This window comes from Sorex araneus, chromosome X (genome assembly GCF_027595985.1).
Source record: "Sorex araneus isolate mSorAra2 chromosome X, mSorAra2.pri, whole genome shotgun sequence".
In the NCBI taxonomy this organism is placed as follows: domain Eukaryota; kingdom Metazoa; phylum Chordata; class Mammalia; order Eulipotyphla; family Soricidae; genus Sorex; species Sorex araneus.
The window spans coordinates 134,354,090-134,405,319 of NC_073313.1; the positions used below are offsets into that span (position 1 = coordinate 134,354,090).

Here is a 51,230-nt window from a genome sequence, read left to right on the forward strand (position 1 = left end):
GCATAATCTGTCGAATATTCTACCTATCTGGTATTTGATCTGGGAATGAGAAATATCAGCAATCACCTCGTGGTGGTCAGGACTTGCTCCTGGCTCTGTGCTCAGGTATCACTCCTGGAGGTGTTCATGGTACCATATGTGCTGCCAGGAATCAAACTGGCACTGATCACATGCAAGACAAACACCTTCCCATTATGCTATCTCTTCAGCCTGCTCAGGTCCTATTCCATTTACTGTTACTATATGACAAGTCACTTAAACTTACAGGTATGACACAATTGATTTATAATGTACCTAGGTTCTGTGGGTTGGGAATTTAAAAATGACACATTAATTAGTGACAGATTCTTTATCATAATGCCTGGATACTCAATGGGAGGACTCAAAGATTATATCTGCCACTGTCTGAAGACTCATTCCTGTCTTTGACAATGATTTTGAGTGTCAGCTCTGATTTCAGTTGGTACTATTGGTAAGAACATTTGATCTCTTCATTAAGATCCTTGAACTTCCTTGTAGTATAGTAGGTAGTGTCTGTTTCAGAAATTATTAAGTGGAAGCTCTATCACCTTAATTATCTACTCTTGGATATTATATAGCATCTTTGATGCATAATTACAAGCCTGTAGCACTGTAGCACTGTCATACTGTTGTCCAGTTGTTCATCGATTTGCTTGAGCAGGCACCAGTAACATCTCCAGTGTGAGACTTGTTGTTATTGTTTTTGTCATACCGAATATGCCATGGGTAGCTTTGGACAGAATACTCTTGGTAGCGTGACAGGCTCTCCGAGAGGGACGAAGGAAAATAACCCAGGTCGGCCGTGTGCAAAGCAAATGCCCTACCCGCTGTGATATCGCTCCAGTCCAATTACAAGCCTACTCAGATTAAATGGGAGGAAGTATAGATTTTAACTGTTAATGAAATAAATGGCAGTCACATTTAAGAGAAACATGAAGTATGGAAGATATTGTCCTGATTAACTCCAGAAATTCCATCTATTACAATATGTCCAGTCACTACAGAAAGTTAACATCCTTTTCACAACAAAATATTTTTCCACTCGTTCAATTCTAATTCCTTGAAAACAGTAGTTTATAGTATCTTATTATTGATATCATGCTCATTGGTAGATGATAATCCTCAAATTTGTTTATAGTTACTTGAGTATTTCTTGAATTGAAAACATCAAATTGAGGTCACAACTTTTTGCTCTATGTATTGAACAGGCAATTGTCCAGGCAAACCTAAATAAAAACCATAGGAATTCTGATGAAAATAAGAAGAGAGGTGAATATAAAGAATGCAGTAGTCACTAGTTCATAGAAATTCTGAAACCTACGTGTGGATATGTTGCCAAGATTGTTTAAGCTAGTTAGGAGTTGTCCTCTACTACTTTTTATTCCACCCTCTTGTATTTTGTTCTACCCTCAATCATCTTTGTTTTATAAGCAAGTAGCCAAAACATATAGATGTGTAGATTTCTTAACTTGCTACCTCCTATAGGAGACAGGGGCTATACAAAAGAACCTTGCTACTATCTCAGTTCCGGCCAGTCTAAGCTGATACAATTCCTGAAAAACCTGTGGACTTTCTGTTTATTAACCTATGGCCCTGTTTATTTCTGTTTATTAACACACAAAAGTGATACCCCCCCAAAATTCTCAAATTTGTGATCCCTATGAGAAGGCTTTTTAAGTTATTGGAAACCCTATCATTTAGCAAAAATGATATGTTAAGATATGTCTTCAGGATTCTTAGAAGTCATTTGTTTCCCTGAAGATTCTAAAAGTGATTGTGTCACATATCTTTGACAGAATATCTTACAGTTCCAATTTGGTTTTTATCTGTGACTTAATGATTCTTTGATTTTGAAAATTACTGCATTGAGAGATTGGGAAGAATTGGCAGAATGGCAACTGGCAGAGTGAGATTGGCAGAATCTCCTGCCCCTGCACAAGGCTGTATTCACCGGGGCCCACTCAAAGGTGGGCGGGTTTTTCACCCGGCAATGCACAGGGGTTTCTCCTGGTTATACACTCAGGAATTACTTCCCAGCCTCCAGAAGCCAGCAACAGCCATGCTCAAGGCCACTCTCCACACACTCAGACGAGTCTCACACATGAAGGAACCGGCAGAGGAACCCAGGTATGCGGGACCCGTGACTGATATCCCCAAGCCTGCTCGGATAGGGACTGGGCCTCCTCCACCCAGATCCCCCATTTTCCAGTGGCTTAGGAGCCACACCCACAAACTGCAATCATCGCCATGTAATCTAATCAACAGCCAACTTTCAGAGACTATAAAACAAAGCTCCTGTAAGAGAGCTATGCAGAATCTCGCACAGCAGAGCCCAGCAAGTTACCCGTGGTGTATTCAATATGCCAAAAACAGAAACAATAATGGGCCTCATTCCCCTGACCCTGAATGTGACAGGGACAAAGAGAGATGTTACTGGCTCCACTCAAACAAATCGATGAACAATGGGATGACAGTGATACAGTGAGAAATTGGGAAAAGAATAATGTATTATTTTCAATCTTAGCAAGTCCTGGATTCTTCGTATTAAAAGTTCATAATTTAGGGGGCCGGAGCGATAGCACAGTGGGCAGGGCATTTGCCTTGCATGCGGCCAACCCAGGTTCTATCCCCCGGCGTCCCATATGGTCCCCCAAGCACCGCCAGGAGTAATTCCTGAGTGCAAAGCCAGGAGTAACCCCTGAGCATCGCTGGGTGTAACCCAAAACGCAAAAAAAATAAAAAATAAAAGTTCATAATTTAGGTTACATCACCCTTCCTCATGTTATCAGATTCTGTAAGATAAAAGGCATGGAAACTTCCAATATTTTGCTCTATATCACTATATACAAATTAAAAAGTATTATTTTTTCCATATTATATTATTTTTCTGTTAATTTATGTGACATATATTCCATGACACTTTAGAATTACAGGGCTGAATTTGTTACCACATTACAAGGTATTTCTTTCCTTCAGCTTTTCATCCTTTTAATAAACCCTTTCTATCATAACAGTCAAGGCATTGCAGTTTTTTGTTGTATTTCTATTATTCTCTTCAAGGCAATTTTCCTATCTGCTACTTGGTTCCAAGGACAATAATTTCAATGGCATTCCACTTATAGATTCCAATTTAGAATTCAGATTACTTGCTAAGTAGCATTTCATGGCCAAACATAAATGCATAAAACATTAACCATTTCCTTATTTTTATATGCTTATTCATTGGTTTATAATTTAGAATGGACACAACAAAACTGTCTTGTTTTTGTTAAAAAAAATTCTCAGCAGGAGCTGGAGTGCTAGTACAACAGCAAGGGTGTTTGCATTGCACACAACTGAGCCTAGTTCAATCCCCAGTACTCCATGTGGTCTCCTGAGCACCAACAGGAGTGAACCCTGAGTGCAGAGCCAGGAAAAAGCCATTAGCTTGGTCGGGTGTGACCTAAAACCCAAAGATGAGCAAAAGAATTCTGGGAGCTGGAGAAAAAATACAGTGGATAAGGCACTTGACTTGCACACATCAAACCTGGCTTCAACTCTCAGTACCCTGTATGTTCCCCTGAACCTACCAGAAGTCATCCCTCAGCACAGGGCCAGGATAAAGCCATGAACACTGTGGGCTGTGGCCTAAAATCCAAAAACTAAACTAAGAATTCTGGGACCTTGGAGAGATAGTAGAGAGGATAAGTCACTTGTCTTGCACTCATCTGACCTGGGGTAGAACCCTGGCACCTCATCAGGTTCCTTGCACCCTCCAGAAGTGTGTGTCTGTGACACAAAAACTTACTCCTGTGCACAAAACCCAGGAGTAAGCCCTGAGCATAGCCATGGGTGGTCCCCAAAACAAAACAAAACCAAAGCATAACAAAAAATATCTCAACTTAAAACACCCAAAGACATAAATATTTGACGCTCATTAATTCACAAACCTGACAGTGTTAGCTAAGGCCAGAATTCTTACACAAGGTTTATCACAGTAGCTATTTGGAAACTTCTTTTCCAAGTCCACTTAGAGAATTCACTTTGACAGCACAAATCACTGTGTGTTCAAAGAGTTAGTAATCACAGCTTGGAATAAATAATTTCAAAACTACAATTCATTTCTGATTCATGAGGTTCTGCTGTAGTTGAAATTAAAGTACAAAATACCTGTGCCTGTGCCTGTGGGTAACAAGAGCCTCTGGATGGATACATTGTCAAGCATGAAACAACATGGAGTAGCAGAGATCACTTATCTCAAAGAGATTATCCATCGTGGACATGATATACGCACCCATCAATTGTTGAAAACAGCTTATCAGATATAAAGAACTAAAATAGACTACCAATCTAGAATTTATGTATGGCTCCAAATCAGAAAATCTTCATCTATACCGGATTCTACGCATAGCTTTGAGGTACTCAGCGAAAGACACCAATATAGACTAAATTGGTAGTCTAAATTTTTTAATAAAATTACTGTTTGCTCCTTATACAAGGAAACTTTGCTAATGAACATTACCATATGGTCTTACTAAGACACCGGAAATGTTTTAAAATTTCTATTGATTTTAGAAATTGCAGATATTATTGAGTTTGGAATTTTCATTGTTCTTAAATTCTGTCCTTCAATGAACCAAAACTATACATTATTTTCTCAATTAAGGAGCACAAAACAAGCACTAAAATTGCAATGAGATCCTCACCAAGATTGTTATATTATTGAGAGTTGAGATAGTGTCATAAAAACAATTTTGAATTGTCCCTCTTTATCTAGTTTTATATCTGAAGTAGTTTCTTTAATTAAGTTGTCTCTTTAATTATAAGTATTAATTTCAATGGTTCTCATACATTTTGAAGATTTGGTTCACTTGAAACATATTTGAATAAAATGAATACCACTAAGCATGAAAATACACGTATTATTAGTGGTATGAAATGGTATATACATTTCAAATCTTAAAGATAAATATTGCATATGAGTTTTTGAAAGGTTTTGAGGCCATACGGTGGTGCTAAGTGCTTGCTCCTTATTCTGTGCTTAGAGATAACACCTAGGAAGGCTTGGGGGACTACATGTCATGCTGGGGATCAAACCCAAGTTCACCACGTGGAATACTAGAACCCTACTGGCTGTACTATCTCTCAGCCCTGCATAGGGATTTATGTTAAAGCAAAGTAAAAGTGACTGGGTTTTTTTTTATTCATGTACTACAAATTGTGTATTTAGTGCATTCTCTGCTGCCCACATCACAATCTGCATACATAAGCTCTCTCTCTCTTTTTCCCTCTCTTTCTCCTTACATTTTTCTAAGCAAAAGTATATAGCTTCAAAATATAAAATATGATTTTACCATAAAACACTTTTTTTGCTTTTTGTGTCACACCTGGCGATGCACAGGGCTTACTCCTGGCTCTGCACTCAGGAATTACTCCTGGCAGTACTCAGTGGACAATATGGGATGCTGGGAATCGATTCTGGGTTGACCACATGCAAGGCAAATGTCCTATCCACTGTGCTATCGCTCCAGCCCCCATAAAACACTTTTATACTATAAAAAGGATTCAGCACAATCGACCATATCCAAATGTCGACCAAGCTCATTGAAGTTTTTCAAGAGTTCAAGATGCCACTCTGTCTAACGTTCATCAATTTAAAGAAGGCCTAGCCAAACATGGCGTTCAAACTCAATACATCAGGATCCTCCGCAAGCTGTATTGCGGATTCACCACCAGGATCTCACCATTCTACAAGGAAGTAATCATCGACGTTAAGAGAGGGGTTCGGCAGGGTCATACCATTTCACGGAAAGTCTTCAGTGCCACCCCCAAGAACATCATGTGACGACTGGAATGGGAAGGAATGGAATGAGAGTGAAGATAGACGGTCGGCAACTACACCACCTCTGCTTCGCTGATGACATCATTCTAATAACACCAAACATTAGCCAAGTGGCACAAACGCTGGCCCACTTAGACTTCGAGTGTGGAAAGGTCAACTGCATCTGAATCTCAGCAAAACAATGTTCATGAAAAATGAACTAGTCCCTGACGTTCCATTTGCTCTCAAAGGAACAAATATCTTCGAATGCAGCAGCTATGTGTACCTGGGTTGAGAACTCAACATGAGGAACAACTTGGCGCCAGAACTGTGCAGGAGGAAGAGAGCAGTGTGGAACGCCTTCAAGAACATCGAAGAAGTGGTTAGGAGAACAAAGAACCTCCGGCTCCAGGAACATCTTTTAGACTCCAACATTCTTCCTGCACTAACATACGCCTCAGAGGCCTCGGCCTTATGAAAACAGGACGAGAACACTATTTGGGTATCCCAAAGAGGAATCATAAGAGCTATGCTTGGAATATCACATCTGGAGCTCCAACCTCCATCAACGATCAAGAATCTGGGATGCTGTGTTGTTTGCCAAGGCGTCGAAAATCAGATGAGCTAGACATGTAATGTGATTTAGAGATGACCGCTGGACTAGAGCTGTTACCGACTGGATTCCACGTGATGTCAAAAGACCGTGTGGCTGCCCACGTATGAGATGGTCAAACTTCTTCGTCAAAACCCTGAACGAATGGCTTGAGGCTTATCATGTGCCTAGAGTGAGTAGATACCATTGCTACTGGGCTACAGTAGCACTCGACTGGGATGAATGGAGACCTTACTGGTGCCTGCTCAAGCAAATCTAAGATCAACGGGATGACAAGTGATACAAGTGATACTATAAAAATTATAGAATTTTGGGCCACAGGAATTAAGGCACTTGATTTTCACATGGCTATGTCAGCCTCAACAGTGGTTCAAATCCCACAAAGCCCTGGGTAAACCATGTGCAGATAGATGCACATCAGGGGTCCTTCTCCCTTCTGCAAACCATCAGAGGTGCTTCTCTCTCCTGTGCACCATTAACTTTCTCTCACCCTCCAGAACACAGAGTCATTCCTGAACACTCCATGTTATGACCCAGTACCCTCTCAAATTACTGAATATTAGGGCATTCTATTTTTTTTCATTTTTTAAAAAATTTATTTTATTGAATCACCAAGTGGAAAGTTACAAAGTTCTCAGGCTTATGTCTCAGTTATACAATGCTAAAACACCCGTCCTTTCACAAGTGCCCCCACCCCTGCCTGCATAACTGATAAATTTCACTTCCTTTTCTCTTTACCTTGATTACATTCCATATTTCAACACAAAACTCACTATTGTTGTTGGAGTTTGAACACAGAACTCACTATTCTTGTTGGAGTTTATCCCCCCAAAATATGGCCCAACTGACAAGGAAGCATTTGATAATTAGTTTTCCACTGATGAGAATGAAGAGATATAAAATCGTGCAGTCGAGGTAGGGGCCGTGTGGCTTAGGATTTCTGTATTTTAGTAATTAAGTCGTCCGGGGAGATTTATGTTGGAGATTGCATCATATCCCTTCCTGGGGCAGCATGGAGCAAAAGCTTAGTTCACAGTCTGGAGACATGGCTGCAAGCACTTGCTGGGACCAGAAGTAATGTAGCTGGCTCTGGATCTTGGTCGTTCAGCAGCAAAGTGGTTGTGCAAAAGCATGGCCACCGGGGTCGAATCTCGGTGGAGCTCAAGCTGGTATCGGCCCCGGCCCGAGACTGCAGGAGTAATTTCTGAGTGCAGAGCCAGGAGTAACCCCTGTACAACGCCGGATGTGATCCAAAAAGAAAAAAAATCACATATTTTCTTTCAGGAGCCAGAACAATGGTACAGTGGGTATGACATTTGCCTTGCATGTGGCTGATGCAGGTTTTATCCTCAGCATCCAATAGGGTCCCTTAGCATCACCAAGATTGATCCCTGAGTGCAGAGTCGAGTGTTCTGAGCACCACCAGGTGGGGCCCTCCCTAAAAATTGCTCCCATCCCATTGAAAATTAAAATTTAATCGTACAATACATACATTTGGAGGTGGGAGACTTTGAATAAGACAAATTCCTATTTATATATGACCTAGGGGATTCCCACAATTTCCATGCTAAAGTGTCATTGCTTTTTTCTAAAAAATAGCAACTGTAGAATTTCAACTTACGTTAATCATGTTCTGTTTGCAGAAAACTAGCCGTATGTTTTCAATTTCCCCTCTTTCTGATAGTTACCGACACAAGGAAACAAAGAATTATACCAGAATTTCACAATTCTTCCTTCTGGGACTATCAAGGGAGGCAGAATTGCAGCCCCACATCTTCAGCTGCTCCTGTCCATGTACCTGGTCACTGTCAAATGCAACCTGCTCATCATCTTGGCCATCAGTCTGGACCCACACTTCCACATGCCCACGTACTTCTTTTTCTCCAACCTGTCCTTGGTGGACATCTTCTTCATCTTGATCACCGTCCCCAGGATGATACAGAACATCCAGGGGAAAAGCCAAACCATCTCCTACAAGGGCATCATCCACCCATGCATTTTCTCATCATCTTTGCCATACTGGACAACATCTTGCTGAACGTGGTGGCCTATGACCACTTTGTGGCCATCTACCACACTCTGCACTACACGGTCATCCTGAACCCCAGATCTGTAGGATAGTAGGTCATGACCGCCCCGAACTCAATACTGCAAAGTTTCATGGTGCTGCGACTGTCCTTCTGCATGGTCCTGGAAATCCCCCATTTTTTCTGTGAAATTAATCAAGTGGCTTGACAGGCTTGTTCTGACACTCTGCTGAATGGCATCGTGCTGTACGCCGCCATCTGGGTGCTGGACGGCGGACCCCTCACGGCATCCTTTACTCCCACACAAAGATTGTTTCCTCCCTCAGGGGCATGGCTACGCTCGGGGCAAGTCAAAGGCATTTCCACCTGCGTCCCCCTCTTCTACTGCATAGGTATTGGCATGTACCTGAGTTCTGCTACCTCCTGCAGCTCTGATCCAGCGACAAGGTCTCAGTGATTTACACGGTGGTCACCCCCATGCTGAACCCCTTCATCTGCACCCTCAGGAACAAAGACTTAAACAGGGCTCTGAAAAGAATCCTTGGCATGGCAGTGCCTGAAAGGGCCCTTGTCCCTAAGCTTGGAAAGGCCCGTGATGAGATGCAGCGGCAGGAAATTGCTCTCCTACCACCTGATCTTCATTATAACTTGATTCTTGATATCCATTTACTTGGAATGACTTCTGTACAAACTCAATAGTTCAATTTGTTCGTCTTTTTATTTTTTAATTAAAAATATCTGGGGCTGAAGTCATAGCACAGCGGGTAGGGCATTGGCCTTGCTCGCGGCCAACCTAAGTTCGATTCCCAGCATCCCATATATATTAGGGCATTTTAAACAGTAAACAAGAGAGCACAATTATTCAAAATATTTGCTTACCAGTTTTGCTATTATTTGAATTCTTCTGAATTAGGTTACTCTTATTTCAACCTATTATCCATTACCCTCTAGGTGATGTTATAACCTACTGTGTAGAACATGACAATCATATTATGAAACAGTTATAAGTGTACTATACTTATGAACATAGATGAATTGACAACAATCTTAGAGTATTTCATTAAGCTTGGGGAAGAACATTTTACAGAATTATTGGCTCTATAATCAAAAGCCTTACTCTTAAATATCACTACATCTGAACTTACTCTTATTTAAGAGAAATTCAGTTTCCTTTATCTTGGTCAGTGATTAAATTCCTTACAGAGCTTCATGGGCACTCAGGTATCACAACTTCTGAGGAAAACGGAACACTTAAGATAGCTTGCTGATGTACTAGATAAAAATGGTTCATTTTGTACACAAAAGTCACTTCCTGTGTCCTATATAAGATTAGTATTACTATTCATTACACAACTTATTGTTTATAAGGACACATAAGTACACTCACCAATTGTCATCACCAAAGAAAGTCTCCCTGATAAAGAAATATTTAAGGAAATACTGGAAAATGCTCGAGAACTGAACCATAGATCTATCAAGATGGAAGAGCTGTAAGCAGCAGGACCAAAAAATGGAGGATTTAACTCTGCTTTAAACTCTAGGCTGAGACCTCAGTCATTGTGTCAAATAGCAAATTGGAATGAAGCTAGCCATTGCTTATATGTGCTAATCCTCTTCTCAACATTGTTCCATTTTGGCATATATCATAGATACATAATATAACTATCAGCTTCTTACATTACATAGAAGGCAAACTTGTGGCAAGAATACCCTAATTCATGCAAAAATTACCATGACCATTTAATCAGCTCTCATTCAAATAAGTGCCAATGAATATTATTTAAAGAGAGGTTAATGAACTATAGGTCAAATATGCTATGCTATCTATTTTTTATTGAAAGCACAACTGAGGTAGTTGAAAACGTTAATGTAGTTTTAGGAAATAAAGATTCCAGGTACCCTTTCTTTCAAAACCACTTTATAGTAACTTTATAAAAATATTGATATGATTAATCCACTGATCTTATTCACATTTCCCCATATATCAATTTTCTCATTTATGTGTGCTTTTGTATGCATTTGTTAAGTCCTGCTAATCTTTACTACAATTGTAGGCTTCTAAAGCCTCAACTAAATCTTGATACAGAACAATCTCATCCCATCCTAAATTTCCGTTTTCTTTATTTTCTTTCTTCCTTCCTTCCTTTCTTTTTTTCTTTCCCTGTTTCTTTCATTCTTTCTTTCTTCCTTCCTTCCTTCCTTCCTTCCTTCCTTTCTTTCTTTCTTTCTTTCTTTCTTTCTTTCTTTCTTTCTTTCTTTCTTTCTTTCTTTCTTTCTTTCATTCTTTTCTTTCTTTCTTTTCTTTCTTACTTTCTTTATCTCTTTCTTTCTTCTTTCCTTCCTTTCTTTCTTCTTCCTTCCTTCTTTTCTTTCTCTCTTTCCTTCCTTCTTTTGGTCTATGGTAATTGAAGAATGTCATTAAAATTTTTATTGGATTTCATTGAATATGCATAACAATTTAGGTATAATGCTAATTTTGATAATTTTATTCTTCCAATGCACAAAGAGGGAGTATCTTCCTTCTCCAAAGGTCCTCTTCTATTTTTTAAATAAATGGTATTGATTTTAATGTATAGGTTTTTCACATAGATTGATATGTTGATTCCTAGGTACTTTATGTTTTGGACACTTTTGCTTTTTGGTTTTGGGGCCACATCCAGTTGTGCTCAGGGCTTACTCCCGGCTCTGTGCTCAGGCATCACTCAGGGAACCTTGTGTGGTATACTATAAAAATCACTATAATAAATTGCAGAATGTTTTATCTCTCTGTAAAGAATTCCTATATCAATAAGCTATCTCAATTTATATGTATAAGAGTAAAATTATTGAGTTATTACAGATCCTTTATTCATTTTGAAATGAATAGTACTGGTTTTATTATTATTTTATTATTTTATTAGTTTATTTAACTTCTTTACATCATTAAAAATCTATTACCACATACACTGATTCCAAACATTTATTGCATTGTTACCATTATCCACTTTCTTGACAGTCTTGTTTGTCGCACAAAATATTTAATTTTAATAAAGTAAAATGCATCTGTTGTTCTTTCATTGCAAATGTTTTCCATGTCACTGCTAAGAAAATTGCTTAACCCAACTTCTTGAATATTTATTCCTATGTGTTCTTCTAAGAGCAGCAATGCATTATGTCTTAAATTCAAAAAGGTACATGTCCATTAAGTGCTTGCCTATTATATAATAAAGTCCAACTTTGTTTTCATGTGGATACTGTCATTAAATATATATAAAATTAGATATCAAATAAATTAATTTGTGTTTTCTTCCTTCCTCATCAAAACTGAGAAACAATATTTAGAATTAAGGAAACAAAAAATACATTTGCTTGCAAATTGTACTTTATTCTTTTTTTCTTTTTTTAATTGAATCACTGTGAGAAACAGTTACAAACCTTTCAGGTTTAACTCTCAGTCATACAATGATCAAACACCCATCTCTTCACCAGTGCACATGTTCTACCACCAAGAACCCCAGTATACCCCCCCCCTGCCTGTGTGGCAGATGATTTTCACTTTACTCTCTCTTTACTTTGATTACATTCAATTTTTGACAGAAAACACACTATATTATTTGGAATTTTCCCCCAACAATCAGATCTGCCGAAAAAGGCATCATTAGATAATTTGTTTTCTATTGCTGATAATGAAGAGCATATGATGTCACACGGCCACAACAGCAGCTGCGTGGTTTTGGAATTCTGGTATTTTAGTAATTAAGTCCAGAGGTATTTCTGTCAGCACTGCTGCGTTCCGAGATTGGTTTGTGTGCTTCTGGGATCATGGCTATTCAGGAGTGGAGGAGCTGTTCATGGGTGGCCACTCGAGGGTCTCGTTTGGGCGATGAGCAGGACCGGTTCTGTCCCCCACCCCCCATCACTAGATTTCCTGAGTGCCTCATCACTGCAAACTCCTACCTCTCTGTCCAATTGACTCTGAAAGGTGGCTGTTGCTATGCTGCCACAAAGGGGAAAAGGCCAAGGGACAAAAACCCTTCCCTCCCGGGACGGCATGGGGACGTAGCTTAGTTCACAGTCCAGGAGCATTTCTGCCAGCAGCTGCTGCATTCTCAGATTGGTTTGTGTGCCTCTGGGATCATGGCCATTCAGAATGAAGGAGTCGTTTATGGGCAGCTGCTCGGGATCTCATCTGGGCGGGGCAAATTGTATTTTAGATTATTTAACAACTCTTCCGTCAGAGATATTCTTTGGCATTGCTGGAACAAGATAGCATTACAAATACAATTCTACTGGACAGTCATCTTATTGTACAGAAAGTCAGTGTGGACTGGAGGATGGAACCCTCCTAGACCAATAGCTACCCTACTTCTTATTACTATATTAAAACACACTTCCAGTTAAAAGGGTCCAGTGGACTGTAGTGGGAGAATATTGGCACTTTGGTGGTGAGTGTAGTAGCACCATTGTGCACCTCAAACTTTTAAAAAGACCCATAAATCTGAGAACATTTCTGTGCATGCTATATATGATTGCATATGCTCATTTTGTATTTCTCAACCATGCATACTATTGTTTGCTGTCATAAGTTTACATATCTCTCCCATAAAAAGTCTTAAGTATTTATATTGTTACACAACCCTTCTTGGTATAAAACCAAACCCAAGCTATCCTTTAGAAACTTTGTAGCCTATGGAGGAACCAGTTGGGATGAAAGATGCATGCCGGAAGTAGATAATGGACCAAATATGATGACCTCTCAGTGTCTGTGTTGCAAGCCATAATGCCCATAAGTAGAGAGAGAGTATGGGGAATATTGTCTGCCGTAGAGGCAGGGAGAGGGTGGGAAAGAGGGGGTATACCCGGGATATTGGTGGTGGGGAATGTGCACTGGTGGAGAGATGGGTGTTAGATCATTGTGTGATTGTAACCCAAACATGAAAGCTTGTAACTATCTCATGGTGATTCAATAATTTTTTTTTAAAAAAGAAGAAACTTTGTAGACTATGCTGACCAGAATAATTTTCCAATTTATGAATTATTTTCTAGTCAATAAAGACATTTTCCCCTAATCAACTGTTTCTATAATTTTTGAACAATCGGTCTGGACAAAGAATAGCCTTGCAGTGTTAATTTCTTGAAAATCCTTTATTCTACATTAACTCTTTATTGCATCGTTGCCAAATATCAGTTCATTGTATATGTACTGGTTACTTCTGTACTTCTTATTTAGTTTTTTTTCTTTTTCGGTCACACCTGATGATACTCAGAGGTTAATCTTTCACTCAAGAATTACTCCTGGCAATGCTCAGTGTATCATATGAGATGCCAGGTATCAAATTCAAGTCAGCTGCATGCAAGGCAAATGCCGCACCCACTGTACTATCACTCCAGCCCCTACTTTGTTATTTTCATTATTTTCATCTCCTTTCCAAGCAATTAATGTTGATTTGCAATAATCTTTGAAATTGAGACTTGTTAAACCCTCTAAATTTATTCTTTTCTAATATTGATTTGTTTATTTGGGTTACTTTAATTTTTACATGAATTTTTAAACTGTTAAATATCAATTGAATAGTTTTCTACTGTGCATGTGTAACACAATTTCTTTATCCAATCATCTGTTGTTGGAGTGCTTGGATTGTTTCTAGAAAATGACTAATGCAAGTAGTGCTGTGATAAGCATAGATATGCATGCCCTTTCAAATTGATGTTTTTGTATCGAAGGGTAGATGCTAAGGATTAAAATTACTAGGTCATATGGCAGCTCTTATTCTTAGTGTTTGAGAAGTGTCCAAATAATTTTTCGAAGTGGCTTAACCATGCAACAGTCCCACAAGCAGTGAATGAGAATTCCTTTTTGACAGCAATCCTTTAAGTAAATATTCCTTCCCTCTTTCATACAGACCATCCTCACTGATGTGAAGTTACTGCTCATTGTCAGTTTGATTTGCATTTTTCTGATAATCTGTGATTATAAACATTTTTGCATGTTCCTGTTACTCATCTTTATGTCATTTTTTAGGAAATGTCTCTTCCCTATTTCCCCATAATGAGCATTCATTTATTTGGTTTTTGGGTTACACCTGGAAGTGCTCAAGGCTTAGTCCTGTATCTGCACTGAGATCACTCTTGGCTTTGTTCATGGGACTATATGGAGTCCTGGGGATCAAACTCGGTTGGCCACACGCAACAGAAATTTCCCTACCCTCTGTACTATATATTCAGGTTTTTTTGTTGAGCTTTTGGTGTGCTTTATATGTCTCAGTATTATCCCTTTGATACACAGTGTGCAAATATTTTTCTCCTAATAAGTAGGGTGTCTTTTAATTTAAGGCCACATTTCTTTTTCAATGTAAAATCTTTTAGTTTGATATGGTCCCATTTGTTTATTTCTAATTTTTTTTGCTAATGAAATTGTATCATTGACTCCTCTGATGTCAAGATCTTGGAGAGTATACCCAGAAAGATAGTATACAGTAGTTATGGAACTTGCTTTGCAAATGGTCAACCCATAATCAATCCGTGATATCCCATATAGTTCCAAGCCTTCCAGGAGTCATCCTTAAGCACAGAGTCAGGAGTAAGCCATGAGCACCACTGGGTGTGTGCACCCCAAAAACAACAAAGAAAAGATCTTGTAGAGTAATGCTAATGTATGCTTTAGTGTATTTTATATACATAGGTTTAATATCAAGGTCTTCAATTGATTTTTGAATTAATGTTTGTACAGCATAAGATGTGGATCTAAATTCACGTATTTGCAAGTTTTCCCAGAACCATCTGTTGAAGAGACATTCCTTGCTATGCTTTATATACCTATCCTCTTTGTTAATTAACTCTCCATTCATTTGAGGGTTTTCGTCTAGGTTCTCAATTCTATTCCATTGATCTGAGAGTCTGTCTTTGTTCCAGTATCATGCAGTTTTGATTACTGTAGCTTTGCAATATTTATTAAGTCTGGAAATGTAATAACTCCTAACTTTTATTTTCTCAGAATTGCTTTGAGTACTTTGGGAATTTTATAGTTTCATATGAATTTTTGAAGTACATATTCTATGACTTTAAATAATGGCAGGACAGGAGCCAAAGAGATAGTACAGAGGTTTGATACTTTACTTTCATGCAGCCAACTCTGTTTTGGTATCCAGCACCACATGTGGTCCCCTTTACACAGGGAATAAATCCCAGGTAGGAATAAATCCCAGAGTACAGAGCTAGGAATAAGCCCTGAGTACATTGGATGTGGCTCAAAAAAAGAGTTTCAGTGGTATTTTAATGGGGTTTGCCTTACATCTTTTAATCAGTTTGAGTAAGGTGGTCATTTTAACAAGGCTGATCATTCACATCCAGATATAAGAAATAAGTTTCCATTTTTCTTGCATCTTCCTTGTTAAACTAATCCCTCAGTATTTGAGGGTTTTAGAAACAAGGACTATGTTTGCATTTTCATGTGTCATCCTTGTTAAACAGATTCCTAGGTATTTGAGTGATTTTGCCACAATCATAAATGGACTAGTTTTAAAAATACTTTCTCTTTTACATCGTTTTTTATGCCTAAGAATAAAAACGGATTTCAGTGCATTAATTTTGTAGTTTGTTACTTTATTATAGTTCTTTACAATTTTTGGAGTTTTTGATGTAGTCTTTAGGATCCTTTGTACAGTAGTACATAATCTGCCAATAATGATAGTTTAATTTTTGTGGTATTTTTTAAATCTGACAACAAAAGCAAACAACTACAATTGGGACTACATTGAAAACTTTCTTCCTAGCAAGGGAAAGCACAAAATGAAAAGGTGAAATTCATTTGTAAAAAAAAAAATTATAGCATCGGGGCTGGAGCGATAGCACAGCGGGTAGGGCGTTTGCCTTGCACACGGTCGACCTGGGTTCGATCCCCAGCATCCCATATGGTCCCTTGAGCACTGCCACGAGTGATTCCTGAGTGCATGAGCCAGGACTAACCCCTGTGCATCGCCGGGTGTGACCCAAAAAGCAAAAAAATAAAAAATAAAAAAATAAAGAAATGCATATGTGAAATCTGTTTAAAAAATTATAGCGTCATATAGTATAAAAGTATACTATATAGCATATATTTTAGAAATATACTATGCATATAGAAAATATTAGCAAATCAAATAGTTCAACTATTTTAATGAAAATCTAATTTGATGATTCAGGGAAATTATTCAATTGGTGAATACACCACACATTCAGTTATATGAAATGAACTAAATATGTATATGCCAAGAAGTAAAGTAGTGAACTTTTTTAAAAGTATCATCATATTTGCATCCTAACAATTGAACTCTAGAATCCAGGGTAGTTCCAAAGATATGTTTAGTTTATAGGAAATAATGAAACTATGTGAATATAGGCTTATATTATTGTCATTAAAATGTGTAAGATTGGGACGGAAGAAATAATACAGAGAGTAAGGAGTTTGCCTTCTTCCAGGACTATCTGTATTTAAATCCCAGAATCTCATAGGGTGCCCTGAGCCCCGACAAGAGTGAGCCCTAGGTGCAGAGACAGGAGTAAGCCCTGAGCACCTCCAGGTGTGGCCAAAAACCGAAAAATCAAAGTGAATGAATTAAACATTCTCATTTATTTGGTTACTCATTGGAATACAAAATCAAAATGTCATTGTATGGTTTTCAAATGGCAAATGAATGTATTATTTCTAGTTATTTTTCAATATGTGCATTTTTACTGGTGTGAGCTATCTCATTGTCATCTTGTTTTGAATTTCCCTGAGGATAAGTGATAACAAGAACTTTTTCATGTGCCTATTGGCCATCTGTTTCTCTTCTTCAGAAAAGTATTTGTTCATTTTCTCTATTTTTAATGAGTTTTTGAAATTTGTTTATTCTCTGTTATTTATGTATCTGGATATTATATATGTGATGTGTTGAGTGCGAATGTTTTCTCCTGTTTTAGCCCATGTTTCTTTTGCAATCCAAAATTTTTATGTGATATAATCCACTTGTTTATTTTTGTTGTTATTTCCTTTGACAATGGAATCATATCACTGAAAACACCTTTGAGTTCCAAGTCTTTGAGTGTTCTGCCTATGTTTTGCTCAACATACGTCTTGGATTCTGGTATAATCTCAAGGTCTTTGATCCACTTTGACTTGACTTTTATGTAAGATGAGAGGTTTAGAGTGAGCATCATCTTTTTGACATGTGGTTATCCAGGTTTCCCAATACCATTGTTGAAGAGGCTATCTTTACTCCCTAGTAAAAAATAGTTGATCCTTGATTTGGAGATTTGTCTTTGGGTACTGGTTCTAAGCCTTAAGATTTAGAGACAAATAACTGTAATCTTTTAAACTGTTACTTTAAAAGTAGATGAAAGTTCCTTAGTCAACAGCACAATATTGTATTATATTATATTTGTTTTGGAAAGCACTACTGTTTACATTTCCACTGGGAACACATTTTCCAGAACCTTCATATCAGAGTTTATTCAGTAATTCCAAATTTTATTAGTCCTTGAGCCTGGTGTTAATAAACAAATCTCTCAATCAGTTTAAGTTCATTGATGTATTTGGCTTAGGGTAGACTTGCCATTCATTTTGCTTTGAAAATATCAACCAACGGACTAATCCCAGAAGGGACATGAAGCCAATGAAACTCCTGGGTACACTGGTTTTAGGGCAAAAAATCTTGGGCCTTCTGGGAGTTGGGATGGACAGCCTCCCCAACTTGATCCTCATACTGCCAGAAATCCCAGGAGCCAGAGACTCATTTCACAACCTCCGCCGTGCAAATGACCCAGCTTTGCAGCTTCATGACTAAATTCGCAAGAGATGCAAACTTGATGAAACTCCCGGACAGACCAGTCTTTGGAGTAAATATGCTGGGGCATCCTTGGTAGAGGGGTGGACTAAGAATCATCCTTGTTCTACAGAGCCTGGTGTCCCTGGAGCACATGGTTGCATATATGGCCATGTGGTAACTCCGAATTCCATAAAGCTGATGGCACAGAAAGAGTACATCACATTAGAGACTTTATATCTCTTCATTCTCATTAGTGGAAAACTAATTATCAAATGTTTCCTTGTCAATAGGGCCGTATTCTTGGGGGATAAACTCCAACAAGAATAGTGAGTTCTGTGTTGAAACTCCAACAACAATAGTGAGTTTTGTGTTGAAATATGGAATGTAATCAAGGTAAAGAGAAAAGGAAGTGAAATTTATCAGTCATGCAGGGGGGTGGGGGTTGGAGGGTGGGGGATGGGAGGTATACTGGTTTGTTTGGTTTTTTTGGTGGTGGAATATGGGCACTGGTGAAAGGATGGGTGTTTGAGCATTGTATAACTGAGACATAAGCTTGAGTACTTTGTAACTTTCCACATGGTGATTCAATAAAATAAATTTTAAAAAAGAAAGAAATAGAGAAAGCACATGAAAATATCATGATCATGAGTAAAGGCATGTTAGGTAATTAATAAGACATCTTAAAATACTCTATATATTCATCATTTAAATTTATATGCCACCTATATGTAGAATAGTATGCATATGATTTTAAAACATGAATATATGTTACATAATTAAAATCATTTCTATGTACACTACTTTGCATACACTGAGGTTCTCAAAATTGCCGATTGACTCACAATGAATATCTCATTTTCTCTATTGCATTATTATTTTTATCTATTCCTTTACTGTACTCATTCCCATTATATCTTAAGTGAAGAGTAAAAATATAAAAATACTATTGTTAGCAAATAATGATCCAAGACTTTTAGTATACAATGAAATAGCAATGATTTAAAGATAGTGTTGGCTGATATTTTAAACTTTATTTAAAAACCATCATTTACAAAGTTATTCATAGCACAGTTGTGTCCGGCATTCAATGTTCCAGCTCCAGTCTCACCACCAGTGTAACAATCTCTCAACCACTATTCCGTTTCCCACACACCACTCAAGGTCGCACCCTTTATCAGGCACAAAATAATTTATTTTATATTGCTTGTTACAACAAAATGATAAGTGGAATTACCAAAACATATCTCAGTAAAAGAAATTTTGTAAAAATTGTTATATCTCACAATGGTGTTATTAAAATCAGTGAAATTTTACTGAATTGTTTGCTGCTAGTCGATCTTTCTGTGTTATATCTTTTGCTTATTGTTAGCTACTGCGGCTGCATGATTTAGGATTTCTGTATTTTAGTAATTAAGCCCAGGGAGATTTAAGTTGGAAATTGCATCATTTCCCTTCCTGGAGTAGCATGGGGCAAAAGCTTAGTTCACAGTCTGGAGACATGGCTGCAAGCACTCGCTGAGATCCCAAGTAATATATCTGGCTCGGGATCCTGGTCATTCAGCAGCAAAGCGGCTGTGCAAAGGCATGGCCACCCGGGTCGAATCTCGGCGGAGCATGAGCCGGCACCGGCCCTGGCCCGAGACTCTCTCTATTTCTTTCTCCCAATGGTTAATGAATGGATCAACTATGTCCCTGTAAGTTCTGAGAGTAGAAATATTATCCAGGAAAAATTAGAAATTACTGTGAAATATTGTTAAGCAATTAACTTTTAGATTTTTGTGAGTAATTGAAAAAGATAAACAATCCATTGCAATTTTGTAAAAGAGGAACAAATAACAGGTCATAATAAGTCTAGTTTTGGTAATTATAGGACAATTAAAATTTACTTAATGAAGGAAAACAGGTAGGAGAGTCCAAGATCTTGGGAGTCTTCAATGATATGATCCCCTTGGCAAGAAAAACAAAATCAGAAGAAGGACAATGGTATTACGTCAAATTTAAAAGTTTTCCAATGCAAAAGAAATGAGGTCTAAAATAAAGAAACCCCACTAATTAGGAGAAAATACTTACACATCGCATGTCACACAAACAGCATACAAAATCACATACCATACAAACATTACATATTACACATCACATATAATACAAGCATTACACATCACATATCATATAAACAGAATACAAAATCCAAGCATCCAAGCACTCTAAAGCTCAACAACAAATAACCTAATCAAAAAAGGAGGGAGAGGGCTGGAGCACGTAGAGTGCTTTGCCTAGCACATGGCTGACTTTAGTTCGATCCCTGGCACCCCATTCAGTCCTCTGATCACCGCCAGGAGTGATTTCTCTGCACAGAACCAGTCTTGAACGTAGCAAGTTTGACCCAAAAAGAAATATGAAAGAAAGAGTGGAAGGAGAAGATGAACAAATAATTCCTTAGAGAAGACATAAAGATGGCCAACAGGAAAAAAATGTCCATCACTAAATATCAGGAAAGTGGAAATTTAAATGATAATAAGATTTAAATGACGTCTCACCAGTGAGAATGATTTACATCAAAAAGTTCAGAAACAGCAGACTGTGGCAGGGATGTGGCAAAAAGGAACTCACATTCACTAATGGTGGGACTATTACTTAGTTAATCTTCTTTAGGCAAGAGTTTGGAGGCTACTCAAAAATAAGATTATAGCATTCATGCAATCTTACAGTTACACTTCTGAGCCTCTCTATCCCAGGATACAAAAATGTTAATTTGAAAGGATGTCTACCTTCAAGAACACAAAAACATTAATCTGAAAGGACATAATGCAAACCTTTGTTTATCGCTGCATTATTTACAATTACCAAGCTTAGGAAACAATGCAAGTTCCCAACAATAGATCAGTAGATAAAAAAAAATTGCAGTATATATACACAATGGAACATAATTTAGCTATGATAAAAGTTAAAACCTTGCCATTTTCTGCAACTTGGACAGATTTGGTGGGTACTATGCTAAGTGAAATGACTCAGAAAGTAAAAGATAAACCAGGTGATTACACTCATATGTATAGTATAAGGAAACAACGCAAAGGATATGACAGCTCTCAATGGAAACAACCCTGAAACATGGTTAATAGAACTGTGATATGATGGTGCTAGAGGGAATGGGAAAGAAGGGACTTTGAGATAAAGGTGGAGGGATTCTGGAACTCTGATATTGGGCATGTGTGTAACACTGCAAGTATAAAACAAAACAAAAGCAAAGAAAAAGGGACAGTAGTGGAAGGTCTTGGGAACTTTGGTGGTGAGGAAGCAACTTGTATATTAAACCCATAAATGTTAACATTTATTTAATGTTACATAAATATGTTACCTAAACTACATTGCTATATTCCTTAAGAATATAATTATAGTCCTCATAAAACTATGTACGTAGGCCTGGAGTGATAATACATCATGTAAAGCACTTGCCTTGCACACAGTCTACCTAAGTTTGATTCCTGGCATCACATATAGTACCCTGAGCCTACCAGATGTAATCTGTGAGCACAGAGACAGGAGTAAACCCTCAGCATAGTCATATGTACCCCCCCAAAAGAAATAATACCATGCAATTATATTCTTTAAGTAAATTTTTAATCTTTATTAATTTTAGTTAACAGTTCTTAATATTAATAAATTTTACAGGAGATAGAACATGGAACACAGAAAAAATTATGCAAGAAGAAATTATCAGTGTAAGGTTATAAGACTGAGTGGTTGGAGAGAAAGAAAGTACCAAGCTTGCTTATGTAATATGTGTGGTACAACTTAAATTGCATAGTATGCCAAGGTAGGATATTTTAGGGGCAAAATCATGGGAGAAGAGCTTGTAGTTAAGAGGCTATATATGAGTTTACATATAAGAGGTCAAAGAGCTTATATATAACTAGGGTCTGAACAGTTTGGTAGATATTTAATATTTAATAGATAATATTTAATAAAGTAGAATGGATCTGCGATGAGAGCAATAATGCAGCAAAGCTGAAAGTAAAAGCATAACTTTTATTTTAAAAAATGAAAAGAAATAGACTACCTGGTTAATGGACATAGACAAGGACATAGATAAGGGTCAGAAATTAAAGAAATGTTTCACATTTAGTAATTATTCTTATGCATAGACAACTATACAATAAGATTAGATTAGAGTTACAACAGCTTAATCTGCAAGAAAGAAAACACTAAAAAATGCTGACAAACTTAGGAGGGATATTAGACTACACTTAAGTGCACATTTTGGCTTAGTCTCCAACCAAATTTTAACTCCTAAGGTTCCTCATAATCATTTGTTTCCATAATAGACACTGTTTCCTGAACAAGTATAATTTTTTCCTACCTCTTAATATCCTTAATTTCTTCAAGCAAATCGAAGATCAACAGGATGACAAGTGATACAAGTGAAGTGATACCTCTTAATTTCCTATAACAGATCATCTAAAGGTTCAGCACCAAGACAAACACTACTTCCCTAACAAAAGCTTTAAATGCTCTCAGACATAAAGAGTTATTCATTCCTGTTTTATTATTGAACTTAGATTGGATCACTCATAAGAGATTTTGCTGTGTGTGTAATTGATATTTCTGCCCTGTACATGGCCAGTGATAGTTCAATCCCTAGCAACACATATGGCCCTCCAGATACTCTTAGGAGTAATCTCTGAACACAGAGCCACAAGTAATCTCTGAGCACAGCCAGGTATAGTTTCAAATAGCCCCTTGAGAAAGCTAAATGTGAAAGAATTGTTAAATTAATATGTTTCAGTGTTGACACATTGTTTTTAAATTCTCTTCATGCTTCTCCTTGGCCTTATCAGGCAATTCTTATGTTGAACTATTTTTTCCTTAGATTCTAATTCAGGAAAAATGAAATTTCTGAACTATATCTAGGATCACCCAACAATTCTTTCCCTGTAAAAATAAAAGGAGACTTCTATAGTATTAGGTCCAAGCTGATAACTGTGAGCAAAAAAGCAATATAATTGCTTCTATCTATTTAAATCAGAATGCAACATGAAGTTAAAGGAGTAAGATTGAACTGCAAAGAGTATTATTATTCCTTGATCTATGATCTATTTGATTCTACACTGTAGGTGCAGAGGAAGCATGGAAAAATGAGAATGATAGGGTCTTTTGTTAGGCTGTATTTTAGTTTGAGCGGATAGCTTGGTATGCTACAGCAGGTACGAAAATTTAGTTTATATTTTTTCAGTGAGTTTTCAAGGTGTACTCAGCAGTTCCAAGGACCTTTTCTCCACAGTTTTTGGCTAACTGGGATGAACATTTCAGTGCAAGGGCCCAGGATGCTTGGGCCCTGTAGTGCCATGCAGGGACCACTTGGCCCATACCAGGGATAAACAGGAGCCTTTCTGGGCTACACCTAGCATACTCAGGCATGTGTGATAGCCAAAATCAGACCCAGAATGAATTTAGGTGCATAAATTCTAATCCCTGTACTATCTCCCAGACCCAAATAATTTTTGTGGGGAGGTATACCTGGAGATTCTTAGGGGTTACTCTGGCTCTGCATTCAGACATCACTCCTGGCAGTGTTCAGGGGGGGCATAGTTTTAAATGGATTACTCTTTTAATCCACATGAGTACAAATAAAATTCTTTTTTAAGGTGACCATTTAAAATAGTCCAGTTCCGGGGCTGGAGTGATAGTACAGTGGGTAGGGCGTTTGCCTTGCACGCGGCCAACCCGGGTTCAATTCCCAGCAACCCGTATGGTCCCCTGAGCACCGCCAGGGGTGATTCCTGAGTGTAGAGCCAGAAGTCAGCCCTGAGCATCGTCGGGTGTGACCCAAACCCCCCTCCCCCAAAAATAGTCAAGTTCCTAGTTTTATTATCCTTCCAGAGTGTGGGAGGAATTTTTTTTGTTTGAGGGGCATACCAGCAATGGTCAATTGTTATTCCTGACTCTGTACTCAGTAATTATTCCTGGCAGTTTGGAGGGGCATATGGGATGGTGGGGATTGAACCCAGGTCAGTCACTTGCAAGGCAAGTGCTGTATCTCTCCAGCTCTAAGATGTGGGGTTTTAAACCTAATTAGCTATTACAACTACCAAACAAAGCCTCGGATGGGATCCTTTGTATTATATGTAATTATACTGAAGTACCATATTCAGCCATCACAGCCCCATTTCAGTAAGAAGGTACCCCAAATATATTAGTAAACAAGGATATTTAATGAACTATTCAAAGCAGTTAAACGGAATGCAAAAGACCTACGATAAGTCAAATATTAAACTTTTAAACGTTTAAACTTGTAAACGTTTGAACTTTTAAACAGGCAAGATCCTACTCTACACCTGAATGACTCACTTCAATCACCTTGCCCCAGTCTCCTGAGTTTTTGTGACATACTTCAATTTTATGCCACAGATGCCTCAGTAACCACATCCTAATCCAAGCCGTGAGCCCTAAAACTTCGATATATGACGTATTTCTAAATAACTTAAAATGCTACGTTTGTGTTCGAAATCGCTGTTTCTTCTATTTACCTCCACGCAACACACTTCACATAGAATCCCATAGAATTCTTCATGAAGTTCCATAGAATTCTTAATTGCTCTCACCAAATAAGATGAGGGTGTTTCAGGAGCCCCTTCCATCAGGTACTTAGCTCTTCATGACGTTCTGTTTTGTTGCTAAACTAACACATTAGAAAACGCACCATCTTAGCACTCTCCCCTTTCCTAGACCACAATTCTGCTTTGGAAGGAGGTTCCCACACCAGAGAAACAGCTCCCATATTTTCTACTATACCAATGAATTCTCTCCTCCGTTCATTTCCATCCATCTGCCAAAGGTGGGCTGAAAACACCGGATCCTAGACTAAACCTTTTCTGAAATGCATTCCCCATACCCGACTCCCAAGCAGTAATAGCGTGGATTTGGAAACACTGTGAAGAAAGTAACTGCAGTGACTTCTACCTGTCGATACAAAACGAAAGGAAAAACCAAACAAGACAATTCTAGCTTTCTCCTGGGGTTTATGCTTGGGCACTTTGCCTCTAAATCAGTGTGCACCTCCACCCCACTAGCGGTCAGAGCAGGCTGCGTGCAAGCGCGGTGGACAGGACTGTGGGCCACTCCCTCTGGACCAATCAACTCCCCTTATTGGCCTGACACTCTGTCACTCCAGTCTGGCTCTCACTCCCGCTAACCATTCACGTCATTTGGTTGCGTCTTGGCATGTTTAATGTTGCCATTAACGCAAGTACAGGTCGAGCTGCAATTAGTTCATTGAAAACTCACTCGCTCTAGGTGCAGTCGGGCGGCAACGGCTTTCAGCATTTTACTGCAAATTGTTACGATCGCCTATAGAGCTGCAACAATGCCTAAGAGAAAGGTGAGTGAAAAGGGAAGGTAGAGAGGAGATTGGAGACAGAAATACATATTTCTTAATCGCAGTTTTTTTTAAAAAAATGTTCCTTCTTTCCTTCCTTTCTTTCCCTCTCTCTCTCCCTCCCCCTCCCCCTCTCGCTTTCTCCTGCTCGCTCGCTCTCCGTTCCTATTTAAATGAACATTTTGGCATCCGGTTCGATTTTGTGAAAGGCTGAATGGAAGTGGAGCAAAGGACAAAGAATGATCGGAGGAAGGTTGGCGATGGCCACACATGCAACTGGTAGCATACTTTGGGCTTGTTTTATCTGGGAGAAAGAATCGCCTGAGAGGTGTCTCCATGCTGAATTACAAACAGCCATAACTAGAGCTATGCTGTCGCTTCCTACCCCACCCCCTTCCTCCGCTTACCCCATTGGAGAAAACTTCTCCCCTTTGCACTTCCAGACACCACTTTCCTCAGCAGCCTCCGGCTTTTCTCCCGGAACCATCCCGTTGGAGGGAACGCAAACCGGCGCGTTCTTCCATATTTGCCTTTGTTCTTCCCGTTTTCTTTTTTCCATTTTTTTTCCCCCTTCCCTCCTCCACTTCTTGTCAGACCAGATGGCTATGCAGTGGTAATCCTGTGCCATTAGGCGGCGCAGACTTCAAACTGTCCCGGGGAAGGGATATTCACCAGTGTAATTAGCAACTTTGTGGCCGAGAGATCTGGCTTTCTTTGAGCTTTGGATTTAAAGGCGTAAACCAACTCTGTCAAACTACAGCTGGCGTGGGAGCGAGCATGCATTCGTTCACGTTAGCCGTGCAGAACTGCTCTAGATCATTCCCGGGCTACGGGGCAATCCTGGCAATCCTCCTTGCAGAATGTGGGGCTCCTCGCCGGGCACACACAAAAAATTCCCTCCGGCTGTTTGCTTTGGAGGTGGGGGGAGGGGACAGTCCCGCAGAAGTCGAACGCTGTTTGATTGTTGAATAAATGGTAAAACGTTGGCATGATGTCAGGCATTATGGTGGCTTTCATATTATTCTTTTCGTTCTAGGCTTTTCGTGAGGGGGACGGGGGAGGGTGGCGGGGGCAGGGCAAATCAAACCCGACCGTCCTCCGGGTTTATATACCTGGAGTTAACGCCCGTCCAGGGATCACGCTGGCATTGAACCCAAGTCAGCAGCGTGCAAAATCAGCGCCCTGTTCCCTGTACTCTTGCCGGCCCCGCTCTGATATTGTTCTTATACGCCTGTCTGCCTTCCCCTAGAATATAGGAGAGAGACCGACAATCTCCAGCGCGCTGAGGCTGAATGAAACGTTCAGTGGCTTGATAATTGTCAGGCTAAGAGGAGACGGAACGCAATGATTTCTAATCACCGTCGCCCTTCCTGAGATTCCACCCTGACTTTGCTAAGCTTGCGCAATGAGTCTTACTTATTTTACCTTACTGACAGCAACCTTGAAGCAGGTAGTGGCGGGAAGTTTTAAAATCGACTGACGAATCCTCCGAAAAACGCATTTACTTTGTAACAAAGAAGTCTCCCCAAAGCATTGTGGGGCTTGTAGTTTTGGTGTGTAGAACATGCCCGGAAGAAAAGTGAGTCAATAGAGGTCAGTTAAGTACAATTGCATATTAAACACAAGCCCAAACAGGGAAATTGCGTGAAGCTACTCCTTTGTTCTGTCTGCAACTCCCCCTTTGAAAAAAGATTTGATTCTAAGATTTTAATTCTAAAGTTATTTTGATTCTAAAAGTATAAAGGTATCTGGAGAGATAGTATAGGGGGTAAAGTCCTCGTCTTGCACATAGATGAACCCTGTTCAATCCCAGGCACAACAAATGATACCCTGAGCGCTACCTGGAGTCAACCCTGAGCGGAGAAAGAGGAGTAAGCACTGAGTACAATGGATTTGGCCCCCTAAAATAGCAAAAAGCAAAAAAAAAGGAGGAAGAACAAGGGGAGGGAGAGGAGGGAGAAGGAAAAGCAAAAGGAAGGAGAGCAAGAAAAAGGAGGAGGAGGAGGAAGGAAGAGAAGAAGGAGGAAGTGGAGAAAAAGTAAGAGAAAGAAAAGCAAGAAGGAGGAGGCAAAGGAAGAGGAAGAAGAAGAAGAGGGAGAGAAGGGAGAAGAAGTAGAAGGAAGAAGAGGAAAAGTAAGAGAAAGAAGAGCAAGGAGGAGGAGGAAAAGCAAGAGGAGAAAGAAAAGGAGGAGGAGGAAAAGCAAGAGGAAGAAGTGCAAGAAGAAGGAGGAGGAGGAGGAAAAGGAAGAGGAGGAAGAATAAGAAGGAGAAGAAGGAAGAGAAGGAGTTGGAGGTGGAGAAGGAGGAATAGGAGTAGGTGGAAAATGAAGAAGAAAAGGAAAAATATATATATGTTAAGGTTTGGGCTGGACCCATAGTACAGCGGGTATAGGGCACTTGCCTTACACAAGACTGACCCAGGTTTCATCCCTGGCACCCAGTATGGTCCCCCGAGCCCACCAGGAGTGATCTCTGAGCACAGAGCTAGGTTTAAGACTGGAACACTGTTGGGTATGTCCTGCATACAAACAAAAAAATTAGGTCTGTCTTTAGGAAATGTAATTTGCCCAAAAAGATACGGTTGACTTTTATAATTGTCTCAGGACGGTTATGTGCAGTTTTGTTTATTTTTTTTGTTTTGGGACCACACCTGGCTTTGCTCAGGACTTACTCCTGACTCTGCCCTCAGGGATTACTCCCAGCAGGTTCCTGTGCTAGTGACCATATGGAATACCAGTGATCTAACCTGAGTGAACTGCATGCAAGACAAATACCATACCCCCTGTACTATTGCTCAAGCCCCTCAGAAGTTTTTGTGTCATGACATAATTTTGCACATTACTAGACTGCAATACGTAGTGTACTACAACGGATTAACATGTGGCTACTAAAGTAGGAATCCAGGAAAATCTCATAAACAGTTGTGCTGCAACTGTAATTCATAGGCACAATTTTAAATTTTGTTGAAATCGATGACTATTTCTGTTTTTTTTTTCTCCTTTGTATAGGCTGCGGGTCAAGGTACTGTGAACCAGGAGGTAAGTTTCTGAAAAAACTCACTTTATAAAAAAGTTCATTTTTAAAACCTTGAGACTTATAAGCAGCTAAAACCTTAGATGCTGTTACCATATTTGTAATTATGAATAGCAATGTACTGTGTTATTGAACTTCTTAGTAATGAATATTGAAAACTCCAAACTTCTTGGAACTTAGGACCTTACTGTACTTTTGAAGATCTGGAGAGAGCCTCTTCCTTTTCAGCAAAATACTTGCTTTCTAAGTTTGCATGAGGGGCCTTTATTTTCATTTATGTATGTGCTCTTAGTTACTATACACCAATTAATTTAGCCTAGCAATTGAAGTTTTACTTTAAATAATTTTATCTTAATGGTATCACTGTCACTGTCACTGTCATTCCTTTGCTCATTGATTTGCTTGAGCGGGCACCAGTAACGTCTCCATTGTGAGACTTGTTGTTACTGTTTTTGGCATATCCAATATGCCACGGGTAGCTTGCCAGGCTCTGCCGTGCGGGTGAGATACTCTCGGTAGCTTGCTGGGATCTCTGAGAGGTATATGTATATGTATATGTATATATAGAGAGAGAGAGACATGTATATATAGACATATATATTACTCTCTATGATTTGTTCCTACTGTCTGAGCTCAATCAAATATTGTGTGGTAATTATGGAAAATGGGTAGAAAGTCTTGTAATGTGTTGCAAAGCAACCGCGCAGTCCGGAAAGCAGCCTGGTACATCGCGCGGTTGAGTAGTGGAGGTTGGCTGCCAGGGCTGGGTCCCTTGGGATAGGGAAGGTTCTCACCCGCCTCCCCTCTGGGGCGCTCTGAGTGAAAATTATCTTAATGGTATATATAGAGAAATATCAAAGCTTATAATTTTACAATTTTTCTAATAAAATTTAGTTTTTCTTTGATGACAATATTAGTGTATATAAATATTTTACATTATGAATGTTTATAGTTTGTGTATGTATAATTCTCAACCAATGATATATTTTTCACTTGTAGCCAAAGAGAAGATCTGCCAGACTATCTGCTGTAAGTAGTTATTCTAAAAAAGCTGTTCATGTATTATAAAATGTTACCTTTAAATAAAAGAATTGCAAAAACAGTACAATTATTTCATGCAAGATTAAACACTAGTGAAATGTTTTTCTTATTTTCACTTTAATTAAACTCATTTATTTTAATTAAGAAGTTTTATTTTATTGTTGGTGGTTTTTCTTCAACTATATTTTTTTCCACATACCACTTTCTTATACAGATGTCTGTGCCTGTTACACCTGAGTTGAAGCCCAAAAGAACATCAACTCCAAGGGTAAATATTTAATATGTAATCTTGAAAGAAAAATCGCGGTTCTTTAGAAATAATTGTTTGGAAAGCCATACATACAACTAACAATTTTGCTTTTAGTTAATAACATATTAAATTATATCATACAGAGCATGTTAGCATTTTTGTTTCTGTGTTTGTTTGTCCTCTTCTTCTTGGCATTTTCATAGGAAGAGACAAAAATTTTAGCTGGAGAGACGCATAAAAGATAGCATGCCAGAACCAGAAAGAGTACAGTAGGCCTAGCACATGGCCAACCCAGGTTTAATTCCCAGCACCCCATATGCACCCCTGAGTTACTTGATTCTTGAGCTAAGAACCAGGAGTAAACCCTGAGCACAGCCTGGTGTAGCCAAAGAAACCTTTTTTTAAATATACATTTCTTTGACATCATTTGGTCACAGTACCAATAAAGTCAGCAATCATTGGTTTGCTTTAAAATTTTTCTTTCTCTTCTAATTATTTTTATATAGAACAGAAATAATCTTTGTTGCTGATTTTGTATCCTGCCATTTTACTGTATATTGTTTTGAGGATTTGGGGATATTTTTGTTGAAGTCTTTATTATTTTCTATTTATATTATCATTGCATCTCCAAGTAGAGATAGTTTAATTCCTTTTCTTCTAATTTGAAACATTTAACTTCTTTCCCTCGCCTAACAGCTGTGGTTAGGACTTAGCATGCTATGTTTAATAATAGTGAGAATGGACATCCTGGCCTGAAGATATTATTTGAAATGGATATGTTTGATTTTATATAGGTTAGGTTTCTTTGCTCTGAAGTTATAGCTAAAGACATCAGAAATATAAATAACCTCACATTAGGTTTACTTCTCCCCTATATTGACTTTTGTGAAAATGTATGAATATAACATATTTAGACATTTAACTACTTGATAAATGGTTAAAAGTTTAAGGATTGCTTGAAATTTTTTAAGTAATATTGCACTATAGGTACCATATGTGCATCATTGAAAATCAATCTGTGTATACTACAATAAGTGTTCCACTGAAAGTGCAATTCTGTCTTTCACCATACATTTGACCCTTTGTCCCAACTTATCCACTCCTTCCCATTCCTCTGCTAACCACTAATTGATTAGGTGTCCAAAATTTTTTGATTTGTTTAGTTCAATTGTTGTTTCTTATAGATGGCATGTGAATAAAATCATAAAGTATTTGTCTTTCTTCATCTAGAGCATTTTATTAAGCATGATAGATAATTTTTAGTTATTTTATTTCAAAAAAAGGAATTAATTTTTATATTTGATGGTGTTCTCTTTTGTAGATAAATCTCTGTGGATGTACGTATATACATATATAGATAGATAGGTGTAAATACCACATCTTTATCCATACTTAGTAGACATTTATGTTGTCTCAAACTCTCAGCTGTTGTATTAATGTTGCAATGAACATGGGTGTGCATGTATCTCTTCAAATTTCATTTTTCAGGAGAACACCCAAATGTGGGATAACTAGATCATATGGTATTTATATTTTTAAACTCTTGAGAAATCTTTAGATAATGGCTATGTCAATTTATTTTTCTACCAGTAGTGTACAAAAATTCCCTTTTCATCTCATCCTCTCTAGTACTTATTTCAAATCATTAAAATAATAGCCACTATAATAGGTGTGAGGTGATAATTTCATTCTGCCTTATATTGCCCTAGTAGTGAGACATAAAAATCATTTTTGAGTATCTATTAACCAGCTGTATGTTGTCTTTGCAATGAAATCTATTCAGATCATCTGCCCATTTAAAAATTCTTTTGTATTTTGAAAGTGGAATTTTATAATAGAATTTTTTTGTTTTATTTTGGATATTAGCCCCTTGTCAAACATATAATGTACAGATATCATTCTCCCACTCTACAAGGTTTCTTTTTTGCTTGAATGAAAGTTTATTCTGCTGTACATAAGCTTTTCTTTTGTTTCTTTTGCTGTTCTAGTCAGTTATACAAATACATTTTTAAGACTGATGCCAAGGATTGTATTTGCTATGTTGTCTTCTATTTATATTACAGATTCAGTTCTTACATGCAATATTAAGTTATCCCATGTCTTTCATCTACTTTTAAATAATTTTAAGATTATTTAAAATAATTGTGTTGTATTATAATGTGGTTTCTATTCTTTTGCATATATAGTCTGGTTTTGCAACAATATTTATTGAAGACACCTTGCTTTCTCCATTGTAAGCTTCTAAATCCTTTATCATGAACTTTCTATATATCTGGGATTTTGCTTCAGGGTTTCCATTTGTGTTCCAGTGATTTGTGTTAATGTATTCTATTCCATTGCCAAGCTGTTTTAGTTACTACCAATCTAGTATAGTTTGAATTGAGGAGTATGATATCTAGTTTTTGAAAAGTTAGGGGGCCACATCCAGTAATGTTCAGAGCTTAAACCTGGTTTTGTGCTCATGGATCATGCCTGGAAGGTTTCAGGAACCATTTGGCAGCCAGGAGATTTAAGCTATCATTGCAACCACTAATATCTACATTTTTTGTTCATTTTTCTCAGGAGTGATTTTGCTGCTAAGAGGTTCTTGTGATTCAATTAAACGTGATGATTTTGTTCTATGTCTTTAAAGAATTATTTTTGGGGCTGGAGTGTTAGTAGGGTAGGGTGTTTGCCATGCATGCATGCAGCTGATCAGGGTTCAGTCCCCAGCATCCCATCCAGAAGCAATGCCAGGAATAATTCTTAAGTGGATAGCCAGGAGTAACCCCTGAGCATTGCCAGGTATAACCCAAAACCAAAACAAAACAAGAATTATGTTGGGATTCTGATAGGGATTTCACTGAATCTTTATCCTGTTTTAGATAATATGATCATTTTAGTCATTTTAATTTTTCCCAAAAATGAACATAAGAAATTTTTGCACATCTGTATCTTCAAATTATTTCAACAGTGTCTTATACTATTCCAGATACATATTTTCCCATTGTTTTGGTTAAATTTCTTACAATGTATTTAAATTTTAATGTAAATCTAAATGAAATTATTTTCCTGAATTTTTTCTGCTACTTTATTTTTTTGGAGATCTCAGCCACAGGATCTCAGATCTCCAAGCCTGCTTGGATAGGGACTGGGCCTCCTCCACCCAAGTCCTTAGTCTTCCTATAGCTTGGCAGCCACACCCACAAACCGTAGCTATGTAATCTCATCAATGGCCAAGATCCAGAGACTATAAAGCAAAGCTCCCAGAAGAGAGCAATGCAGAATCTTTGCACAGCAGAGCCTGGGAAACTACCCATGGCATATTTGGTATACCAAAATCAGTAATAATAATGGGCCTCATTCCCCTGACCTGAACGTGACAGGGACGAATGAGATGTTACTGGCGCCCGCTTGAGCAAATCAATGAGCAATGGGACAACAGTGATACAGTGATACTTTATTTTTTATTGTCACTGTCACTGTCATCCCATTGCTCATCGATTTGCTTGAGTGGGCACCAGTAATATCTCCATTGTGAGACTTGTTGTTACTGTTTTTGGCATATTGAATACACCACGGGTAGCTTGCCAGGCTCTGCCGTGCAGGTGGGATACTCTCGGTAGCTTGCCGGGCTCTCCGAGAGGGGTGGAGGAATCAAACTCGGGTCGGCCTCCTGCAAGGCGAATGCCCTACCCGCTGCGCTATTTTAACAGAAATTAAATAAATTCTTAGCCTATTATTTAATAATATTTATTGTATGTAATAGTATTTTCTTGACTTTGGGGTTTTTGTGTATATACATTTTCTGCAATAGTGAATATTTACCTCTTCCTTTTCAACATGGGTTTTTATACCCTTTGTTTATTTGCTCTTCTGATGACTTCTAATAATGTATTCAATAGCAATAGTAACAGGAGACATTCGTGTCTTATTTTTTGTTGGTACAGAAAATCTTTTAGGTTTTTGACATTGAGGATGATGGCTGCCTGTGGAATAATATTGTTGGTTTTTATTATGTTAGGTAAATTACATCTATACCTATTTTTGAGGGATTTATCATAAAGGGATGTATAATTTTCCTCATATGACTTTTATCCTTCCTTTAATTAATGTTCTCATGTAGATCATCCTTAAAGATCACATGAATTCTTTTTCCCCCTTTTTTAAATACACCTGACAGTGCACAGCGATTACACCTGGTACTAGTGGCAGTGCTTGGAGACCATGTGCAGTGCTGAGGATCAGACTCAGTTCAGCCATGTGCAAAGCATGTGCCTTATCACTGTACTATCTCTTCAGCCCCAAGATAACTTTAATTCTTAAAATAATAAAGGTTAAAGATAGAGGACTATTAGAGGTCCTCTAATCTCATAATTTTGTGGATGAAGAGACTGTAAATTAAAGTCACTCATAAAGTTCTTTGAAACACAGTGACATAAAGTTCTTTGGAATGTTAGATTAAAAGATATTTTAATACTAGAGCAAATGAAGTTTTTGTAATAATGATAAACAATAATAGTTAATGACAACAAAGAAAAACTTTCTTCACTGTTTTCCATGTTAAGATTTCCATGTTAAAGTTTCATTCCAAAAAATTATCTACTTAATTCCAATTCCAGTACCACTGTCAACTTTAACCCCAGGTTCCTTCCTACCACGCAGCCTACCCCCTTAATAGGGCCATACTTAACTTTGGTTCTTGTAATTTGGGTCTCCTGCTTACAGTGCTGCTCACTCTGTGATGTGTGTGTGTGTGTGTGTGTGTGTAGCACACCTCTACAGTACTGATGTGCCCAAGGCCCTTGCCCTCTGATCCAGTTATATTCCACCCAATCTTCCTATTTTTCCTTTGAATATTCCCCCGTCCCCATTTATATAATCTAAGGTACAGAGTAACCTAGTTATCTTCTATTTGATGCCTTGTATTCCCTTGTCCTGTTATTCTATATACCACAGACAAGGGAAATTATCTAATATTTTTTTCCTTTGACTAACTTCCCTTAACCTGTTACCCTCCAGTTCCATCTAAATTGCAGAAAATTGCATAATTTCATTATTCCTTGCAGCTGCATAATATTCCATTGTGTATATCTACTACACCTTCATTATCCTCTCTTCTGTCGTTGGACACTTGGGTTGATTCTATAGCCTAGCTATTGTGCTAAGTATTGTGATGAATAATGGCTTGCATATGTCCTTGAGAAAGAATGTTTTTGTGTCCTGGGGGTTGATAGCAAGAAGTAGAATTGCTGGGTCATATGAAGTTCTAGTCTTTTCTGAAAAATTTTAATGCTATCATCCATAGAAAATGAACCAGACTACGTTCCCACCAGCAGTGGATGAGTGTCCCTTTTTCAACATCCCCACTAACACAGATTGTTTCCAGTTTTCTTGATAATTTTCCATATATTTTTGGCATTTTGGGTCACACCCAGCTATGCTCAGCAGTGCTCAGGAATTACTCCTGGCTCTGCACTCAGGAATCACTCCTGGCGGTGCTCGAGGGACTATATAGGATGCATGGATCGAACCCCGGGTTGACCACGTGCAGGGCAAATGTCGTACCCGCTGTTCTATCACTCCAGCCCCATGTTCCATTCTTCTCATGTGAAGTGCTATCTCATTGTCATCTTGATTTGGATTTCCCTGATGATATGGGATGATGAGCTCTTCTTCATGTGCCTATTGGCCAGCTCTCTTCTTCAGAGAAGGGTCTGTTCATTTTCTCTCCCAGTTTTTACTATAGTTTTAAAAATAAGATAACAGTTATAGAATAGAACATATACTATATAATCACGGACGTTAAAAAAACTTAACCTATTTAGGTATTAATATCTCATGTTGGTAATAGATAAAAATGTGTCTAGTATTATTTTATAGTTTTTAGAGAATTTTATACTTTTTAATTTGTTTTTAATAACATTTCTATGAGGTACATATAATATATATCTTTTAGTCATATAAAATAAACTAGCTCAGAGAGTTGTGATTGTACTCAAGATCTCATCAATTAAGTATGAGATCCAGACTACAAACACAGATTTTCTTGTCCCTTTGAATGCTCTTTCAAAGAACTTTCTTGAGATAGCACTCACAATTTATGCCATTACAGCGCTGTATTAAATTGCTTATGTTTGGAGGAGATCTTTGTTAAATATATATCTAGACTGGTTTTTTTCAGTAACATAGCATTTCTCTTAATCATTGCCAAAAAGGACTTGCAATCAACAAAATCTTGCTGTTAATTATTAGATATGACAGAAATAAATTGCCCTCCCCAGTCAAGGAAAGTTCATTTATTAAAGTGTAACTTGCTTGCAATTCGCCCTGATTAGCCACTGATCTTCATTTTAACTTGTTGCTTCTCACCTAAAAGTTATATTATTTATATAAGAAGAACATATCCTTTTTAGTGCTGCTTCAGTTATGATGAAAACCAGTGTCATTATTTGTAGACAACAACTGAATACATGTATTTTAAAACAAATTATTACGAGTATTTGTAAATAACATGAGCCATTTAATCAACACAGCACTTGAATTGTATATACTAGGTCCTCAAATAACATGTTTAAACAATGTTGTTTTGTTATAGTATTAAGGAAAAATTCCTGCTTGACATTGAAATATTCAACGTTATTAAAAGATCTGTATTCAATACACATAATTTGCTTAAAATTGCAAGTTTCTGGGAGCCTAATGATGAAGTTAAGTGAAAAAATACTATATTTATTTGTACTTTTTGTTTTACTGGACAGAAAATGAAGACAAAAAGTGACACGATGGAAGAAAACAGAGATGCAACTGCCAAACCAATAGCAGAAACAAAACAAGAAGAAATTATAAGAGAAGAATACAACAGTGAAAATGCTGAAAATGGGGAAAGCAAAATTATAGAGGTATCTAAATATATTATAGTTTTTTAACTTGAACCTTTACTAATAGGCACAGCTGACCAAAATGCTCTGTTTGTCTGTTTGACTTTAAATTTAAAAAGTTGACAATTAGTTTTGTTTTATAGTATCTTAGTCTGTTTCTTCTATTTTAACAAACTACTATAAATTAGGTAGCTCATAAATAATGGACACTTATTTATATCAGTTCTGGAAACTAAGAATGTCTAGAGAGTGGTTCCATCATTTTTGGTTTATACTGAGGATCTGATTTATATTTTAATAGCAAGTAGACTTACTTTTCTGTCCTCACATGATAGAAGGAATGAGAACTGCTCTAAGACCTCTTTTTGATTTTAAATAATTTTCAATAGACATAGCATTGCTTTACAGCAGTATAAATGCTTATATATTTTAGGAGTACAATGTTACCATGGTCTGTATCAAAGTACAAGTATTCCTCCACCTCTGTCCATAAGACCCTCTGTATCAGCTCCCCGACATTGGTATTCCCACTACCATCATAAAAGTTTAAGGGTCTCTTTTGCTTATGTTCTCTTGCTTTGTTATTTTTTAATGCCCCTTATGAGTGAGAACTGAAATTATTTGTCTTTTTCTTTGGAACGTATTTCACTTAGCATGATGCCTCTGGTTTCATTCCTGTAATAACAAAAGGAAAGACTTCATCTTTTCTTATAGCTGATTTCTATTTCCTTATGAATCTATATTCCCTCATGTTTCCACGTACCTGTTGTTAAACACTAGGGTGTTTCCATATCTTCATGAGTGTAAATAGCACTGCAATACATTTGAATATGTATGTATCATATTTAATTTGTGTTTCATTTTCTTTAAAGAAATACCAAGGAATAAAATTACTCAATTTTATTGTACATTCAGCTTTAATATTTTGAGTTTTCAATAGAGGCTTGACAAGTTCATATTTGCAACAGTTACCAAGGTTCCATTTTTCCACTTAATCACTGAAGTTGTTTACAGCCTTTATTATTTAAACTATTATCACTGGCATGTGATAATGTCTCATTGACATTTTGCTTTGCAATTCCTTGGTATGACAACAACAACAAAACCCCCTGGGATCAGAGAAAATGGTATGGCAAGCAGACCCTTCATCTGTCAGACACTCTGCCCCTACATATATTGGGAGTTAGGTTTAGTTCTACCAATTTTGGGAACAAAAATTCAGTATAAAACATATGATATAATAGTATCTAAGGCAAAAGCAAAATTAACTTAAAACATAGAAAATTTACAGGTATATGTGGTGAGAGCTGTGAGGTAGAAGTATTATTGTTGTTCCTCTGATAACAACAAATCTGTCCTCTTCATTAAACAGTTTTTGTTTCACTTAGAGTGGATAATACAGTATTTATCACAAAAAAATTGTTTCCATCAGTACAAGTACTAATCCTAAATGCTTTGTGCTAAATGAATTAAGTCAAGTAACTCTACAAAGAAAAGTTAAATATCACCATCAATGAAACAGAATCTATTGTATTTTCAAGGAATGTATTTTGTTTATGTCATCCTTCTAATTAAAAATTGCTGAAAGAGGATAAATGTGTCTTCTTTTCGGCATTTACTTTGTTTCTTCATATTTACAATGGAACTTGTTTATATGATTTAGCTTTCCAGAATTATTCTTCCAAATACATATATGCATATCTTTGTAGGATGATACTTTTATTAATATCACTTCTTAGAATATCTTTCTCATTAGGTGGTTATTCAGAAGATCTTTCTGCAGAAAAATCACTTTCTTTTAAATCTAGAATAATAATTCCACAAATAGATATAATTATGACCAAATATTTATGGAAAATAGTATTAAACATACAAATACAATGCATGTGACTTTTCTTTGTGTATATAGGCCCCTACTTCTGAAATTGAGGACAGAAAGGAGGAAACCACTGAAAATATTGAAAAGGGAGGAGAAAAGGAAGAAGTAGTGGTTGTAGAAGAAAAAGAAAATGAAAAAGAAGATCAGAAAGTAATTGGAGAACATCAAAACAAGGAAAAAGAGAAAGGAGAAGATGGGAAAGAAGACAGTGGTGAAAAAAGGAAAGAAGATGGAAAATATGAAGATGAAAAAGAGAAAGAAGAAGTAGAAGCTGAAGTAGACAAAGAAGAGAAAGGAATTGAAAAGGAGGATGAAGATGGGAAATATAAAGAAGATAGTGAAGAAGATAAAAAAGAGATAGGAAATATAAAGCAGGAGGATGACAGAATAATGGAAGGAGATATAAAGGGCAATGAAGATGGAATAGAAGGGGAAGATAAAAAAGAGGACAAAGATCCAAAAGAGGAAGAATATGTAAAAGAAGAACATAGAATAGGAGATGGGCAAGACGAAGGAAATGAAAAGAAATATGAAAACATAGCTGAAGCTAGAAAAGATGTCAAAGAAGAAGTCAATAATGAAGATGAAAAACAAGAGCAGTCTCAGAGTATTGTTTAATGGCTCCCTATATAGTTACATAATTTGGTAATATGTACCTTCATGTCGTAATGTTAATAAAGATGAATATTTTTATCAAATATTTTATAAAACAGCTTTTCTTTAACACCAATTTTATTTCAGAATATCAATTCTTTAGAAACTTTATGATTATCATAATGTAATATATAGAAAATATACTTTCAACTTTGTCAGTGAATTCCATTTGGTATAAGTTTTGTGCTAAGTCTTTGGATTTTAATTTGAATTCTGTATGTGATAATTTCACAAAATGAAGAGATCTCAAAAGAAAATTTCCTACAACATTCTATGGTTCTGTATGTTGCTTTTATAAAGAAGGTGAATTATTTTCATGTAATGCTAAAGGTTAGAATTATCTTTACCAAATATAACTTCATTGTAGCTGGGAAATTTTAAATTTTAACTCCAATTTCAAAAGAAATACAAATGTTTACTTCCAAGTGGCAATTTTTATTATATGTGTATCCATAAAAATGTTACTACTTTTACTGGCTTTATCTTAATAAAAAAGACTCTTTCAAAAATCTTTGTAGATTGTTATATCTCCAAATATGTAGTTAATGAAATATCAATATTTTGTTGTTTCTTTGTGATACAGTACCACTAAAATAGTTTGTATTGAAATAAATTTGACACAGAAAAATTCATCATTTTAACCATTTCAAAGTGTACAATTCATTTTTTTCCTATATGTTCAAACAACCATATACACAACAATAACTACTATATAATTCCAGATAGAATATGTTTATCACCCAAAAAAGAAACAAAGTACTGGCTAAAATCTCTCTCATCGCAGTCCCACTCAACAGTCCATAGCAAACACTAATCTACTTTTTATGAATTTGCATGTTCTAGCTATTTCATATAAACATTTTACATGATTCTTGGTCCTTTGTGTGTGACTCCTTTTTTTCTCTTTTTGGGTCATACCCGACGATGCACAGGGGTTACTCTTGGCTCTGCACTCAGGAATCACTCGTGGCGGTGCTCAGAGGACCGATGGTGGGAATCGAACCCAGGCCAGCTGTGTGCAAGGCCCTACCCACTGTGCTATCGCTCCAGCCCCTGTGTGACTCCTTTTATTACATATAATATTTTTTTCAATTTTTAACTTTCACAGTCTGTTTGCACTTGGGGCGCTCCAGATGGGATGGGTGAGAGCCCTCCCCACTCCAAGGAACCCAACCCAGGCAGCCGACCTCCACTACCCAACCGTTGTCATGCTCCAGGCTGCTTTATAAGACACTTCCTACCCATTTTTCATAATTATCAGACCATATTTGATGGAGCTCAGACAGTAGGCAACAAATCATAAAGAGTAATTTATATATATATGTATACTTTATATATATAAAGTAATTTATATATATACTGTTATATAAAGAGTATATGTATAATAATTTATATATATGTATGTATATATATGTATATATATATATATATATATATATATATATATATATATACTCAGAAAGCCCGGCAAGGTCCCGAGAGTATCCCTCCTGCAAGAGCAGAGCTTGGCAAGCTACCCGTGGTGTATTCGATATGACAAAAATAGTAACGATAGGTCTCATTTCCCTGACCCTGAAAGAACCTTCAATATTTGGGAAAGACAAGTAAAGAAAAGCTGCCAAAATCTCAGGACTAGGAGGAATAGAGATGTTACTGGTGCCCACGCAAGTAAATTGACGCACAACGCGATGACAGTGATACAGTGATACCTTTCACATTTTTTTTTTTAGGTTTACCCATGCTGTATTATGTATCAGTACTTCATTCTCTTTTTGGATAAGTAGTATATTACATTTACATAACACTGCTGATCCAAATTTTATTTGTTTCTAGATTTTGTGAGACTTTGACATCAGCCTGAAATTATTGCTAAAATATTTTAGCTATGATCTCTATAGGGGAAGTTATGGCAAGTGCTAGAATATTGTCAGGAAAAAAATTATACCAGACAAAAGGAAAATATTGGTTTTAATAAAGTCCCACTGACATAAGAAGGGATAAGAGGTTATAGAATTATAGTATACTGTGGATCGTTATATAGTATACACAGAGAGCGCTCCAGGTCGCTTTCCACACGCTCAGGCCAAGCCTCAAGCATGTCTCACAAAACCCAGGTAATGCAGAACTTTGAGATCTTGGACTCTGGGCTCAATGAGACCTGGGAGCAGAGATCCTCTGCCTGCTTCCCCCTGTCTCTGGCCACCCAGGGGTTACACCCATAAGCCATCTCCTGCCAGCGCCAGATAATCTCATCAGCTACCCTCCAGAACTCACGGCTGCTTCTCCCAGAAGGGAGCATAAATTGAGGCTCCCATAATCATGCCACTGGACTCAGCACCACAGAGTGTTTCCACTCGGGGCGCCCCAGAGGGGGCGGGTAAGAGCCCTCCCTGCCCCAAGGGAGCCAGCCCTAGTAGCCGACTTCCACTACCAAACCGCCGCTGCGCTCCAGGCCGCTTTCCACACGCTCAGGCCGAGAGTCAAACATGAGTGAATATATTCCTGGACTGCGTGGCGACCGCGCAAAACATCTTAAGACACTCCCTACCCACTTTTCATAAAATCATAGAGGGAAATACACACACACACTCACACACACACATACACACACCTATGCCTCTCAGAGAGCCCAGCAAGCTACCAAGAGTATCCCACCCTTACGGCAGAGCCTGGCAACTCCCTGTGGCATATTTGATATGCCAAAAACAGTAACAGTAACAAGTCTCATTCCCCTGACCCTGAAAGAGCCTCTGATCATTGGGAAAGATGAGTAAGGAGAGGCCGCTAAAATCTCAGGGCTGGGACGAATGGAGACATTACTGGTGCCTTCTCAAGTAAATCGATGAACAATGGGATGACAGTGACAGTATCTTTAGATTCAGCAACAATTTCATTTTGTACTTCTTAGTGCACAAGTCTTATATGCCCTTGGCTAAATTTGTTTTTACTAATGCTATAAGTGAAATAATATCCTTTTATTTGTTTCAGATTATTCATTGCTACTATGCAAAAATATCCCACATTTTAAAATACTGCACATATAGCCTACTTTTTTGCTGAATTTAATTTTAATTGTTTTATTTTTTTATTTTTAATTGTTTTAAACAACCTGTTCAGATGTCATTTATTTATTGTACATATTTTTAAAATTTTATTTGAAGCACCATGATTTGCAATAGTGTTAATGTTAGGGTTTTGTGCATACAATGTTCCAACAAGACACGCTCCACCAGAGTGTCACTTCCCTCCACATTTATGTCAGTATCCCCCATTCCATCCACTCCTCTGCCTTTATGGTAGTTAAGTTCTGAGAACTGGTCCACAAGTATTCATTATTTTAAAATAAATTTTCATTGAAGCAATTGATTTAAAACATTTCAGGTATAAAATTTCAGAAATAATCATTGGAGGTATAATCTTATTGCCACTGGACTTATCAGAGTTCATAGGTATTTTGTAGATTCGTTAGTTTTCTATTTGTAAGATCAAGTAATCTACAAATAGCTATATTTGTTTCCAATTAAGATTCTTTTCTGTTTCTTGCTGAGTTTTCCTAAATTTTCCTGGATTCTCAATATCAATATCTAAGGGCCAATTTTCATAGCATTGAACTTTGAGTCTTCCTTTTCCTAGAGCTGGTGGGCTCTCCAATGTTTTCTGAAATAGTTATTGCTTTGTCACAAAACTTGCTGTAATGCTACACAATTAAAAGCAGACAAAAATGATTTATTTTAAAAGAAATTGTGTGGCCTTATTGTGTTGCCTCCATGATAGGCAACACACTGGGAAAACTGATCTTGAGAACTATATTTTTGGAGTGGCTAGGCATTGAAATTGAAAGGGAGGAGCATTAGGGACCTTAGGAAAGGGAGAAGGATACACTGGTGATTGGTGTGGGACTAGAATTATGTACACATGAAACTATCTTTAACAGTATTGTAAATACATTAAAGAACTCCAATCAATAAAAACAAAAGATTAGCAAGAATTAGTGGATTAGATTAGCTAGGGATTGGCTAATCAATTTCATTTAAGAAAATGAGTACACTTGTCAGGGTGCAGCCCGAGATGAGCAGTGCCCAGTAGAAGGTTGGCCTTGGCATCATTTTATGAAATAAAGAACTTTAAAATGCTGGTTAAACTCTAAGCATTGTGTCTGGATCTCCCATTTCCAAGCCATAGTCTGCAAACAAAGAAAAACTGTTAGGGAAGGTAGGGACAAGATGTCAGAAAATAGTTCATAAAAGAAAAAGTTCCCTTGGGCCAGAGGTTTAAGTACAGGGTTTAAGATGCTTACTTTCATGCAACCAGATCAAACCAGGTTCGATGTCTGGCATGGCACATGGTCCCCTGAGCATTGTCAGCAGTGATTCATGAGCACAGATCAAGGAGTAAGCCTTGAACACTAGGGGGAATGGTTCTATCTCCACAGATGTCACTGTAGCTCTCTATCTTTATCTCAAATCTGTTATTTGTCTACTATCTGTCTGGTATCTACAACTCTAGGTATCCTCTGCACCATAAACCATTTGTCTGACCCAGAGCAATTATTCCTACTCACCATTCCCAAGCCAAGACCCCGTGTATCCTGGAACAAAAAAAGAAAGTCTTATGAACAGAGATTTTTAAGGGCCTTGATTCCATAGACCCAATTAAAGGGGTCTCTTTGTCAGAGAATATAGTGGAACAAAAACTGGAATTATAGAGGAAGAGAGAGGAGGGGGTTGCCAAGAGAATGAAAAGTGAGATCAGAGTACCCCTGTGACAGGCATCATCAGGCTGGACCAGTGGAATCACAGTGCCAAATCTGAGGCCTACATTTATACACATGAAGTGGTGAGATACTCAGAGCCTACAGGGAAATGGAATTTTTCCAGTGGCATAGAACCAAGTCTAGGGTAGAAAAGCCAGGAATGCTTGGCAGCTGCATTTCTAGCTCCTTCCCTCACTGCCTGTTTCTGAGAGGCTAATTGAGGAGCTTGCTTAAAACTCCGGAAAGAAACAAAGCAGCAAATGTACCACAAGGGCTTGAACTTGTAGCATCATCAGTCCCCTGAGGGAGAGCACATCAAAATAAATGCCGTACCTAAGCCACCTTTAACTAAGTAATAGGTGGGTGCTCTTTCCAATGCAGGTTCAGCCCCAGTGCCTGCCTATGACCCCAAAGCTGCTGGGACTAGAGAAAGTAAGTCATATACTTGTGTGCAGTCACCCAGTGGTGAACAGGCGGCCGAGAACTGAGAAACAGGTCAGTGATATTTCCAATGTGGGCATGTGCTCTGATACCTGCTAATAAATTGCCTAGAACAGAGAAAGACTGGTTCACGCCTTGTCTACGACAACCCCAGGGTAATACTAGGTTTGGCTCTCAAGCTTTCCAGAGCTGAGAACAGGCAAGGAGTTTGCTCATGCCACTGAGTGATTGTGAGATGGCAGTTCAGAGAGTGACAGAAAGTGAAAAGGAAGCTTGAATCAAGCTCCAGAAGAATTGCCCTGGGGCAGGCAGATGATTTATGGTGCAGAGGATACCTAGAGTTGTAGATACCAGACAGATAGGAGACAAATAACAGATTTGAGATAAAGATAGAGAGCTACAGATACCACTCAGGACTTTTCAACACTGGAACTCAGGCATTTTGAGGCAGTTGTGACCTGAAGATCAGTGGCCTCATGCCTCCCACTTCTTCAGGTTGAACAAACGTGATATACACTATCAATGACTAAGCGCAGCTCTGATTTAACTGGCTGTGACTAGATTTTACAAAGCTGGTGAAAGCAGTCATGCCTGCTAGAAATCAGTAGGTTCTCATTCAACTTTCTGATCTTGTGAACAGTAACACTAATGAATGGTGACAAAAGTCCAGGAAAATATTTAACTAGTTCAGATCTTTCTAAGATGCCCAAAGAAGACTGTGACAACAACCCTCACAACATAAAATAATCCAAAAGAATCACTCAGGGACACAATAAGCCTCTAATGGATAAATGGAATAACTATTTTAAGCAGAAATGAAGGTACAGAATCAAATTTCAGTAGCAGAATGGCTGAAAATTCAATCAGTGAGCACAAAAATAAGCTAAAACTACAACAACAAAGAGGTAATAAAATTATACTGAGGGAAAAATGAAGATAATCTAAGATATATTGTTAATAACAGCAGGAGGAATAAGTCAAGAATCATAGAGATTCCAGGGGAAAGAGGAAACGGAGAAGAATGATTAGTTGAAAAATAGTAGCTCAAAACATTTTCATTCTAAAGAGGCAGATTGATACACTGATCCAGAAGACACTGAGTACCAGTAAAAATGTAAACCCAAACACAATGGAATACTATGCAGCTATGAGAAAGAACAAAATCATGCAATTTGTTGTGACATGGATGTAACAGAAGTATATCATGCTGAGTGAAGTCAGTCAGAAAAAAAAGGGATAGATACAGAATGATATTTCTTGTATGCGGGACATAAAGGTACACAGCAAGGTAGCAATAAAGGGCCAAAGGCAACAAAATGGGAGAACAGATCCACACAACTGAGTTTTACGGGAGTGGCATCGGGGACCTTGCGGGTGGGTGTGGGTACACAGATGAGGGGTGTGGTAATGAAACTATGTGCCTAGGAAACCATCATTAACATATTAAAGTATTGTAAATTAAAAAGTGAAACAATGATAAATGTAAACACATGCAGAACACCAAGACACACAGAAGTCAAAATGGAAAGAAAGAGAGATAAAGCCTTTAAGGCAAAAAGAAAAACAAGGACTCAAATACAGAGAAAGTATTAAAGTCACGTTGAATGTCTCAAATCAAACTCTACAAGAGGAGAATGAAATGATTGATATTATATATCAGAGTGAAAATAACATTCGACCAAGAATCTCTACTCTACAAAGTTTGAATTATTTGGAGAAGTGATTTGAAACAGTGATAGTAGGAGTGATTTGAAGGAGTGATAAACAACTAGGGACGGAGTGATAGTACAGTGGGTAGGGTGTTTGCCTCGCACATGGATGACCCAGGTTATATCCCCAGCATCCTGTATGGTCCCCAGATACCACCAGGAGTGATTCCTGAGTGCAGAGCCAAGAGCAACTCTTGAGCAATGCTAGTTGTAGCCCAACCCACCACACTGAAAGGAAAAAATCACCAGGAGTGATCATAAAGCACAAATCAGGAATAAACCAAGAACACAACTAGATTTGGATTTAAAGCAAAAAAAATGAAAAAGAAAAGAATAAGTGATAGGGAAAACATTTTATACTGATCAAGGGATCAATAAATTAACGGGGACTTAACAATAGCAAGAGAAGACTAACTTCTTATCAATATATAAACATGAAATGAAGGGGAAGAAAAGTTCTAAAAACATCTTATAGCAGTCTTGAGAAGATAATTTGATGGTAATGTTTTATTAGTGGGAGAATATAACACCCTCACTTTTATCAGTGGACAGATCTTTCAGATAGAAGAAGAAAACAAGAGCCCTGAATAAGTAATTCAAAGAACTGGAGTTCATAGACATTAATAGGAAATTCCACTCCCCAAAAGCTGAATGAATGCACATTCTTCTCCAGTTCATATGAAACATTTTCGAGAATAAAACATAAGTGGGGCATAATTAAAATGTCCATTAGGTAAAAAAAATCATAGGGACTCAGCCGCAGCGATAGTACAGCAGGTTGGGTGCTTGCCTTGCACGCAGCCAACCTGGGTTCAATCCCCAGCATCCCATATGGTCCCCCAAGCACTGCCAGGAGTAATTCCTGAGCACAGAGCCAGGAATAACCCCTGAGCATTGCTGTGTATGGCCGAAAAAGAAAAATAAATAAAAATAAAAAATTTAAAAATAATCATAAAGACCATATAGAATATTCCTTTAGACCACAGTAACATGAAGGTAGAAAATATAAAAGACAGGCAGGAGAAGGGCTAACACGTGGTAACTGAACAACGTATTTTTTACCATTGGGCCAAAGAGGAATCAAAGAAAAGAGAAAAGTGTTCCTCAAAATGAAGATTAAAAAACATAAACTATCAAAACCAATTGGATTTAGCAAAAGGAGTACTAGGAGGAACATACAAATGAACACTTGTTAAAGAGAAAAAATACTTTTAATAAGATAACAAGCAAAAATCTTAAATTATACAACCCCACAGCTTGAAATTTTAGAAAAAGGAGGGAAACTTGCCAGCTTCAAGACTGATCTCCAAGAGACACTGGCAGCTCAATTATCCCAGGTGGGCCCAGCTGTCACTGGTATCAAAATGGGGGCAGACACAGCCCCACCCTGCCAAAGACCCAGTGCTCCACCCACCCACAGCTGGCTCCTGCCACTGCTAGCGGAATGACCCAGCTCCAGAACGGATCTCAGAGAGAGACCAGAGAGACACATGGAGTTAATCATCACAGCTCCAAAGCCCCTGAAGTGTGCAGCTGTTATGCAGCTGTGCAACCCAAACTTCACAGAACTGACAGCCCAGTAGAAAGAGAAAAATTACATGAGAAAATTGTGTAGAAGACCACTAAGCTGATTGAGCTAAAACAACAACACAGAAGGTCAAACTCATACCTAACATCTCGAAAATCCTCACGCCATGATTTTATCAACACCATTAGGAGATATGTAGTAACAAGCAATATAAATTAATCTGTTGTGTTAAAGGAGCAGCAGATGTGGGGTTGGGTAGGAAACTAGGGACATTGGTGGAGCTAAAGATGTTGTTGGTGGGAATGGTGTTGGAATATTGAAAACCTGAAACTACTATATTGTGAAGAACTTTGTAAATCATGGTGTTTAAATAAAGTTTAGGAAAACTTAGAAAAAGAACAATTAATGAAAATGAAAATAAGTAGAAGGAAGAATAAAAATCAGAGCAGAAATGAATTATATAGAAATTAAATAAAACAATTCAAAGGCTAAATATAGGGTACTTTTATGAAAGATTGACAACCCCTTAGCTAAATACATGAAGAAAAAAAAGAAAGTGTAAATTCTGATAACACCCAGGTGTGGATCCTAAACAAACAAAACAGAAAAAGGACAGAGAGGGGAAAAAGCCCAAGTAAATCAGACCAGAGAGGAGGAAAACTACAACAAGATTCCTCAGAAATTATTATAAGATATTACTGTGAACAACTTTATAGCAATAATCTGGAGAATCTAGAAGAAATGTGTGGATATTTAGAACCATACAACCTCAAAAGACAGAAATCAGGAAGAAGTAGGAAATCTGAATGCACTAAGCACGACTAAGGAAATTGAAAAAAACTAAAAGAGAGGGAGGCCAATTCCCTGCCCTGCCTAAATCCCCCAGGCAGCCACACTCACACCCCAGAAGCTGCTGCAATGCCTGTGACGGGACTTCACTGCCTCAGGACTGAGCTCTGAAGAGATGCCATACTGCTGAAAATGTCCACTTCACTGTTTCTTCAGGTATTTGGGGTGGGGGTGAGGGTTGGCTGAGAACTTTAGGCCTTTTCAGAGTGGTGGTAGGTAACCTCCCCCCAAACCCTGTACCTGTGGAAGCCTGGGCAGCACACCTGTGTTCCACCACCACTGACTTGTAATCTCACTGCCCAGTTAAATATTCTGGATTTTCTGGTGCCAATGCGGCCACACACTATCTCCAAACTCTACAATACTAACAACCCCATAGGAGCACACCAGATTGGATGGGAATGTAACAGATAAGAAAACTAAGCTCAATTAATAAAGACGTTAACATAGAAGGCTCAACTAGCAACAACAGCTTAGTAAACCCTCAGACAAGGAGTTAATGTCCTCATGGTGAAATGCAACAATTTTCACAAGTTTTCTTTCGCTTAAGTATTTTTTGATAATGCCATTAGCTATTTAGTTGTAATAAGCAATATGAAATAAATTATTTTAGACCTGCCACAGGCAAGTATGAGAGGTACTTGGTAAAATGGGGACTTTGGAGGAGGGAACATCACAGTGGTGGTGGGATTAGGATGGAATGCCTGTAACAAATGCATCATGAATAACTTTGTAAACCACAGTGTTTAAATAACGTGGGGTAAAATTCTTTACAAGATCAAAAGTTCATGTCTACTTGTGTCCACTAGTGATACTTACATATATTTATATACTTTAAGCTCTTCCAAAATATTGAAAAATATTGGAATCCTCCCTCAAAGCCTCATGAAGGCAATACTACCCAAATATGCTAAGCAAACAGAGATACTTGAAAAAGGAAATTTTCAAGATCATATATGTGATGAATAATGATGCCTATAAATGGATGGACTTGTAGAGTATCATGCTGAGTGAAATAAGTCAGAAAGAAAGGGACATATATAGAATGACTGCATTCATTTGTGGTATATAAAAATAAATGTAATAGAATAAATATCCATGGCCAGGGAAAACATGTTCTAAGAGGACTGGTCAATGGTTAGAATCAACCACAAGTGTGTGTCGGGTGAATGGTAGTCAAGATAAAGAAGGGACCAAGATGATAATTATAGCTGGAAATGACCACGCTGGACAAGAAGTGAGTGTTAAAAGTAGGTAAAGGAATATTCTGGATAACATTTCAGTATCTATGGTGCAAACCATAATGCCCAAAAGGAAAGAGAAAGAAGGGGGGAGAGAGAAACAGACAGACAGACAGAGACAAAGAGAGACAGAAAGATACAGAGAGAGGGGAAGCGAGGTGAGAAAGAGAAGAAAATGTCTGCTATAGAGTCAGACTGCGTGGGTAGAGGAGGTGATGGGAGGGAAACTGGGGACTCTGGTGCTGGGAAACGTACACTTTGGGACGATTGGGTGTTGTAATGCTGCATTACTGAAACCTAATCATAAATAGCTTTGTAAAGATCTATCTCACAGTGATTAAATAACAAAATCTTAAAAATATAAATATAAAAGATGATCTAACAAAAATAAGAGTAACAAGTGCAGTGCTTGTAGCACTTTGACATTGGTGGAGGTTCAGTAATTTTTTATATTCTTTTTTTTAATTTATTTTATTCTTTAATTAGTGATTCTTTAATCACCATGAGGGTACAGATACAGATTCACACATTTTCGAGCTTATTTTTCTAACACTGTATGAGGTTCAGTAATTTTTATACCAAAAGAATAAGTATTGACTTTTTTGTAACAATGTTACCTTAATTACAGAGAAATAAAGTTTAGAAAAATGATGCAAACTCATCTGTGGGATATAAAATAACAGAATAGGAGACTAACACCCAAGAATAGTCGAGGTAAGTACCAGGAAGTTGGCTCCAAGGCTTGGAAGCTGGCCCCACACGCTGGAGGAAGTGGCAGCTCACATAGAGAAGGGAACGCCAGGTAAAGTGTGGTTTGAAGACCCACACGGGATGGGAGATGCGCGCTGAAAATAGAATATAGACCAAACACGGTGGCCACACAGTGCCTCTGTTGCAAACCACAGCAGCCAAAAGGAGAGAGATATCAAAAGGGAATGCCCTGCCACAGAGGTGGGGTGGGGTGGGGGAGATAGGGTGGGAGGGTGGGAGGGATACTTGGAACACTGATGGAGGGGACTGGGCACTGGTGGAGGGATGTAAACAAAATGCAAACATGAAAGCTCATAAGTTTGTAACTGTAACTCATGGTAATTCACTTAAAAAAAAGATGCAAAATCCTCAAAAAATCTTAGTGAACAAAATCCAATACATATCAAAAGGATCATAAACCTGAATAAAGTTTGGTTCATGCAAGGGATGTTCAATATACACAAATCAATTAATCTAATACACCATAACAATAAAAGGAAAAATAAAAATCATGGGAAATAGCAATTGCTTCACAGAAAGAGCTTTTGACAAAATTCAAGGAAGTTCAAATGGTTCGCTGGTGAGTTCTATTAAACCTTCAAAGAAGACTTATTAGCTTTACTTCCCAAGCTCTTCCAAAATATC

At 37.8% G+C, this 51,230-nt stretch overlaps 1 protein-coding gene across 1 annotated transcript; it reads left to right on the top strand.

Annotated features, from left to right (window-relative positions):
* Positions 1 to 25,414: 25,414 nt before the first annotated feature.
* HMGN5 (high mobility group nucleosome binding domain 5) lies at positions 25,415 to 39,942 on the top strand. Its single transcript, XM_055120436.1, has 6 exons — positions 25,415 to 25,600; positions 28,606 to 28,635; positions 29,630 to 29,659; positions 29,886 to 29,939; positions 36,662 to 36,802; positions 38,691 to 39,942. The coding sequence occupies exons 1-6, from the start codon at positions 25,586 to 25,588 to the stop codon at positions 39,276 to 39,278; spliced, it is 858 nt and encodes a 285-aa protein (XP_054976411.1). The 5' UTR covers positions 25,415 to 25,585; the 3' UTR covers positions 39,279 to 39,942.
* The last annotated feature ends 11,288 nt before the right edge of the window (positions 39,943 to 51,230 follow it).

Bases quoted from the DNA above. Each gene is read 5' to 3' on its own strand.
- HMGN5 (XM_055120436.1), top strand. The intron at 28,636-29,629 runs GTAAGTTTCTGA...TTTCACTTGTAG, and splicing joins AAGGTACTGTGAACCAGGAG to CCAAAGAGAAGATCTGCCAG. The intron at 29,940-36,661 runs GTAAATATTTAA...TTTACTGGACAG, and splicing joins AAAGAACATCAACTCCAAGG to AAAATGAAGACAAAAAGTGA.